The following is a 70,664-nucleotide window of genomic DNA, read 5'->3' on the forward strand; positions in this document are numbered from 1 at the left end:
CAGAGCAGGAAAGTTTTTCCAGTCTTTTATTGTGAGATTTTGGTGAGTTTTGTGTGAACTGTAGCCTCAGGTTCCTGTTCTTAGCTGACAGGAGTGGCACCCAGTGTGGTCTTCTGCTGCTGTAGTCCATCTTCTTCTTCAAGGTTGGATGTGTTGTGCGTTCAGAGATGGTATTCCTGCATTCTTTGGTTGTTAACGAGTAGTTATCTGAGTTACTGCTGCCTTTCTATCATCTGCAACCAGCCTGCCCATTCTCCTCTCACCGCTCACATCGCCGAGGTCAGGGATGTCAAACTCATTCCACAAAGGGCCGGTGTGGCTGCAGGTTTTTGTTCCAACTAAGCAGCATCACACCAGACCTGACTCATTTATCAACGATCTCAGTCTCCAGACAGGTGATTGGTCAGACTGTGTGCTCTAGGCTGCAGCATTTAGTTCCAACATATCTACAGCACACAGTCTGACCAATCACCTGTCTGGAGACTGAGATCGGTTGATTAAATGAGTCAGGTATGGTGTGATGCTGCTTAGTTGGAACAAAAACCTGCAGCCACACCGGCCCTTTGTGGAATGAGTTTGACATCCCTGGCCTAGGCATTATTTTCCACACAACTGCCGTCATTGGCTATTTCCTCTTTGTCAGACTATTCTCTATAAACCCTAGAGATGGTTGTGCGTTAAAATCTCACTATATTCAGCAGTTTCTGAAATAGCCAGATACATGCAGTCACTTAAATCACCTCTTCAATTGAAAAAAAATTACTTATAAAAAGCTTTCTATCAAATACAAAAAATGGTTCTCCCACACTAGCACATTATTGTATAGTGAGCATGGATGCACATTCTTCTTCTGTCTTGCTAATTTATTTTAATTCCCAACACAGGATATGTGCTGACTTTATAATAAGTTTCTTTAATTCTTGACATAATTCCTACTTTTAGACATCTGCATCTCAGTGCAACACAATGTGAGTTTATCAGTATAAGATCAGGATTTTGGAATTAAAAAGAATACTCACCATTATCCTTAATAGGGAAAAACATTACTACATAATTGATTTAAAAATAACTGATCCAGAAAGGGTTCAGCTATTTATATACAATGTTCACATTTCCAGTCATTTTGGGACATGTCCAAGACAGTTTAATCACATAGTTAAAATAAGTGAAGAAATGTATACTTCATTTTCAGCATATAGTAGATCGTCAAAATTTGCTCCTGAGAGCAAACTACATTCAAAACTTGAGCCCAAATCCCTTGCATGGTGAGATATGCCTGTTTGGCTTCTTAAACTGATCAACGCATATGTTAGATTAAAGCTTCTTCCTGCTTAAAAGGCTGACTAATTTAATTGGAGAGTATAACAAATGTGCCTAAACATCTATTTTACGCATTAATTAGCCAAAATATCTTTTAACTTCACATCAATAGCACAGCCTGACTTGATAAATGTGTAGTCAGAAACAATCTGCTGGAGCCACACTGAGCTGAGCTTTCGAACAAGCCGCTGATGGTGCAGAGCTTTAGTGTTAAGCTACATTTTGAGTGGCAGAGAAATCAAGATGCAAGTACTGCAATGACATTACAAAGAAAACGCCAAATAATTACAGCTATCAGTCATATTAAACAATTCAAAGTGTCTGTACCTATGCGAGGCAATACGTACTTCTATAAAACCTTATGTTTGAAGTTTGCAAATTGATTTTTTTACTTGTCACTCTGAACTGCTCTGCCTCTTAGATCACGGTGACCCTGTTGCTCCTGGGTTTGATCCACACAATCTCACAATCTTTAGTCTTTTATCAGGTCAACATTTAGAGTCTTGGCTTCATTCCTTTCTGCCACCTGTGTGCATTAACTCTTTCTCTCCTCCTCATGTCTGTGAATATCTGAATCTCTCTTTCCTGGCTCCTGGCCACTTGTTTCCTTCTCCTCCTTCATTTAAAAATAAAAGTTTCTCCTCTATCTCTTGTCTTTATTCCTCTATTACTTTCTCCCGTGCTATTCTAATTCATTCCTCAGACTTCTTTTCTCCTGTTTTCTCTCTACAATCCAATCCTGTAGTTCCCTTTATTTGTTCACACTCTTCCTTCTGTTCTCCATTTCTCCTTCTGCTGTGTCTTTCTTTCTTTCTTTCTTTCTTTCTTTCTTTCTTTCTTTCTTTCTTTCTCTTTGTGTATTTTACTGTATTCCTTTCCTCCTATTGTGTTTTCTCATCATTTTCCATCGCTTCTGCTTCTCCTTCACACTTTTCTTTTTCTTTTCTCTCCTTTGCATTTCTTTCCTGTTTCTCCTGCCTTACTCTCATCTTTCTTCTTCCTGTCCCATTTCTTAATTTCTTTCACTCCTTCTCCCATAATGTCATTATTCTCCCATCTTTACTTTCTCTCTCTTCTCCCTGTTATCTCTTTGCTGGCTGTCTGTCTTACTCCTCTCTTGATTTTTATACTCATTCTGTCATTCTTTAATTCCCCTCTTCTCCTTTACTTCTCAGTCATTTGGCTCTTCTCCTCATTAGTTTTCCTGCCATCCTACCCTGATTCTTCTGTCTCTGCTTTTCTCTTTGCCCACTCGAGGCTAAAATCTTCCTCCTGGTAACCTCTTTTTCCTGTCTTTCTTTTCCTTCATCCTCCTGTCATTCTCTGTCCTCACTGACTTTGTTGTCACTCCTTCAAACAAAGGCTCATCCTCAAAAGACAAAAAGTTATCCTTTTGTCTAAGCTGCCTCCAGGTGGTCGACGGCTCATCTCCAGAAGATAAAGGTCTCTCACCATTTTGTTGGAACTTTTTCCAAGTCAAAGAAAAGTCAACAACTTCTGTAGACTGAGGTCTTGCAAAAGAATTTACTTTATCACTAGATCTATTCATGTTTACAATGTGTTTGTGTACTAATTAGGTTTCTAGACTCACTTTTCCAAGAGTAGCACTCGGCTAACTGTCTGCCTCAACTAAAGTTTCAGATTGTTTCAGCGTGAACTTAGCTCACAGTCCTTCATTACACTATGCATAAAGAGCAAACCTATGACTTTCATGAGCTAATTTTAACAGCTGTCACACTGGCGGTAGTCGACTTTCTTTGTCAAATCAGACTTTCTCCTTAAAATTCTGTGCACGTTCAGATAAAAAGGGGCATTTAATGTCATTTGACACTTCTTCCAAACAAAATGAAATGATCATGTGCAGCTGCTTCAGTCAACAGGTTATTTTAATGCGGTATAATGAGAAATATAAAAATCTATGACAGAATAAAGCTGCCACTGCAAATGATGCAAGACAGGAATGCTGGTAGAAATCGTTAAACATGTGTAATATATTTATTTTATGGATCAACGTAGCTGATCATGAAGTTACACAAAAGTGAAAATGTTACTGATTGAATATCCTGTGTCATAAACACAGATTTCAACCCAAAACTCTGACCAAAATCTGCTTCGGACCAGGTTAGCTCCACAGCGTGTTACCATGGAGGTCCAGCAGGTTAAAAGAGAGATTCATGTTTCTGAAATATCTGACTTTTGGTTCAACACAGCTCACTAACCCACTCATCTCACTTCATAGCACAGCCCTCGGATCTACGTTAGGTTTAACCGAATCTGAGATTAGCTAACTCTGAGTTTGCTAGTTTAAACACAAGATACTTGTGCTCTGAACAAAAAGGATGTGCACTCAATGAAGGACCTTGCTAACCACTAATTGCTACAATACTTCACTTCTTCAGCCAAGCTCACCACAGATAGAGACGATACCAGCAGACTTCATCTAAGATGCAAGTACCAATTGCTAACTGCTAATTGCTAATGCTAGGTTAGGTCTAACCTAATCTGAGGTTAAATAGCTCTGAGTTTAATAAACCAAAGATGAAAATTTATTTCTCTAAATGTCTAAAGTCACTAGGGAGGATACTTTTGTTTGTATAGACCTTTTTCCGAAACGTCATCATCGAACGTCACTGCCGGTAACCGCCCCTAGCAACGCGATTCCGCCATTTTAAGAGGGGTATGCTATTGCCTTGACGACCAGTACTTTCCCACCTTTCCCACCCGATTTTAACGACCAAAAGCAGATATGCCCAAAACCTGCGCTGTTTTTGGCTGTAGTTCTCACTCATGGAGCAACAAGAACATTTCCTTTTACAGAATTCCGACTGGAAAGGGCCAGAAAAGGACTTTATGGCTCAAAACATTTAGGCGGATTAACAATGATGGAACCACATGGAGCCCACAGTCAGCATTTCGTCAATGGTATGTTGTGTTTCATGAAATTATTAATTAATAAGCTTAACCCGTTGCGCTTCAGTTGCGCTTCAGTGTCCCGCCCGCGGTACACTTTGAGATCTGCATAAGCAATTTGCTAAATGTCTGAAACTGCAAACGGAATTATACAAACACTATACGCCGATGGAAAGCTTAGATTCTCATGAATCTGCCGGTATAAACCACTTTCAGATGTGATTACCGCAGCGGGTAATATAAACACATTTGTCCAACAAACAACGAATATCCATCCATCCGTTCTCTATTCACGGCTTCAACGTACACAGCGCGACTCACATTTCCGGGTTCATTATTACACACAGATGAAAAAAGCCACAAAAAGTCAGGGGTCTTTCTACTCGCACTGCTATTTTTAAACACTCCTAAACTCAATACTGAACAAACAAGTCTCCCTTCTCTCCTCCCTTTCGTTCTGCTAACTACTATGCTGTAATCAGCAGCATTGTCCTCATTATTGTTAGCACCTCATACCCTTGGGCCTAGGGTGGGTAGAGCTCATTTACAGGTATCTGACTCTTAGTTTTGATAATGCACATCTAACTAATATACATACACTACTTCCACTTGAAATTAAAAGGTGTAATGGCTCACCCCGTTAGCTTAACATTAGCTTAGCGGAGCTGGTGTAGCCATATCTTACAAGGCATTTATCATTCTGACATTGACCTGTATGCACAAAAACATATAAATATAAGCATACCTCAAAGAAAACGTATGAGTCCAGGCTTTTATAAGTCTTCATCTTCTCCATTGTGTGGATGCCTGGGCTGCTGATAAGGTACTCGTAAATGGAGTGCCGTTGAAGATCTGGCCACGTAGTAGGGTCGTTTTCCCATGAAACAGAGGAATTTGGTATGGACATGACTGCAAACCAACCAGTTCTAATTTTTCTTGAAAACTGCGCGGTTTCGGCGGTCAAATCGCGGTTGCTAATGACTTTGTTGCCCCCTCTTTTAATGGCGGCGTGCGTTGCTAAGGAAGGTATGGTCACGTGTCCCAGACTCTGACGTCATTGCGAAAAGGTCTATTCATTTCAAATTTAAAACAAAACATTACAAATGATTATATCTGGAAAACAATTTGGATCAACTTCCAAGTCTCTGAAAAATGTAAAAGAATTTAGCAGCAGGCAATCGGGTCACAGAGACTCCACACATTTGACAAGTCGTGTTATCTCTGCACAATCTCACAATGTTCCAGAGAGCTTCTCCTGATGGAGAGCTTGCAAGTCAAATCTGTTTGGATGTCCAACACCAGATTAGGCAAAACATCCCTAGAAGTAATTTTTTTCGTCACCATATTTCATTGTAGGTTTGATACACTGCAGTATCATTCTCTCTTGTTTGTGTCTTTACTTACACCCTCGTGCTGCTGCCAACAACCTTTAACTTGGAGTCAGAACTAATTTGGCATTAAACATTGAAATGCTGAAAGTTTTAGCCAACCCAAGGTGATTTTGTTTGACTCCCTTCCAAAAAAGTGGTGAAGAGAAGCTGCACGTCTTCTCACACCATCACTAAAAAACTTTCTTTTGACAGTACTTTTGCTGGTTGGAGTCACAGTGTTTGTAATTAACAGCATCACTTAAGACAGTTTTACGTTGCTTTGACACGATGTTTCTCACCATTTGTAAGCTATTATCTGCCAGAACCTTGAGCGGCAAACGCATTTAAAACAGACAAACAATGGCTGCAGGTTGATTTACTACAACAAGTCTCTGATAAGATCAAATTCGCCTGAGTGTAATTTGAAGTTTGCTTCAGGGATAGACAAAAACCGAATTAAGCTTGACCTTTTGCATAAAGGAATTGATATATATCTTTTTAAAACACAAGAAGACAAAGTTTTAAAAGTTTCTAAATCCTCACAAAATTTAGTCTGTACATTCATCTCATTGTCATGTTTTAATCTCAAACTAAAATGTCTAAACTATTGAAAAGACCAGTGCTGCCACAACTTTTTGCAGGAATTTTTGCATGCTATCTTAAGATGACCATGAAAAACTTGATTCTTTGTTTTGAGTGAAGTACTTCTTGAAAATAACCTCCAATTGCACTAACAATGCCCATCTGTGTGGAGTGATGAAGCCCCTTTTCCACCTGCACTGAGGATTACATATTATTGATTTATTTTCAGACAAACTGCCTGTGTATTGGTAAATTATTTTATTTTATATTTATTTTTACCATGGCATTTACTGTTCCCATTGTCAAGCCTGAATTCATTAAATCTTTTGCCTAGAGACCAAATGAATGAACTGAATTGATATTTTTAATTAAAGTAAAAATCAGTAAACGAATTTGCTTTTTATACAACGTCAGACTGTAACCTAATTAACTGGTTTTCGCCTTATTTGTTTTGACATTTTCAGCTCATTATTTAATAATAATAAAACTGATTAATTAAAATACAATAATTTTTCCAGTGGCACATTTCAGACAACAATACTACAAGAACTAGCACACATGTTTTATTGTCTCTGCACAGTCTGCTTATCTACTGCAGCACTTTATGAAAAGATGCTTTAGCTGGATCTCCTTTTGTCAGAATATAATTAGATTTTTTATTTATTTTTATCTGCTGTGGGAAACTTTTGTCTCCCATCTCCGGTAGCGAGCCATTTAAAGTTACACAAACATGGTTGGCGTGTGCTTATGACGCATGTGTCACCTCCAACTGCTTTTTAGGACTACATCCCTTCAAATGAACAACACCTTAGTTTTGGAACTGGAGCATCAGAAATGTTGTGTTTCCTAGTTTTGTTTTGTTTTTCCAGTTACCTGCATCTCCATCACTACAATGTCTCCAGCTCTGAGAAGTCTTGCAACTGGTGCACCAATGTCGCCATTTAAAACTTCCTTCACAGCCAAACACAGGAAATAGACAGCATATACATACATTACCACTGTGTAAACCTGTTTGCAAGGGCTTGAATTTCAAATATAAATTCAGTCCTGCACTCTAGCTTCAGGTGGCAACGAGGGATGGAAATCTACACACATTTTTTTTAAACTAATGTTGCTTTTGATGGCTGCAAGCAACAAACTGACAGGTTTGGATAAAGCAGACAATCATCATGGATTCTGAAAGAACAACATGTAGGGAGACCTTTAAGGCAATTTTCTTCTCCGAAAGGTTATTCAGGCAGGGCACTTTGGCAGATTTAACCATTTCTGTCAGAATGGCATACATTAGTGTTTGGCTGCTTAAGTGATTCTCTGGAACATTCTGCGCAAGCACAACCCACACAGTCCCTGAGATCACAACCCCCCAGCAGAGCCTGAGATTCACAACATTTAAATGAATATAGTACGAATACGGAAACAGGGAGACCTGTCTAAATGTTCCTCATTATACAAAATCCAGTTTACATAGTTTTATGGTACAATAACAAACCATCCATGTTCTGTGGTCCCACAAAATATGAGAAAGCAATTCCCCCAATTGTTTCTTCCTTTACAGATGAGAAAGTGTGTCTCTGAGAAATTCAGGTTTGCTGCTTGCAGGACGTTGCATAAACAAACATGGCTCAATAGGGACCCCTAAGGGCTCGGAGGATAGACAGATACCAGACTCAATTATCAAAGATGAAACAAGAACTAAACCAAATGAGGTATTACCCAGCCAGGAAAGCTCTGGAACAATCTGAGCAAGCATGCCACAAACAGTCCCTGAGATCACTAACCCCAAACCTGCACAGGTGAAATGGAATTAATTGAAATTAGCCTGTGTCTAGCAACAAGCGTGATGCATTTCCTTTAAATTCATGCAAGGAGCATGGCCTTTCAATCTGAATGTCTAGAATTATCAGCATGCTGAATGCAAATAGATGGATGCCTGGAAAGACTATTATCGTGACTTTATACAAAGTAAATATACTGTGAGAAATGAGACTGAGTGGCATCAATATTTATGAGCTTTGAAAGCATCGGCTATGATGTCACTCTAGTGGGCGGAGACAATGGACACGAACCTGGAAGCTGTCCGACGGGTAACATGCGCTGAGGAAACTTATATTTTAGAGAGCTGGTTGGTCGATGGGAGCCTAGACGCCCAACGTTTTCTGATGCGGATTTGAAATTATGAACTGAAGTAGCCAAAACAAATCAAAAGTGAGTACTAGAAGGTCTTACTGGAGAGTATATTACATTATAGTGTAATATACTCTCACATTATATTGTTTACATTATATTATATATTGTCTGAAGAGGATGAAAGGGGTTTTCATGACAACATCTGAAAGACCAGCTTGGGGTTTAATACTTCAATCCTGCTTTAAAAACAGGTGAACTTGGATATGACCACAGTCAGAAGGTAAGAACAAATCTCCACAAACAGATCTGTAGAGGCTGGTGAGGCAGCGTGTGGTGGGCAGAATGAATGAACACTGCCTCGGTTACAAAGCTCACTAAGTGGGTGGGCTGGACTTAAGTAGTAAATACTTCAACAGAAAAGGGTTTTGTGACTTCCCAATTCCCTGCCTGTCTGAACTAATGCAAACCTCCACAAAGAGGAGTCTCCGGAAACATGCTGCAGATATCAGTCTGCAGAGACTGTCCACAGAAATGTTTCTTTGGCCACCAAAAAGTATCAAGGTGTTAAGTACAAAGAAACTCTTTGGAGAAGCTTAAAATTATTCACTAGTATCTCTTCACTTTGTGATCATATTTGCTAGCTCTTGTGCTGTCTGGATTTGCATATATATTGAAGTGTTTCCCAGCAGAATTGACGAGATTCATTCCTGTTGTTGGACGAGTAATAGGTTTGGTTTGTTGCCAGAGAGCAGGAGGGCAAACTAAGCATCACAGAGGAACAGCGAACCTGGCGGTGGATTTGAGGACAGGATACAGGAAAAATCAGAACCACTGATCTCAACAGTGAAGGGATCTGATCACTCTTATGCTACAGGGGGATTTTGCCAGACCACTTGTCCACTTACAGGGACGGGTCGCTGTTAATCAATAAAAATCCTTTATCCCATGATGAAACACTTCTGTCATGACAGTCGCTGTTCCTTCCAGGATGACTATGCCCCATCCACAGGGCATGAGGGGTCACCGAATGGTTTACTGGTACAAAAATTATGTCAATCACATGTTATGACCTTCGCAGTCACCAGATCTCAGAACAAGTGATGGGAGATTTTGGAGTGATGTGTCAGACAGTCTTTTCCAGTGCTCTAATTTCTTAGTTCCTTAAAGGGTGCGTCATTAGCACTGGAAGACAGCTTGGGTTTTCATTTTCCATCTACGACATAATACATGTGTCAGTGTGAAAAGAAAGTGTAGAAAAATCTGTGCTTTTCATCGATTAGTGTCTCAGTTTTACATCACAATTGGTCCTTTGTAAAATTTCAAGTGATTGAGACATTAAGTTATTCCTAACTCTGAAAACATGCAATGAAAATTTGATTTTCAATGCATCCTGTTGAGACTATCTGGGGATGCCTGTTGCATATCATGCCTCATCTCTTTGTCTTTCCTGTCACCTTATCTCCAAAGTAACAGCATAAAATTTCCCCTAAAGTCTTTCAAATGCAGAATCATTAGAGATGGGCATTGTTTTACTGGGGATCTTCAGTGAAGCAGTGTTGAATCTTGACAAGATAAAGACAGGTAAAGCTGTGGATTGAATAAAATAGCATAAACTGTCTGTTCAAGTATAAGTGTCAAAAGTGGCTGTGAGGTAGCCCTGCAGTGCAGAATATAAATCTTTTTGGTTTGATGTCTTAAACTTTTTGAAGTTTGGGCGCCCGGATGGCTCAACGAGTTAAGTGGGCGACCCGTGTACAGGGACTGGTCCCTGATGCAGCAGCCTGGGTTTGATTCCCGTTCACGGCCCTTTGCTGCACGTCTTCCTTGCTTTCCTGTCTGTCTCCACTACATCTATCAATAAAGGTTAAATTTTTTTTTTTTGGAAGTTCATACTTCGAACTGCACAGTGCATAGTGGTTAGCACTTTCGCCTTGCAGCAAGAAGATCCCCGGTTCAAATCTCGGCCTGGACCTGGGATCTTTCTGCATGGAGTTTGCATGTTCTCCCTGTGCATGCGTGGGTTTTCTCCGGCTTCCTCCCACAGTCCAAAATATGTTGAGGTTAATTGGTTACTCTAAATTGCCCGTAGGTGAGTGTGATTGTTTGTCTGTATAATTAGCCCTGCGACAGACTGGTGACCTGTCCAGGGTGTCCCCTGCCTTCGCCCGAGTCAGCTGGGATAGACTCCAGCACCCCCCGCGACCCTAGTGAGGATAAAGCGGTATATAGAGAATGGATGGATGGATGGAAGTTCGTACTTCGAATATTATTTTTCAGCTACTATATTTTCTGGTGTCATTGTTTTTGAAGCTAAATTCTACCCAGTGTCTTAAAAATATCATTGTAGCGTCTTTTTTGTAGTTTTCTTCAGTCATGCGGTTTTAGCATATGCTTTCTGGACAATATAAATACAAAGGACAAAGACGTAACCGACAAATTTTGACATGTTGTATTTTATAAACAGGATAAGCATTTCTACTGTAACTACACGGAGAAAAATAAAGACTTGCTCAAGTGAGAGCATTAGAATCGTGAGTGACTGTTTTAATTATTTGTTTATGTGTTGATTATTTTGTGATTAACTGATTAAACATTTGATGATGTCAATGAAAAAAGTAACAAGAAAAGCACTCAGAGAGCGCAGTCCTCTGCCAAGGCTGTTCATTCCCCCATATGGCATTGTCAGAAATGCAGCATTTTTTGGTGGGGGAAACACAGCGTTTGTTTGTTATTGATGATCAGAAATCATGGCAACATAGAATGTGGCCATTGAATATAAATGAACCCACAATCAAAATGACCTTGTGCTGAACACAGGCGTGTTATGCATGTCTACGATATGTACAGATACCGAATCATGTGACCTAAATATGTAGCAGACAGCGGGAACTGATGGGACTCGGAAACACCCCCACAATTTAATCAGTTGTTCCTTGCATCATTTCCAACTGATAAGTCCTGATAAATCTGCAGCGGTAGATTTGTAGTAGGATCACAATCATGTGATCGTCATCAGGCAGCTGACATGGTGTTCACTTGTTACAGTGAAGCTGTGCCATTATCTCGCGATGATACAGAAATCTTGAACAAATCTGTGAATCCAGACTATAAGCCACTAGTTTTTTTTTTTTGACTGACTACTCAATCAAATAATCCCTGCAGCCCACAGGCATTCATTAAATCAAATGAAAATGTGTACTTCAGAGAGTACTGAAGGGTTGTTATGGTGGAGAGCAGCTCAAGGGAAAGTCTCGTGATTTTCAGTATTACCCTAGTAGTCAGCAAATTCCATGAAAAGACAAAAATCATGTAAAAAAATGTTGTACCTTTAGCTTATTCTGCTTTGCCAGATCTCCTTTGATGTCACAAAATGAGCTCATAAACATGAATCAAAACCCATGAATTTTGCACTGATCGGATATAGTAATTCCATGACCATTCATTTAATAAGTTTCATTCATCGTGTAATCACAGCACAGAGAATGAATTCTGGATAAACTGAGTTCAGCTGCAAGAAACTCCAAATAAGCAGCTTTACTGCTCAGCTCCATGTGTTTTGCTGGTGTGATGGCCTCTGGGGTTCTCTAGGGGTTTGATCTGCTACTGGCCTGTTGGCTGTTCTGCAGGTAGTTGATCAGAGTGATGTACAACAACTGAGGGTAACCAGTTTGTTTATAGAGTACAGAAATCCTGACTGCAGGCTGATCAGTCTCTGCTCATTTCCACAAAAACCTCACATTTTGGGTTGATTTTGTTTCTTAAGTTTGCATCAAACAACACCTCCATCCTTCTCTCACCAATGACTTCACTGATGTCTACACCTTTATCTGAAGAATGTAGAATTTTAATAGCATATTCACTGTGAACTGTTATCACTGGTTGTCTCTCTCTTGTTGTGACCACTTGAGGCAGTCAGGCCATAATACCACCTAATGTAAAACAGCTACTCTTCCTTTGATGCTTGTTCTCATACTACGGTGTTTCCCCACGGGCTCTGAATCCCACAAAGAAATATGTCCTTTGGGAAATCATCCTCACAGGCAGCAATTTCCCCAGAGTAAATGACATGCAGTCCATCACTCTGTGGCTGTACTCAGACTGCAAAGACAGTTTCATTGGATGCTACAACTGATGTCATGACAATACAGACTTTGTGTCATTAATATTTAAACAGTGTGCGGTGTGTTGTACAGTCCCAGATGAAAACAGGATTTAAATCAGAGCTGGTTCCAAAGAGGAAACCTGTTGCACATAAATTCAATCTACATTTTCGATTAAACATTATAAAGTTGCAGGCTACACAGTGGCTTGGTGGTTAGCTCTGTCGCCTTCCAGCCTGGGATCTGGGATCATGGAGTTTGCATGTTCTCCCTGTGCATGTGGGGGTTTTCTCCAGGTTCTCTGGCTTCCTCCCACAGTTCAAAAACATGCTGAGGTTAATGGGTGATTCTAAATTGTCCGTAGATGCTACTGCGAGTGTGATTGTTCGTCTCAATGTGTAGCCCGGTGAGAGACTGGTGACCTGTACAGGGTGTCTCCTGCCCCCGTGACCCTAACAAGGATATGTAAGCGGTGCATAGATCATGGGTGGATGGATTATAAAGTAAAGTATGCACAGGTACAACGTTCATACAATATATTCAGGAGACAAATGAAAAAAACGTCACTATGGGATCTGAGAAAGACATCCGCTGACGAAGACTTTGAAATGTTGCTAAAATCTTGAGAAAACAGACACCAAGTCAGATGTTTCTCTTAAAAACAAAATATAATCACGGTCTGACGAACCCATTGGGCGGTGTCGGGAAAGACTCGTTATTTGTGATAAACCCAGATTTGTACATTTTGAAACAAGGCTTTGGGTTTTTAATTGTTTATCTCCTGTTCTTAAATGAATTTATGCTGAGAGTGCACCCTACAAAATGCTGACATTTATCCCCTTCAGGGCAAATATGCAGGGACTTGCTCAAGAATTAATTTGCATCCATAGACTCAGTTTTTGTGTAAACATTAACATATGCACTGAAATTGCAAATAAAATTGGAGTGCTGGAGGAATTTAATCACTTCACTTCAAATCGAGAATCTTAAAAGAGCAGTACAGTCAGACAAGGATAAAATATGGAGCACAAACATATGTTCATAAAAATGTTTGTTTTGAAATGAAAAAATAGTATTAACAGTATCAGTGTTGATAGATGTGTTGTATTTTTGTTTTAATTTAAAAACACTGTTTTTCAAAAATATGCTTTTACTTCATAATGCCACTTTTTTTTTGAACCACAGTGTCTCTCTAAACCTGAAAGGCTGATCCTGTGATATTAGCTTACCTGAATCACTCATTATCATTCTGTAAACGGTTGCATAATAAGTCAGACAGACTGCTCAGTGACAGACTGGAGTGATGGCTGATGGGTAACGTTTCACCACTCCCTGCCACTACTAGAAAAATCAAGTCACAACATCATGAATGCAAGAGCATTCCTTCAACTTGATAGCTAGAACTCAACAATGTGAACCAGAATAACAGTTGTTAAATCCAACTCATTTACTGAGACATTAGCCATCATTTTGCTCTCAGTGCATTCTGCCTTTCAGTGCGAGAGTTTGTTCTTTACACCAACTTACTTTCATTATGTTGTGGGACATAATATTTTTTATTAGAATGGCAGAGTTATGTGACGATTGGCGTACGCTTGTCTGTCTGTCTGTCTGTCTGTCTGTCTAAACGTACTAACGGATTTGGATGAAATTTTCAGGGAAGGTCAGAAATGACACAAGGACTACCTCATTAGATTATGACAGTGATGCAGCTTATAGTCTGGATCACAGATTTGTTAACGATTTCTTTATCATTGTGAGATACCAGCACAGTGTCACTGTAACCATGACAACAAGTGAACACTACGTCTGCTGCTGGCTGACAATCACATGATTCCTACTACAAATTGACCGCTGCAGATTTATCATGACTTATCAGTTGCAAATGATACAATGAACAATTGATTAAATTGTGGGGATGTTTCTGAGTCTCATCAATTCCCACCTCCCATTACATATTTAGATCATGCGATTCAGTATCCGTACATAACGTACACATGCCTGTGATCAGTAAAAGGCTATTTTGTTTGTGGGTACATCTATGTTAAACTGACATGGTGCCATGATTACTGACATGAATTTTTACAAAATTTCAGCCATAGGAAATGATACGATTCAGCAGCCTTGACGGCGTACTGTGCTCTGAGTGCTTTTCTTGTTCATATTTTTGGTAACAATTGACTAAACTGAACTAACTTATGTTTGGAAGGTAAAAAAAATGTTGGAGATGTGTATAAAGAGTTTGAAAGTCGGACAAAATTAGAGCTGACTTCCAAACACGAGTTGCAACAATTACCAAACCAAACTAAAGAAGGACACAGAGTTTCAGGAAGTGCACTTGATTGTTCCCACAGAAAGTATACCAACTTTATCTGGCAGAGGGTTGCAGACAGCTGAGACCTACCACAGGTGGCAGTAATGGCAGGAAGCACCGTGGACGGGTCACCAGCCTAACACAACAAGATGGACGTCAGTGCAGTCACCCATGACCAGTGCAAGGTCACCAATTAACCTGCAAACACACACGGAGAACATGCAAACTGCACACAGAGATGCCTCCATCTACCAGCAGTTTCAAACCAAGAACACTCTTGCTGCACCACAATGCCACCCTCGTAAATGAAAATGTAAATGAGTGAGCAGTCAGAAGTATTTTGGTTTCACTTCTGGGGAGCTGTCATATCATCCATCTGGAGTTACAGCCTGGTCTCCAGATATAAATCAGGCCTTAATGGGCTTGTTTGTGAGTGAAAGCAAATAGCCAGTCACATCAGTGGTTCTGCCCTGATTGATAAGCACAGTCACTGCGATGAAACGTGTCATTTTGAAATGCAAGCTGCTGGAGTCAAATAAGCCGGATCCATAACAAACTCTATTTAGGTGAAAGTAAGAATGACAAAATAATATTTCGACTAGTGACCTGAAATTTAATATGTGTTATTTCACATTTTTATGATTATTATGTATTTGTATGTATTTATATGATTATTTACTTAAAAGAGGGATCTGATTCTGCCGAAAGACTGTTGATATTTAGGTAATTAGCATATTTAAATTGAATGTGCCAGATTTAATGTCGCTCTGTCTTCCACTGCCTCCTTCCCCTCCATCTTGCCTCCTTTTTTCCCTGTCCTTTATACGATGTGTTGGAATAGTGGTCGTTCGAATAGAATAGAATAGAATAGAATAGATCTTTATTGTCACTGTTACAGAGAACAATGAAAATCAGTTTGGTACTCTCCGAATAGCAGCATTGAAAATAGACGATACAACACACTAAAAATATATACAACCCTAATTATATACACACGTGGACAAAATTGTTGGTACCCCTCAGTTAAAGAAGGAAAAACCCACAATTCTCACTGAAATCACTTGAAACTCACAAAAGTAACAATAAATAAAAATTTATTGAAAATTAAATAATCAAAATCAGCCATCACTTTTGAATTGTTGATTAACATCATTATTTAAAAAAACAAACTAATGAAATAGGGCTGGACAAAAATGATGGTACCCATAACTTAATATTTTGTTGCACAACCTTTTGAGGCAATCACTGCAATTAAACGATTTCTGTATTTGTCAATGAGCGTTCTGCAGCTGTCAACAGGTATTTTGGCCCCCTCCTCATGAGCAAACAGCTCCAGTTGTCTCAGGTTTGATGGGTGTCTTCTCCAAATGGCATGTTTCAGCTCCTTCCACATATGTTCAATGGGATTCAGATCTGGGCTCATAGAAGGCCACTTTAGAATAGTCCAACGCTTTTCTCTCAGCCATTCTTGGGTGTTTTTGGCTGTGCGTTTTGGATCGTTGTCCTGTTGGAAGACCCATGTCCTGCGACTGAGACCAAGCCTTCTGACACCAGGCAGCACATTTCTCTCCAGAATGCCTTGATAGTCTTCAGATTTCATCGTACCTTGCACACTTTCAAGACACCCTGTGCCAGATGCAGCAAAGCAGCCCCAAAACATTACTGAGCCTCCTCCATGTTTCACCGTAGGGACAGTGTTCTTTTCTTCGTATGCTTGGTTTTTGAGTCTATGAACATAGAGTTGATGTGCCTTACCAAAAAGCTCCAGTTTGGTCTCATCTGTCCAAAGGACATTCTCCCAGAAGCTTTGTGGCTTGTCAACATGCATTTTTGCAAATTCCAGTCTGGCTTTTTTATGAGTTTTTTTCAGCAGTGGTGTCCTCCTTGGTCGTCTCCCATGAAGTCCACTTTGGCTCAAACAACGACGAATGGTGCGATCTGACACTGATGTACCTTGGCCTTGGAGTTCACCGTTAATTTCTTTGGAGGTTGCTCTGGGCTCTTTGGATACAATTCCAACGATCCGTCTCTTCAATTTGTCATCAATTTTCCTCTTGCGGCCACGTCCAGGGAGGTTGGCTACTGTCCCGTGGGTCTTGAACTTCTGAATAATATGAGCCACTGTTGTCACAGGAACTTCAAGCTGTTTAGAGATGGTCTTATAGCCTTTACCTTTAAGATGTTTGTTTATAATTTTTTTTCGGATGTCCTGGGACAATTCTCTCCTTCGCTTTCTGTTGTCCATGTTCAGTGTGGTACACACCTTTTCACCAAACAGCAGGGTGACTACTTGTCTCCCTTTAAATAGGCAGACTGACTGATTATGAGTTTGGAAACACCTGTGATGTCAATTAAATGACACACCTGAGTTAATCATGTCACTCTGGTCAAATAGTTTTCAATCTTTTATAGAGGTACCATCATTTTTGTCCAGGCCTGTTTCATTAGTTTGTTTTTTTAAATAATTATGTTAATCAACAATTCAAAAGTAATGGCTGTTTTTGATTATTTAATTTTCAATAAATTTTGATTTATTGTTACTTTTGTGAGTTTCAAGTGATTTCAGTGAGAATTGTGGGTTTTTCCTTCTTTAACTGAGGGGTACCAACAATTTTGTCCACGTGTGTACAACATAAGAGCAGTATACTATACGGAAACGGTTTGTGGTTAGAGACCTGCTCTACATATGATTATTGCACATATGTTGTTTACTATTTATAGAGCCAGGACTGCTTTTCAGTTCACACAGAGTGGACAGTGAGCCGACCAGGAGGCATTCACTGAATTTGACAGAAACGACATTCGATAGAAATGCTGAATTTAAAAACATCTTTACTAATTAAAAACACTTTGAGGCTCCACAGTGAAGCACAAAAGTTTTTCTCTGAAAACCCATTCACGAGCACATATCTGAATAGAGCTGAACCATATTTTTAGTCTGATCTTCAAAAAAAAATGCATTTTAGAAATGCGAACAGGTTGTGTCCAAGGTAAAACAGGACGCAGGTGATATTTTTACTTATTATTTTTGGTGATATTCTGCTTATTTTCTTGTATGACTGCAACATATTTGCATTCATTAATTCACAACCTGAAACTATAAATTTGTTTGCCAGAAAATTAAATTGCAATTATTTTAATAACTGATGAAGGTCATTTATCAAGCAAAAAATACTAATCATTATGCGGTTTCTTAGTGCTTGTTCAATGTCAGTTTGTTGTTTTATTTCTAATATAAACGAGAGGAATACAAATATATGAAGCCTTTGGATAGTTATAGAGACAAAACAAGCTACATATTACCATTTTCTGACATTTTTTATGGACTAAACAATTAGTTTATTAAAGGAAACAACATTCACCAATAACAGTCTTCAGTTACTTTAAGCCCATAAATCGACAACATAATACGTGCTTCTGGTGCATTTGAAATATTATAGCATCCATAGATGAATCTGCATTAACAACAAAGGTAAACATGACTTAAAATACATTTGACATCCTTGTGCCTGCTTAATTGCTCCCATCTGTAGGACAGTATAGCAAACATGCTGTCATTGTCTCCTCATTAATCGACAGAGATGTTGTCTTACTCCCCAAATGTAACATGTTGTCAGTTATAAGAGCGCCAGCAAATTAACAACACATCTGTCTCACTCACACAGCGGTGCCAATTGTGACAAATGAATTGCTTTTCTTCTTGGATTTATCAGTGAACTTTTCTCGATGCTGATGCCACACACTTGGCTGCTTTAAAGTTGTTCTTCAGAGATCAAAGTAAGGGTGTACCATTTGTTTCCATTTCCTCAGATGTCTGACTGTGATTGAAAACTGATCAGAGGTGAGGTGCGGCAGCCACGCATGCAGATGCTGTGTAAAGCACTGATGAGTGAAGAAGAACTTTTGATGTGGAAATGGACTTTCTTGTGTCTCCTCTGAGCAGAATCAAATTAAGCATGTGCAGTGATGGAAAGCAATGTGCTACATGCATGCATGCACACACAAAGAGATGCTGTTACGTCCTCTGCTAGTCATGTGCTTGGTAATGGACTTTGTAGAGCCTCTGGTGTCTTGGGATGGATTGTGGATGCTATATTGTTTACAGCTGGCTGAAGAGCTCCAGCTCCCACCTGGCAGTCATCAAGAGGGATTGGCCTGGAGCTCCACACCTGCTCTCAGCCCTGGTTCACCACACCTCCTGACCCGTCAGATTGGTCCACCACCACAACTCCTCCTCCCACAAGATCCCAACCATCACCACACCCGTGATATAAATCTGCCACCAAGCTTTCAGTCAGGTTGGCCAGAGTTTAGTGTGACCAGTTTGCCCTCGTGTCTCTTATGTCTGTGTGTTTTGTGTTTTGTGTGTGGTCTGTAGCTTCCATAGCCACTAATGGGTGGCTAAACAGAAATTAGCACTTCTGTTAGCGGCTGCTATTTCAATGAGTAGCTGCCAGTCTTGGTGAAGGCTGTAGCTCCTGTTAGCAGCTTCCTAATTTGATGCGAAGCTATTTGTGACTTTTATGTTGTGCCTTGTTAAGAAATGCATATTTTGAGATGCCAATTTTATTTAGTTAATTCTGCACACTGGTTTGTATTAGTTTCTGTTGTTTGTTACTGGTGTTGCTGTTGTGTTTAGGTTTGACTAAGGAGTTCAGTAGTTTTGCTGTTTTTTTTAGTTGATTTAAGAACTCTGTTAGCTTTTGTTTGGTTTTATTTGGTTCTTTGATTCAGCAACATCCACCAGCCCTGTTTTCCTTTCTTTGACCACTTTTGTGTTACTTCTGTCACTGAGCAATAAATTGCTTGCCAAACCAATGACATCAAGCTGACTGTAGCGGTTGGGTGGGAACAGATGCGCTTTTAAAGGTAAACTCTAACTCATCCAGTAGTTTTTCTCTCCACTGAATGAAAACCACTTTCCCACAAGACATGCAATCTCCCAATAACTTGTTTTTTTTAAGAAGCAATGTGATTTTTTTTTTTTTTTTTTTTTTTTTTTTAATGAAAGAACAAAAAATAATATGCAAGTTCATTGCATGAACTGCTTTACAGCCAATAAAGTAAGCTGTGTAATATCATCAGAAGGTGGCAGTGTAGGCTAATGGAGTAGAAGATTCCAGAAATAAAAACCAAGTCTGACAATATCCATACTTTCATACTAAACGGTGTAGTTCACCAGAAGAAGAATTAGTACATCCCATACATACGACATGCCAATAGCCATAATTTGCATTGTGCAGGCCAGCATGCTTTTCTGGCCTTTCTGACTCACAGTCCTCTGCACAGCTAAATGAAATATGTTGTGTTCTCTCACATGAGTAAGCTTGTAGATGACAACTGTTGAAGAAATTTACCAAAAATCCTCATACAAAGTTTGCTGTAGTGGGGTGTTTTTTTGTATTTTGTTATACGGTGAGCTTACCAACACACAGCATGAGTCTGTGAAGGTAAGTCGACCCAGAACATTTACAGAGTCAGACATTTTACACAGTTGGGAGGGGACAGTATGTAAATACAGGGGAAAAAAAGTGGTCATTTTGCATATAGTTGCTAATTCATGACAAATAATGATGGAGTCAATCGGTCTGGTAGACAACAAAGGGTATAACAATGGGTAATAGAATGAAGGAGTGACACTACAAGGCATCTGTAGCAAAAGGTGTGCTGTTTTCTTCATCACAACTCTTCACATTGCAGGCCATGATGGTCAAAACTAATGGCACAATAATATGACAAAGTCCGTCCATTATCTGTACACAGCTTAATCCTCATTAGAGTTGTGGGGGGCTGGAGTCTCTCCCTGCTAACTGAAGGCAGGAACACCCTGGACAGGTCACCAGTCTATCACAGAGCTACACATAGAGACAAACAATCACACCTATGGACAATTTAAAGTTACTAATTAGCATGTTTTTGGACTGTGGGAGGAAGCTGGACTACCTGGAGCACCCATGCACAGGGAGAACATGCAAACTCCATGGAGAAAGCCTGCGAAGGTTGGGATGTGAACCGGCGATCTTCTAGCTGCAGAACAAAAGTGCTAACCACCAATCCACTGTGCACTCCTATGACAAAGTCATACATCCCAATTTACTGCTTGAAACAGTAGACGCTGCGTAAGGGCAGCTACAATGACTTAAAGTAACAAAGGTTGTGATCTAATGCCTTTATTTTCACTGCTCCACTAAAGAATCTCAAAGAAGAAGAAAAAACTAAATTTCTCATCTGTGGGGAAAAAAAGAGAAAAAAATGTAAGAATTGTTTTCAGTCAGGCAAGTTGCACTTTTTATTTCATGCCAGTCAGTACTAATCATATTTCAGGCTGTCTGGAGGTGAAGACAGGTGTAAACAGCTGATCAGAGGTAAATGATTGCTTCATCCAGGCTTATTGGAGAAACCTTTTTTTTTCTTTTGATATTGTGTGTTTCTAATTTATTCTGTACTGCCTTTATGCTAGTTTTTCTTCTTGGAGCTGCTGTAATGGTGAACCTTCCCTACTGCGGGATCAGTAAAGTTTATCTGATCTGATCTGATCTGATCTTATATTATCTTATTGCAGTTTTCACTAGCACTTAAATATCCACATATATGATGGAAACACAGCTACTCAAGGACAGTCATTTTTACTGCAGCAGTGATTGATTTTGGTGTGAACACAAACTGCTAAGGGAAAGGAGCTCTGCAGCTGTACACAGATGTTCTTGCCAACCTTTCAAAGGTAAAGCTTATGCACGTTATTGGATTGAAGAGCACATTTTCTTTACTTTGATGTGAAAGACAGTTGCTAAGTAATAAATTAAATCTGTAGGTGTGGCAGACGTCCTCAAACTGTTACAAATCTCACTTGAAAGACAAAGCAATTATATAATATGCCAACACTATTTTTGTAGTTTTATTCAGCACAAAAACTGCTTGGCTAAAGGTAAACCATGCATTTTACCTAAAATTACAATGTTAAAATCAACCTCCCGTTTCCATTATCATACAATATTACACCTGTGGTTGCTGTCATGCAGTAATCACATAAATATTAAACCAATGGTAAATGATGGTAGGAAACACATAGCAGTTTTCTATTATTGTGTAGTCTCCAACACCTCTTTCTCTTTTGCTTCCACCTAGGAACAATTATGAATAAAAATAGCTCCTAGTGCACTTGAATGTGAACATATTTCATTCCATATGGGCCACTTGCTTAGATGACTGATTTTCTTGGCAGAACAGTCTCCAATCTTAAGTTAATTCAGAATTCATTCATTTAAAGGAAATTGCAAGATTGATTCCTGGACTTTTAGGCTTGTGACTGCTTTAAAAATGTCGGTGCTGAGTTGCTGCTTGTTCCACCAACTAAGATGGTTTAATTGCAGTTATTCTTCACAGCCTAAACACTGGACATATCTATTATTTCATCAGAATATCAAACATTAGTGTCCCAATTTGGAAGACCAAAATTTGTATCAGAACATATGATTTCCTTCTTTTTTGCCCTGAAATCACCTTATAACCTTTACATTTTACATTCTGATTCCTGACACGAACAAGTGGGTGCTGTTCCCAAGACAACTGTCGTCAGATACTGTATTATTCAGAGGAAGCAGAGCACATTTTTGCCTCCTTGTGCCTCTGAAAGACCCTTTTGAATGACAACTGGTGGAGGAAAGCTCATTCTTTGGTTGAACCACTAACATTTCAGGTTCTTCCAATGACCGCAGCCTGTGACGACGGGGTCACAAGTAGGCATTACTTTATTATAATAGCGAAAAGAGTTGAAAACTATTAGAGTAGACTTTCTCCGATGTACACTCTTACTACAAGTTGTTGAAAATGCAATTGCGGCAGCTCCAGCCAAAACACCGAAATATTGATTTTTATGTTTTTCTCTAGTCTTAATTTTTCATTTTGGTATTTTGTAAAGCATTTTGAGCTGTCACTATTCCTAAAATTTAAAATAGAAATACACCGCCTTGCCTTAAAACTTCCATCTATTCCAAACATCCTAAGTGATTGTTCTAATAGTTTGTGAAGTGTATTTCAGCCTCCTAGGTTACATGATCTGTAGACATACTATGCTCCAAGTGATTGCCTGTAAATCCTGGCTTTTTGCTATCCCCATGTGGACAACAATGTTACTGCAGCGTTTGGAATAGCACACAGTATGTAGTCATTAACATCAAAGTGAGTAGGACAACTGAACCCAATATTTTATTTGAATTGAATGTCAATATTATCATTGGCAACATTTGTCCCATATTTATATTTTACAATGTACATATATATACACAATGGCGACACCTTTTTAGGACGGGTTGGATGAGGTGTTTCAGTCTGTTTCTAGTCTGTGAGTCATTCAAGAAGCAAGTCCAGTGACAAAAAAAATCTTTGTGATGAAGATTCTATTACAGCTACATAGAAAAGAGCTAGTTCTGTTGCAGAAACTATGGGTTTAGTTTTCATTTTTTTGTTCTTCCTCTGTAATTCCCTCATTTTCATTCCCCTTTTATTTCTTCATCTTTTGCTTCATCCGCTTTATCTTCTTCCTTTCGTTCCTCCTCTCCTTTTTCCTCCTCTTCCTTTTTCATCTCACCCTTTTCCTCTTCCTCCTCCTTTTTCTCTTCCTCTTTTTCCTCTTCTTTTTTCTCCCCTTCCTCAGGTTTTTCTTCCCTTTTCACTTCTTCCTCCTCATCCTCTTCCTCCACCTCTTCTCCTGTCAGTCGCTCCAGATCTGCAATGCGATGTCTCAGAGCTTTGTCGGTGTTCTTGTAATTTCCCAGAATCTTCTTAAGCTTAAACTGCATCAGCTCTATCGTGTTATACAAGATGTTGACCTTCACCTCCAGCTCTTTGGCCTCAGGCTTGATGTTTGCTGGGTCCAATTCGATCAGACCATCTTTCAGCAGGATCTGCCGACCCTTCTCCTCCAGCATGCTTTTGGCATCTGGATACTCTGTCAGTGATTCCATTAAGTCATCCTTTGACAGGCAGAATAGGTCTGAGTATCCGATGCTGCGAATGTTGGCTGTCCGCCTGTTTCCTGCTTTGCTGCCTTTAATATTGAGGATACTGATCTCACCAAAATAGCTGCCACTTCCCAATACAACAAACTGTGTGACACCATCATCGGCGACAACTGCGAGTTTTCCATCTTTGATAATATACATCTCACGTCCAATGTCACCCTTCTTGCAGATGTAGTCTCCGGGGCTGAACACCTGCGGCCGGAGTTTGAGCACGAGCTCGATCAGCAGGCCAGCTTCACAGTCTGCAAAAATACGAACTTTCTTCAACGTGTCCATATGAACTTGGATGGCTATTTCCGCTTTTAGCTTGTCTGGAAGATACCTAAGCACCTCTCTTTCATCCTGCGCCTTGCCGTTATTCCACAGATAGTCAAACCACTTGATGACTCGCAGCTCAAGATCCTTACTAACCTTTCGAACCTGGACGTGAAAAGAAAAGCAAGAGCATTAAAAGAATAATCAAAGGCCAGATGATTGTGCAATAGTAACTCTTGATACTGATTTTTCAGAAAAAGTAGAAAGTTTGTGTACCTGCATGTACTGCTTGATGTTGTCAATGCGGGCCTGAAACTGGGCTTGGGCAGCATTCATATTGGAAATCATGGTGGCAATGTTTCCCACGATGGTAGCAAAAATCAACACTCCTACCAAAAAGTCCGCAACATGGAAGAAAAATTCTGAGTCCAGAGCTGGTGGTGGAGTTTCTCCAATGGTGGTCAGGGTCAGTGTGGACCAGTAGAGGCTGAAAGCGTACTTTCTCATGGGCAGCCCAAAGTCAGGCTCGTCAGGATCATCCAGAGCTGGGTAAACCCAGTCATCGGCACCAAAACCGATAGATTTGGAGAACGAGAAGTAGAAGCAGGCATTCCAGTGGATGATAATGAGGATGTACATGATTAGGTTCCCAATGCGGAAGATGTTGGGATAGTTGGTTTTCGTCTCTGTTCTCGTGAAGAACTCCATCATACGGCCGATTCTCAGCAACTTGTTGATGCGGATCTCTGGGTAGTCGATGCCGAGGAAGAAATAGAGGAAGTCAGTGGGCAACATGGAGACGACGTCAAGACGAAACTGGAAGCTGCTGATGTAGCGATCCCGAAGCAGCTTCTCGTCTTTCACCATCAGGCCTTGTTCAAGGTAACCTGCAACGAAAGAGGTACAAAGCATAGTATATATAATAAGAGGCAGCATGGAATTAAAAACCACGCAAGCGGATGCTTCATCCTCGCTACATTCAACTCTTGATTGCACACCATGAGATCATCACTCTGATTCAAGTTATGTAAATATGTATATACAATATGCAAATTAGGTAACTTTTAGAGGAACTGTTGGCGTTATCAATAGCAATTTGCGACTCATAAGCCAGCGTTAACACTCATGCATTTCATGTCTGAATTGTTCTTGCATTATAATTAGTATTTATTTTATGTGGACTGGTGTTCAAATTATTTATGTTATTCATAATTGTAAAAGAACAAACCAATGACCAGAGAACACTTTTTATTAACACTGTAAAGTGACAACTTACAGTAAAGGATACCCAGATAGCAAACTATGGGTGAATCAATGTTGAATCTATGTTGAGACCTAACGTCGAAATTATACAGAAAGCGCAAGGTTGATAAAATGTTGAGTCAACGTTTGCTTTTCAACCATAAATCACACTTTACCCAGATAGCAAAAGATGTTAAATCAATGTTGAATTAGGGTTAAGAAGGTTGAATTTTGGTTACGGTTGAAGACTGATGGTTGGATCAACGTTGATTCAACAACATTTTGTCAACATTGAAGTTTGTGTTTAAAAGATACCATTGAATCTACGTTGTATTTTGGTTTAATTAAAATGTTTGACAGGTCAATGTTTAATTAATGTTGAATCTATGTTTGCAAACATGTAATCTATGTAAGCAAACGTTGACTCAACATTTTATCAACCTTGCGCTTTCTGTATAATTTCGACGTTAGGTCTCAACATAGATTCAACATTGATTCACCCATAGTTTGCTATCTGGGTAAGTTGTCATTTTTAAGTTTTCCTTAAAATTATTCTCACATGTACACTACTGTTCAAAAGTTTGGGGTCACCCAGACAATTTCATGTTATCCTGAAAACTCACACTCACTTTTATTCATGTGCTAACATAACTGCACAAGGGTTTTCTAATCATCAATGAGCCTTTCAACACCATTAGCTAACACAATGTAGCATTAGAACACAAGAGTGATGGTTGCTGGAAATGTTCCTCTGTACCCCTATGGAGATATTCCATTGAAACACATTAACAATGTCTAGACTGGATTTCTGGACTAATTTAATGTTATCTTCATTGAAAAAAAACAGCTTTTCTTACAAAAAAATAAGGACATTTCTAAGCAACCCCAAACTTTGGAACAGTAGTGCACACTCTGTTTTGGTGACGGTTATTGTTCCTCCTGTTCATACTACATCTGTCCTCTCTAACATGAGTTCAGTAGAGTTAATGTTAGTTTTTAGCATCATGAGCTGGTCAAATAAAGTGTGTATCCTCCAAAGTTGCACTCGTTTTAGCCTCACACTTCCTGTTTGATGGTGTCAATAACACACAAAAAAATAATTTTAATCATGTGTGACCTAGATGTCGCTTCCTATGATGTAATTCCATGAAGGGATTCTTTTCACACTCAGTTTGACTGGGAGGAATAATCACAGTACATTGATCAATAACATTATCAACGTAAATATGGGACTGTTAAGTGTTGCTTTAACACAAAATAAGAACTTCTTTCCCAAGAGTCTTTATGTGTTTCCTCAGAATGGGAGGCCCATGTTGGTTTTTCACCTGTTCTTGTTCTGAAGAACATATCAGCCAGGTAGATAATGTCCGAGGTGTAGTCCAGAAACACCCAATAGATGATGTAGTTGTGCTGTAGCTCCTCAAAGCAAGCCCTGTTCGCACGAAAAGACACGGAGCAGTAATTGAATATTGCACCTTTACCACCCTCCTCCATTGTGCTGCTGCTGCTTTCACCCACATACCCAGTCCAGAAATTGCACAACAAAAAGCTTTCAGTGTTGCTTTGATTTCTAGTTATATCAAAGAACTTGCCACTCTGCTTTTGAAACAACAAATCTATTTCTCTTCACACAGTCAAGCTGCTGCTAAAGTGGCTCTGCTGTAACAAGTGAATCTGACGTGGCAGAGTGAAATGATAAGAACGTCTGGCTGTGTTGAAAGAGTCACCGTCACCTTGCTATGATCATGGTCCAGTTGTACATGACTGGCATTGTGATGAAGAAGAGCCAGTTGTAGTACAAATTTCCAGCAGGATTAATGACAAATAGTTCTTTAGGCCTGTGCAAAGACAGAATGAGAGAATAAATTCCTGAAGGCATGCAGCTTTTCAAAAACATCTCTTGAAGAGGTTTTTTAAAATGATGTACTTACTTGTTTTTCTCTTTCTCCTTTGCTTCTTTCTCCTTCGCTTCCTTTTCCTTTGCTTCTTTTCTTTAGCTTCTTTTTCTTTAGCTTCTTTTTCTTTTTCCTCTTTTTCTTTTGCTTCCTTTTCTTCCTTTTCCTTGGTCTCTTTCTCCTGCTTTCTGTAATGTGCATGAATACGTTTTATAACACTGAGCACCAACTGTTCTTTGAATACAGCATTCAGGAAAAGGTTTGAATACAAATGAATTACTCTTTTTTCTCCTTCTTTTCTTTCTTATCTTTCTTCTCCTTTTTCCTTTTTTTCTTTTTCTCTCTGGAAAGGGATTAATTAACACATTTAACAGGCTTACTGAAATGGCTTAGGACACATCAAAGAGACATTGATTTACAAGAGCTTCACTTATCTCCTCGTGACTCCAAATTGTACTTACTCTTCATTGTTATTGCTGTTATTCATATTCCCCGCATGATGAGGATTTGATTGAGGTGCACTTCTGGAGCAAAACACATAAAGTTGATTAACTGACAAGTCTTTGCTTGCTATTTCTCATTAATGTGCTGTGAACGCTCTGTTTGAATTCACATTAAGCGTGTCTGTGAAGTGTTTCTTACAGGTCATCCTCGCTGAGCTCCTCGCTGTCCGAGGAGAGTTGTGGTGCAGGGTGAGGCGGCAGGTTGAGGTGAGGAAGGGTGGTCATTGCAGCAGATCTGCAGTTTACCCTGCAAAAGTAATTCAAGGATAACAACTCCGGACTAGAATAGATGGTGGGAGATATAATTGGCCCTCCAATTATGCACATTCAGAGCTGAAACGGCAATTATTTTGACAAGCGATTAATCACTGAAGTCATTTTGAAAGAGCAAAAACTGCAAAAAATTAACAGCTTTTTGTCATGAGTTTCACCCTGTTGCAAAACAACACAACTTTGGTCTCTGGGAATGTGTGAATAACAGTTCTGACTATTTCATCGAACAAAATTAGATCGCTGTTAGTCACAGCACTGAACGCATGTCGTCCGGGTCGTGGTAATCTGAAAATGTTAAGTGAGTTTGGAGTGACCTAAATCTGGGACTCCTCATCAGGCAGTCTGAACTGAAGAAGCCTCTTGGATGACAGATGAAGAATCAAAGAGTTCAGTTGCAGTCGACCGAAGCTCTTTGAAACTAAAGCACTGCTCGTTCCACAACAGCAAACTGCGTTGTGTTCTCAAACGTATCCAGCTCAGTGAATCAAATCAAAGGACATTAGATCCTTTATTGGTATCTGTTCGGTCAAAAGTTTTAATCCATTTCATTTACTTAAATATTTTCCTTGGTCAGACATGTTAAATGATGCAGAGCAGCACATGTGACATGTCCAGTGATGTGTGAAGTATGAAAACATTCATTTGATGTTACAGTCACTGTATTTTTAGTCTAATATCACAGTTGACGATTTGAGAAATGACTGAGTAAATTAGCTGCAGAAGCACATGATTCTACAGAAATATCTTGCAGTGCAATGATGAATGGTTGGTCCAGTTTTATATAGTTAAACTTACCTTTTCCACTTCTCAATGTAATGTCAAGTCCATTTTCCTTTGATCCTAGTGTAATTTCGTTGTCTTCTTTTGTAAGATTTAGACGCTACCGTCTCACAGTATCCCCAGTTTAATTGTCTCAACCATTGAGTTTTAATTAAAATAACTTCAAAATGTAGCTAGGCAACTGACACCTGTTTGCACTGAGCCTATCTAACTGTGTCATAGAGTCTCTGTGACCCTGACGAGGATTTGTGGATTAGACTTGGCTGAGGGGAGGCAAAGTCACTCATCCTGCTTATTTGACAGCTCCAGTGAGAGATGAGATACGTTTAAGCGAAGTTTGGATAACCCTCAGTTAACCTGCTAGTGAGGGTCTGCAACACTGAGGACCATTTTGTGTTGGCACTTCGGATTTTTTTATTTTTATTGGCGACAAGCTGTAATTTTCCTGTCCACTTGCGGAACAGCAGAGGATTTAGTCTTGCACACACAGAGGCCTCCTCTGCTCAGTCAGCACTCTCAGCCATATCCCGCTCTGATCCTATTAGAACCTGCCAGCTAGAACAGATTTCAGATCAGGTGGATCAGGTTCCTTTTAAATGAATAACAATTATGAGAGTGAAATGGAAGCCGAACCCCCGTCAGTGATGAGCTACGTGTTGAAAGAGATCCTCCTGCCTGATGCAGGTTACTGCAGAGATCCCGTGGATCAGTGGCTCTCCCTGTTGGCGGATGTTGTGGTTGCACTTTCATGACAACAAATTTCACAGCTTGTGTTGGAACTAAAGTATGTTTAGGGAGATAAATGAGCTTTATTTTTGAATAATTAAATAGTTTTGGTGTAAGAAAAATGTTTGTGACATTATGTGCGCGAGTCCTGACTGATGATTCTTTTGTCTTATACACAAGGAAGATATGAATGTTGTGCACAAAATATATAAAAAATACAGAACTATGTTGCTGGAGAAACTGAAGAAAGCCCATGCATGCACAGGGAAAACGTGCAAACTCCACACAGAAAGATCCCAGGCCCAGGCCAGGACACGAACCAGGGATTTTCAAGGTGACAGTGCTAACCACTGTGCAACTACAATACATCACTTTCTTGTTAATTTCATTTCAAAATAGCAACACTAACAGTGTTGGCTAGCAACCGAAGTCCCAGGCACCAGCACTCCACATTATGTGACATTATGTGTGCGAGTCAGATGATTCTTTTGTCTTATACACAAGAAAGATATGAATCTTGTGCACAAAATATGTAAGGATACAAAAATATTTTGGCACAAGGTCTTCCCAGCTATAGAGAATACAAAGAAGAAAATGAAAACATGGAGGCTTAACTTAACCACTCAATCATGTCATTTTGTGAAATTTTATAACAGAACAGTCACAACAGACTTTCAAGTACAGAATTGTGAAAACGGATTTTATTCAAAGACAGAAAAAATAATCCAAAACAGCAGTTTCAATAGTCCAATGGTGGCCTGAAAACATGCTGTGGTTGTTTCACTTTACATATAGTGTTACATTTTTTCAGATTTTTTTCCCCCTGGTTTCTTTGCAATACCCCACAGCCTTTCGTGCATTTGCACTACGACTACATCACCCATGACACTTTCCTGCTACTGTTCTAACTGCTTATCAAGGAGCACGTCTAGGCTATAATAAGAGGAAGATAACTACAGAGGAGCAGGATCTGCTGCCCCTCCTGTCGTGGGAGTATCAGCGGCCAGAGGAGCGTCAACAGCAGCTGGGACATCGGCAGCGACGGGGACATCAACGACCACCTCGGGGGCAACGTCGACAGGAGCCACATCCACAGGAACCACATCAACAGGAACCACATCAACAGGAGGCACATCAACGGCAGCAGCGTCGACAGCAGCAGCATCTACGGGGACGTCAACCACCGCCGGCTCCACAGCTGCTGCAGGGTCGGCTGCAGGGTCTGCTGGTGCTGCCTCAACCACAGCCGGCTCGGCCTCAGCTGCCTCCACCTCCTCGGCCTCCTCCTCCTCATCAGAGTTCAGGGGGGCAGCAGCAGCAGCAGCGCCGGCTGCAGCTTTGGGGGCAGGGTTTCCATCCTGTTCCAGGGATAAGAAAAGCCATCATTATTGATGGAAATCTGTTGAGCTGCTTTGGTTGTAGGGCCCTGGTGGTGTTTATGTTGTCACACTGTCAGGACGAATTGGAACAGAGCTATTATCTGTTACACTCATGCTTCCCTTCTATGACAAGGTGAAATGACCACTGTTTAAAGTGCCCACTGGTCTAAAATGAAGTTCTGCAAAACAGTCAGCATAGTGGGTGATTATCTGTCTTTCTTTATAGAGCGGGTTGCCATGTATGTCCTAAATTTGTTGTGGAGACACAAGCACACTGGGGGTCTTTTTTTAGGGAGAACTCCACACTGAAAGTTGCCGTTGGCAAAATGCCGCCGCTGCTACTTCCGAACACATGACTGCTAATTTTCTGCTTCCTGCCTGTTTTTACAAGTACCCTCCACCCATGTTTTTCTCAACTAATTCTGTCAGCACTTTGTAAATAACCTCCTACTGTACGCTCCTCTTTAATTTTACACCAGTGGCACCATGAATACAGTCATAGAGATAAGATCTTACATGACTGAGCAGGATTACATTGAGCAAATATCTGGAGAAAATTGCCGACAAACATTTGTTTCTGTTGACTGTAAAAACAAGATTCAGTTCATGAAATGGAGACGTCTGCTCACCTCGGCCTCCTCCTCTGAGGCGTCTCCCACAGGGACGGGAGCTGCGGGGGCGACATCAGCTGGCTGGGCTGGTGCAGCGTCCACCTGCACGAAAGAAAATCATTTTAACTCAAGCGCCTTTGACAGTTTTGAGAGATGAGAGGTTGTGATGCTGGGTTTATACTCACCACTGCAGCTGCGGCAGAATCAACCTAAACAAATGAATAATCCATTAATAAGTAACATGCAAACTTACAGAATTCTAGTTTAGTTGTTGTTAGTTCTCATCGAACAACTAGAGTCATGTTAGAATCTATATTAAACTTACAGGAGCATCAGCAGCAGGGAGGAAGGGGTTTCCCACTAGTCCCTGTAAAATACAAATTTATGATTATGACTATGATGACTGCCTGCTATCTGATATCTATCTCAGTGAAGTACCAATGAACCCCCGCTACCTGCTGCTGGTACAGCCTGTACATCTCCATCCACCTGAGGGCCTCATTAGCATGCGCTGCAACCTGCTAAATACATACCAGACATCCCCAGACATGTTCAGCAATTAAGCCAATTATCCTCTCTCTGTCAGACCGCTATCACAGTATGCAACTGTTGACATGACAAAAACATGCCATAACATGCAGCGGCAGACAGATCCAAAACTTCACAGGACAGTTTTATTTTTTCCAATAAGCCCTCTTACCTCATTGCTTTCACTCTCTGGAACCTACAGTTTAAGAAAGGGAAGTGAGCAAACACCAACAGGTTTTTTAGTGCCCTAAAGAACAGTGTTTAAATGTCTAAAGTGGGATCAGCCGGCAGACTGAAGAATACATAACATTAGGCACAACTTACAGGTGCAGCCAAGACTGTGACCACGAGGCACATCAAGAACACAAACAGCTTCATTGTGGCTTTTCTACGGAGAGATAATCATATATGGGATAACAAAAAACATTTTTTCTCTTATACGTGAAAAGATTTTTAATGCTTAAAATTAAGACAACATAATTTGCAAGACTGTGTTGCAAACATAGAGTAAAATCTTCTGCAGAACTAAGTCTGTCCACAGCAAAATGAAAATCCATCTCACCTTTTTATCAGCGCGGAGTAAAAGTGAAGACGTTTCTCCTCAGAGATGGGAAGCAATCTACTTCATTTCTCACAAGGACGCCATATATATATACCGGAATATCCTGTAATAGCCAATCACATCCAGCGAAACGTGCACAGCGGTGTCTTTGAAGTAATCCCTACATGTCAAAACTAAAAAAAAACAAGGAGGTATGTAGGGTTGGGGCCCCTGTTGTACTTAATTACATGCTGTGCAAGTATGCTAAGCACACATGCCTGCCCATCTTTACTGCCCTAAAACCAAACTTTGAAAAAAAGGAGACGGCAGGAAGCTGACATAAGCATGTAATGATATGACAGAGAAGTCTCACTTAGTTTGGCTTCAACATAAACTAAAGAAATAGAGAGAGGCTGTTAGATACTTCTTAGTGATCTGATTATTTGAATAGTGAAGGTACATATGATGGCGGGACATCAGACCGCATAGCATATACTATAATACTCTTTCTCGAATTCCATTCAAGTTGTTCTTTGTGGTCATGTATGTGTTGACACACGATGACTAGTTCAGGGGTTTCAGCTGCTTCCAGCAAACACTGGAGAAAACATACATCATAAAGCACTCTCTTATACACAGCAGAAATAGAGTGAGGCTCAACCTAAACATAATGTAGAAATGAAATGCATCAATGAAATAGTTGTGAGGGTTTTTTGTGCACTCCCATATATAAATGTACAGTATGTGCACAACATGGGGGCAATGTTGCATCATTATATTTACAACTATATTTACTTGAGTACTTCTTTTTATGCTACCTGTGCTATCTATTGTACTTAGACTTTTTAATACTCTTTTTATTGTAAACACTGTATTCCTTTGGTTAATATGATTTGCACAATAATTACACATCTATCTATCTATCTATCTATCTATCTATCTATCTATCTATCTATCTATCTATCTATCTGTCTATCTATCTATCTATCTATCTATCTATCTATCTATCTATCTATCTATCTATCTATCTATCTATCTATCTATCTATCTATCTATCTATCACATCTTTTTTCTGCAATTTTTTGGGAAAAATTATTCAAAAACTTCTCACTTGGCTTCTTTAAATGACTATTTTAGATCCAAAATTGTAAAAAACTTGTGCAATGTTATCGGGAAAAAGACTAAATAAGACAGAGTAACACAATTTTTGTAGCAAACGCTGTGATTTCTTCTCCTTTCTTCCAGCAATTGACTCCTGACCCCAAAATTTTCTTGGATCATTAGGACGATCCGTTAATGAAGTCATTTAAATGAAAAAAATTCTACTTCTGCATTGATGGCTCATTAACCTAATAACAGTGCTTTAACACTCCATAATCTCTCATCCATAGGGGTATATTTCTACATTTTGTATTTAATTCTTTCACTTTTAAGACTCTAAAGACATTTGGCTGATGCACTGTAATTAAGACTTTGTATGCAAAAACCTCAAAGTATTTTCACACAGTTGCCTCTTTAGTTCTTCCATCAAAGTGCATTCCGTGTGAGTTATAAAAAGATTTTCTGCATCCAGTTTAGAGAATGCGTGTGAGGTAGAAACACACGCATTGCTAAAGGGAAGCTCCTCCTTTGTGGTGTCTGAGTTTTCGCTCATCCTCGTGTTTATTTTAGCTGGCGTGGTCGTACATCACAGCCATTCTGAACATTGTAGGTTTCTCATGTTTGTTTTTTCGGGTTCCAAATCAGATAATGAAGGACTCGCTCTGTAATCTGCACAACTATATCCCAGACACTCTCGCCTCGAATCTGCTGATCTAATGGGTTTTGCTGAAAGATAACGATCTCTTTATTAGTTCTTCCAGGCTTCGCTCTTGTCTGCTATCTTCACACACTGTGAGGTTATTTTGTAGTAAAAATGAAGGTTGAGGTTATAAAGTGATCATTGTCTGTTCCAACACGAATACTGAACTTTTGCCAACTTAATTAAACAGTGGTAACTTTCACCAAAGCAAGTACAGAGCTGACTTGCACGAAACAAACAAATCTTTTTTTTTTTTGTTCAGTTCATGCTTTCAGAATTACAACATTCGTCTTATTGACTCCTGTGAATTTAGGCTCAATTTGTCAAACAGCAGGTCCATTTGACAACAGGACAGTTTTTCACAGGAAAAAAGGAGCTAATAAACACATTGATTGAGGAATTAATTCACCAATCAGCTGATTCTCAAGCAAGTATGTGTTTTTCAGTATTGAGTTTGGTTCCACAAACCTCATGAAGCAGCATAACTCCTTTATCTTGAAAACTGAAGGGTATAATCTGAGCTGGTGAAGTTATCAGAATGCATTAACACAATCCAATAAAAAACTCTGCCCTTAACACATACACTACCGTTCAAAAATTGGGGGTCACTCAGGCAATTTCATGTTTTCCATGAAAACTCACACTTTCATTCATGTGCTAACATAACTGCACAAGGGTTTTCTAATCACCAATTAGCCTTTCAGCACCATCAGCTAACACAATGTAGCATTAGCACACAGGAGTGATGGTTGATGGAAATGTTCCTCTGTACCCCTATGGAGATATTCCATTAAATATCAGCCGTTTCCAACTAGAATAGTCATTTACCACATTAACAATGTCTAGACTGTATTTCTGATTCATTTTCATTGTTATCTTCATTGACAAAACAGGTTTTTCTATCAAAAACAAGGAGGTTTCTAAGTGACCCCAAACTTTTGAACGGTAGATTCTGTTCTTCTTCTACTTCTGGTTTTAGCAACAGAAACATGTTGATCCTGAAGCCACACTCTACTAAAACTGGGGCCAGTAATACATGATAATATTTTGTGCCAACTGCCATAAGAATTAGGAGGGAGAAGAAGCCAGATTTTATCTGGCTCTATGAATCGTTTAAGCTGCAAAAAGAATGCACCATGCTTTAGCCTTCAGGTGAATAAGACTGTGTTAGAAGTCACTCGATATATTCCTTAAATCAGTGAATTTTAGAAAAGATCTCACGAATGGGAAATTCCATTACAGTTTTTCTCAGTCGCTTTGGTACATTTCTCAGATCAGAATTAAAAATTTCAAAACTAGCTGTTCAATCTTCACATCATCCTGTCACTTGTGCATGTCAAAAAAGCAGTTTCTCATTTCTTTGAACAAGTTGCAAATGCTTTGGTACATCCATGCAAATGATTCTTTACAATTCTCTGCTGTTTCCTACATTATTAATTGCTTGTCATGCTGATCAAAATGTATTATAATGGGTCTCTGTTGAATAGTCTCACCCTCCACAACATTTTGGCATTAGTTCATCGCACAATACTTTACATGCTAAATGGTTAAACAAGTTGTCATAATACATCAAGGATATTTCTATACATTTCCATTTTTTCTAAATCTGTCCTGAATTGGTATATTGCTTCCAGGTGAATCTCGACTTTCTCTACTGAAGCGAAATGTGTAAAGGGTTAGGGTTTTTTGAAATCGCTCAAAGACGGAAGAGAAGATATTTGTGATGTGGATGAGAATTTGTGGCCCAACAGACAAGAACTTCTGGAGGTGTAGGAAAACTGCACTGTAGTTCCTACAACACTGCATGTACAGTTTTCCCTAAGGAGATTGTCCTATGTTCACTTTTCTTCTTTTGTTTTTTTCTTTATGCTGTGCAGTGCTGTTTTCCTTTCTGTATCACAATGACATGCTCCGTCAACAAATTACAGTACAAACAGTAAAAGTGTAAATGTGAATCTTGTCCAGTCTTTCGCAATCAATCTCCCACATACGCTAAAGTGTAACTTACAATTTACAATAATTGTCATCAAAACTTTAGCCACATCAGAGCATCCCTCCAGAGTACACTTGACTTTCGAGGGATGAACTAAGCATTTTACGCAAGAGACTGGCTTTTGCCGGTGTTACGGCCACCAGTATTGGTGTGTCGTCTGGGTTCTGAAAGGTTTTCTGCTGGGCCTTTAGTGTGGGATGATTGCATGTGTGGGTTCAGCTGTGGCTGTTTTGAGTCTTTTCAGAGTCTCTTTGGAACACCAGCTGCCAGCTATTCCACCTAATGGCTCTGGAGATGACGACCTGCACATATTTTGATGTGTCTTGGTCTGTAGGTATGTGTGGTTGGGTTGGTGGGTACCGCAGAGCACTTTGGTCTGTAGACACTCTTGGTGGGTGCTATAGACACTTTGGGCTTAGTGAAGAAGCCTTTCGTTTTTGAGTGTTCGTGACCTGTGTGGCCAGTGTGTGTGTTCAGAGGCAAACATAACAACAACTCCGAAAGCTTTGGATTTTAGTTTACCACTCAGCCCTCACATTACCTGTGACAGCCATTTATCACTGCTTAGTGAATAAAAATAATGGGTTGGCCACCTCTAGCAGTGAGGCCAGACAGACATTGGTTTCTGTTAAGCACTGATTGGCACCATGGCACAATACATCACCATCCATCCATTATCTATACACCACTTAGTCCTCATTAGGGTCACCGGGGGCTGATTCAGGGTGAAGGCAGGGGGCAGGTTGCCAGTCTATCATAGTGCTACATATAGAGACAAACTAGCACACTCACATTCACACCTTAGAATCATCAATTAACCTCAGCATATTTTTGGACTGTGGGAGGAAGCTGGAGCACCCAAAGAAAGCTCACACATGCACAGAGAGAACATGGAAACTCCATGCAGAAAGATCCCAGGAAGGCGGAGACACGAACCAGGGATCTTCAAGGCGACAGTGGTAACCACGGACCCACTGTGCAGCCACAATACATCACTTCCTTGTTAATTTCATTTCAAAATAGCTTTTCGACTTACACTCAAAGTCCCACATACTTAAACTCCAGTTGGTAAAAATGCTTTTAGCTTTGAAGCTGCACATGGTTGGTCCATCTTGTAGAGAACCTTAAAGCTTGATGCAGCCGTATCTGTTGATCACAGACTATACTGCTTCTGAATGTGACTGTTTTTAACTGTGTTCCTGTCTTTGTAGTCTCGCTGATTGCCGTCTTTTTAGCCCGTTGACTACACTTTCAACATCATTGTAAACAAAGGCTTGAACTGAATGATTTCTCGAGGATTAAAATAAAAGCTGAATGAATGAATGAAACAAACCTTCAGTAAACTAACAACATCTATGACTCAGTGAGTCACCACAGCCTGCAGGTCGATTTACATCACTGACATAATTAAAAGTCCAACGACTCAGCTCATGAGATGCCCTCCATAGCTACAGTGGTTAAGGGGGAGCTTCACCCGGCCGAGTACTATAAATGACCAATGTTGAAAGTTTCATATTGCACACACTTTTTAAGATAAAGTATGCAACCTGTATATTTTTAGAGACCTCAAAACACCAACTTTACTGTGAAACCATTTTTTTTTTTCATTTTGAACAACTGGATTGAAATTAAATACTGTTGAATTTTGCAACCCGAAATTGCATCTTGTATTTGCCCCAAGCAAAATCTCATGCAATATTTAACATAAAATGATACCAATGCACCACGTAGTACTTTAAGTATGGACCTGTGCACCTATTCGGCATTTTGTCATATTTCACTGTGGTTACCATGGTAATGAATCGAAACAATTGCTACAAAGATTTTCGTATATAACTCAGCATAGAATGAAGTTATCAAAAAAATGGCTAATAGGTGCATTCTACATAGCCTATACTACCAGCATGCCAAAAATGAGAAGTTTTGGTCAAAAGCGTAAGAAGATAAATTAAGGGGCAGTTTCTGCGTGTCCGAAAATCAAGTTTTGAGAAATCGGCACTTGAAGTTTATGATTGATGATGACTCATTATATAAGCAATCAAATAGAATCAAAAGAATACATGTTTAGGTATATGATAATCATCTTTTTTAAAATTTGACTTTTTCACCCAAATCTATCATATTTGGAGGTAAAGCTCCCCCTTAATCAGAGAGGGGAAAACTAGCTAAGGAGTTGGAACTTAGTGCAGGACATATCTATGGCAGGATCGTATTCTATTACATGGATGACACTACATACATTGACATTCATAAAAACAGAGGAGAGGCATCATGCTACAGTGTGCGCCGATCATTCAAGTGGACGTAATACAATAGAAAATAAAATAGGTTGCCTGAAGATATGACGATCGACGTCGGTTTGTCTGCCTGTTCACAGCATTACTCAAAAACAGATTGACAGATTCAGACAAAATTTTCAGTGAAGGTCAGAAATGAAACAAAGACCGCCTGATTAGATTTTGGCAGTGATGCAGCTTATAGTCTGGATCCACAGATTTTTTAAAGATCTCAGTCGTGAAAATGATACAAGGAATGAGCAGCCTTGGCGGAGTACTGTGCTCTCTGAGTGCTTTTCTTGTTTAACTGGTTGATATCGGTGCTATAATATATGAATTTCGTCTTGCCTCAAACTGGTCTGGAGCCTGGATATGCAGGTTAACCTAATTATAAAGCAGTGCCCCACTGACTTTCACAAAATTAAAATTTTTTGATCTGAACTTCTCTCAATGTCTGTCAGTAATAATCATTTAGATTTAGAGAAAGTGTAAAATTTCCAGAATACGGCAGTTTTAAACATCTATAAAACTACTTTGCACTACCACCAGTGTACATAGGTAGATTTTTATACATTTTATTCATTTTCTTTGCTTTATTTATGCAGTATTTTGATCCTTTTTAATGTATGGCACAAATATAAAGGTGACAGAAAAGCATCTTTTTGGTTCCTCTGTATGTCCTGGATCTATAGAGAAATTGACAATAAAAATATTCTATTCTCTTTCATTTTTCTTCTAAAAATAGAAAATATATGCAAAGGCTCCTCAATCTCACTTACTATAATAACCCTTTCTATAGTTCAGCATATTTTATTGGTTGATGGCTGTCCTCTCCCTTGTCCGTGAATATTGTCCAAAGAGTACCCCTTTTAAAGTCGTAAGTATCACATAGGGCCTCTGGTGTCATTTTTTGAGTAATAATCAACTTTAAAAGGCGTAGAGCTCCTGTAGTTTCCACTGCCTGTCTTTGCCATTTTTCCTATTTCCTCTCAGCTCTTCTGTTATCATCCTCTAAACATCTTCACTGATTTATTGTCAAAACCGCACATTTTTGCATTCTTTACTTTCAGCCATCCACACCAGCAGACACTGCTTCCAGTTATCACTCCGTTGCCAAATACAACTTTTTTTCTTTTTTTTTTGCAGACTTCATTCCAGAAGCACCATATAGTACTGAAACCATTGTAATGTAGTGGAGACAGTTTTAATTAAGGTTTTTCAAGTGGCTTTCAGCATCTCCCTCATCATGTGGCTGATGTGTTATGAATTTATGTGATCTCTTGTTCCAGGAAAGAAAGCTGTGAAGATGACACAATCATAGCGTGAGAGGATGATGCTTGGGTATTTTCAGTGACTTTGAAGAGATAGCCATTAAGTCGTGCTGTGACAGGCTTTCGTCCCCAGGGGAGGAAGGATCAGGAAGATCTTTGCTTTTCGCTTTATGGTATTTATTTTTCGAAACCACTTATATTTCACTGTGGGGAAAATTGCCCGGCAACGGTGGCAGTTTATGCTCTCTGTAATGTACTTTCTACGCCGTGATGCATATATGCCTGTGCCTGTATGCTGGTCATTATTTCAGTCTTGCTTAATAAAACCATTCTTCTGAAACCATGTGTATGAAATTGTTTGATGTCCCTGCCTATAGAGGAATCCAGGTATGAGTACTAAATGTTAAAAGTCTGGTATCTTGTTCTCACTTGAGTGCCTTGTAAAAATGTATTTCCAAATATATTCTGTTGTTGAGTGATGTCTCTTACTCCTGTCCTGAGTAGAAAGATTGCATTGCACTGTATGTTTAGAGGCATTTAATAAGAAACAACTACAGCCATCTTCATTGGAACTGCTCAGTATGAATTTGGCACAGGTCACTGATGCAAATAATATGTTCTTGGTAAATTTATTTTTAGTGTACAGTTATAAACAAAACGTGACACCACAATTGCATTTTACATTTTATCTTTTCTTTACTTTTCTATGCAGTTAAAGAGCAAATGTAGTTGGGAATGTCTGCCAAATGCATATGAAAGTACCAGCCTACAGATCCTTCTGGTGGCTAAAGCAGGACATCCCACCGAAAGCATGATTTGCAGTGATTCACTGACACTTTATAATTCATACTAAACCTCAGAGAAGCATGGTGAACAATGTGACCATTCGAAGACATTCAGCAGAAGTAGTCACATCCAAAAGATCGTCATAATTCAACACAGACAAAAAAAAAGTCGCAGTTACTAGCCGCTTTTTTGCATTAATGGGAAAACACAAGTTGTTTTTAAAAAGCCGGTTTTAGCCTCAGCTTCTTCACATGATTCTCCACATGTGGCTTGAAATCGAGGGAGTCATCAATCCAGTGTCACGGCTCCCTTCTCACCCCCGTCCTTCCCACCTGACCTCCCCAATACCCTTTTCCCATCTGGTTCTTCCTCCCTCTCCTGTTCCTCTGCCCTGTCTGTCTGGCTGTCTCCCATCCGCTCCTCTGCCCTGTCTCTTCCCCCTACAGCTCGGTGCCTGAGTGGAGTCTAGCTTCTCAGCTGACTCCACTCAGGCAATCAACCACCTCCATGGCTCCCGGACAGCTGAGAGACATCACGCTGATTAATCACCCCTGCAATAAGAACCGGCTCATCCTTCCACTCCCTGCCAGATTGTTGAACAAGAACCACGTAGTTCCGTTTGCTCTCTAGCCTCTCACAAAATCTGTTTGAGTTCCTGCCTTGTTTTCTCCTGCCTCCATACAGACCAGCTGTCCGGGATCCCCGCCATCCTCCTTCCCCTCCGGCTCTCCCCAAGACTAGTCATCACCGGTTTCCCCCTGCCTGGACCCCCACTCCTGCCTGGACTCCTTCTGCCCCTGCCTGGACCCCCCGTTTCTGGCCAAAACCCTCCCACTACACCAGCCGCTCCTTCACCCTGGATTTCCCCCCACCGTGCCATTATTCACCCCCCAGCAATAAATCACTTTCATTCAGCCAACCTTGGTAGTGTGGCTTTCTGCTCGGGTCCAACAAGCTCAGACCGTGACATCCAGACACCCAGGTATTTGTACATGTGAACAATAAAACTTCTCACTTTCTACATTTTATCCATTGCCCTTGTACAATTTGAAATAAATGAAAGAGTTTACATGATTTGGAAATATATTATGCTTGTGGTATCTTGAATTTCTCTCAGGACCAACAAAGTACCTACCTCTCTCGCTGCCTATTTAACTATAAAACTCAGGGGTTATCTCAAATCAAGCCTATTTCATGTGTGAAATTTGGTTTGTTCTCTTTAGGAAAATATCCAAGACTGTGGTGATTTTCTTTTTTTGTGTCTTATACAATACTAATGCTTAATGATTATAAAGTACAATTTAACACCACATTCAATGTTAGGCGTTTGCACATGAAAATCATTATTTTCACATGCAAGTTTATTGTTTAATTTACTGTAGTTTCTGACAGCTAAGAAATGTAGATGTAATATCCATGCCCGTATGTTTTTGTGCTTAATATAGGTATGTGGACGAGAAGTGAAAAAAAGATTGTATTCCTATAGCCATGCCAGGGTTGCTAGGTCTGTGGTTTGAATGTAATAATTAAGGAAATTCTCATCAAAGATGGCTTTGATTTGCAGTATAGAAAGACTGCAGGTGTGTTTTTTATCACAGGCCACTTTCTATAGGTAGTAACAAATGCTAAAACTCCTTAAATAAACAGAAAGAAACCAATATTTGCTTCAAAATGTAATCTTTATTTCTTTAAATAAAATGATACTTTAGGAAAAGTTAGACTTCATTATTAAAGATCTGCAGATACTGTGAAAATGCAGCATGACGGGTGTGTGGCATCGCCTTACACCGAGTCTGCAATTCTACAAAAGGTTGCTGTTAATCTATAAAAAAACAAAGGAAAACATACAGTTGTTCGGGAATATGTTTCATTCTATGCAGATGACCAGATGTCATGCAACAGTTTAGTAATATTTTTATCTCTTAACCTAAAAAAAGAAGGTAATCTATGCTAATTGTTGCATTTTATTTTAAGATAAGCACTTCAAGAAACAGAATCACTCGTGATTGAACATCATTTCTTCTGCTGCTGATGTCTAAATGTTCAGGAGGAGTGAAGAGTTCACACTTTTACACCTTCGCTGGCATCTGAAAAGACAAACGAGCGATTTAAAAGGAATGTTGTTAAATTCAGGTATGGTTCAGATTGATTACTGTTTGTATGGATATATATGAGTCACACTCGCAGTGCACTCTCATGTTTAATGATAACATATAGACTGGTGGTTACCTGGCTTGTCTGTGTGGGCTGGTCCTGCTGGAGCGGCTGAGGGGGATCCTGGGAGGGAAGAGCATTGGCGGCAAATGTTGGAATCTGAAAAAGAAACAGAAGAACTTCATGAGAAAACAAGAAGAAAAACCCTCAGAATCAACACGATAAATATCTCATGAGATTATATCGTCTTTCGCTGTTTTCTTTTTCTCACATTCATGGGCTGCTGGGGAATGTTCTGAGGAGGAAATTCAAATGGCATAACCTGCAAAAAACAAAGCAGGGTGGTGAATAAAACGTGCTTTTATGAACGGATATGTTTAATGGAGATTGAAAACAAATGGCGTCTCACATCTGGCACTGGAGGGACATTTGTCATAGGAGGGATCTGTGGCACTATCTGGAAAACAAAGTAAATATTTAGTTCTGTGCCATGCTCATTTTCATATTTTCAAATATGCATGAAAAATATCAAAAAGTTTGAAATGTTTACCATTTGCCGAGTGAAGTCATAGGGGTAGAACTGCAAATGTGAGAACACAAGACCACGAAAATGTCAATAAATCCTGTTCCAAGGAGTCATTTCTTAAAAACCGAACACACTCCTATGAGCTGTAAACGAAGTCGCTGCAGCTGCAATCATTTCTAAGGGGGAAAAACAAAAGAACACTTACGACTTCCACACTCTGTCTGCCTGGGGGCTGAGGAATGGAGTACTTGATGAAGCCATAAGAGGGAAAGGGCTGCAGAAAAACAGATGTAAGAAAAATCAATCAGTAGCAAAAGCAGTTATGTAGTGTTTTCATCATGTTTTTTTTTTATTATAAGTGAAGACACCTCTGTGAAATGTGCGCATGTTTACCTGTGCAGGGTTTGCACCACCCGCAGCACCAAATGTGTGGGGATAAATCTTAGAGAAAAAAACAGACATGCGTACTGTGAGCATAACTGATAACCACGGTGAGAGAGGCATTTCAGAAAATGCTGAGACAAAAACTGCATGTGGAGTGACAACAAAAAAAGTCTGACGTACTATTTCCACACTATAAGCACCGTGAACTCCAGGCTGTTGGAAACCAGCTGTAAAGGGATTTTTTATCTGAACAAATGAAAAATAGCAGCGAGTCAGTACCACACTGCAATATTTATGTCATGTTTCACTGTTTCTTCATCATGTGTATTCATTATTACCTGTGGGGATGGTGCCGGCAGTCTGGAACTAGTGAATTTAGGCAAGTACTGCAGCTACGGGCATAAACAGACATTTTCAGATACCATGAAACAGAACTCTACCTTAGATAGCAAAGGTTCTCGATGTAACATTATTATTTAACACTCACTGGTACAGCACAGGCTGTGCTCACCAAGCAGAGGCACAGGATGGCCAGTTTCATTTTGGACCTACAGACAGAAGGTTCATCGTTACAAACTGTAAAAGTTCTATCAAAGAGACACTGGATTTGTTGCTTCCTATTAGAAAAGCCTGCAGTTCTTTAACTCACCCTCTGCAATAGAAAAAGACCACAGGAAAAGGAGATTTGATGATGGCGATGGTGGCGATGATGGCAGCTGATGCCTTCCACAGAGTTATTGTGACTTTTATACGATGCCCGCTCACAACACAGCCAATCACACTCTATGGGAGTGATGTAACCCAATGAGTGGGTACAGGCTAGTGTCTAGTCTTCAGCTTTACTAAATGACCAGTGGTCAAATCCACTTTCTGAGTAATAGCAGACTGTTTGATTACACTGTCTAGAGCAGAGCACACATTCACTCTGTTTGCTCCACGTTCTGCCTTCATGACAGCTTCATTGGCCCTTTACGACTCCTGTACCTGGCAGAAGTTCAATCCAATTTTACCACAAGATAGTCAGCAGAGTCAACAATCAATAAGGAATTAACTGTTGAATGAATCATTCCCTGTTTGCCGTGAAAACTGTTTTAAACCACTGACATTTACTGTTTGCCATTGTTACATTAGAATTTAAAAAAACAAAAATCAAATATAAACACCAGATACACTACTGTTCAAAAGTTTAGGGTCACCCAGACTTTTATTCATGTGCTAACATAACTGCACAAGAGTTTAATCATCAATGAGCCTTTCAACACCGTTAGCTAACACAATGTAGCATTAGATGGTTGCTGGAAATGTTCCTCTGTACCCCTATGTAGGTATTCCATTAAAATCAGCTGTTTCCAGCTAGAATAGTCATTTATCACATTAACAATGTCTAGACTGTATTTCTGATTCATTTAATATTATTTTCATTGAAAAAAAAGCTTTTCTTTCAAAAATAAGGACACTTCTGGGGCGGCCGTTTAGCTCATCGGGTTACGTGGGCAACCCATGTACAGGGGCTGGTCTCCCACTCAGGGGTTCAATTCCTGCCTCTGGCCTTTTGCTGCATGTCTTCTCCCCTACTCTTCTCCCTGTTTCCTGCTACTGTCACAATAAAAGACAAAAAGAAACTATTTTAAAAAAAAGGACATTTCTTAGTGACTCCAAACTTTTGAACGATAGTGTGTACATTAAACATATAAAATAACAACAACCCTATGATTGGAAGTATTTAACATAGCACGTGTTGCAGTCTTAACTTTTCTATTCTCTTCACAACATTTTTGATATCAAAATCGTCCTCATAGCTGATGTACATGATGGACGGATGTTCACTGTAGTTAATGGAACTCCAGCTGCTCACCTGGAGCAGATGTCCACTGATACTGATACAGAAAATATATCAGCAAAAGAAATTTGTCAGTATTTATTATCACATCTAAATGTGTTTACATCCTGAGCAGAAGGTTGCTGATACACTTCATTGCTTAGTTTTAATGTTGCTGAAAGCATGTAATTAGAAATCAGAGTCCTGCTGCTCTCTGCTGACAGCTGTTAGCATTTGAAAGTCCTAGCTCAGCATTAGCATGCACAAAGAGGTTGCTAGCTAAACTGGACGGCTGCCAGACACACCTGCACACCTGTGACTCCACATTTATCAAAAAAGGGCTCCACCTGGTGGTGCAACCAGGTGCTACGGCAAATCTACAACACGTTTGCTGACATGAATGTCCTTTGTCTTCTCAGTCCCCTTCAGTTATAGGTAAAGATGTATTTTAATCAATAAATTTAAGAGCTGAAATTATATTGTTTAGCTTCTACTTCAACATATTCAATAATAACATTCAAAGAAAAGTAGATGCAAATACACGATGATACAACTGTTCTGAAAATGCACACAAAAGAATTAGAGGGCTCAAAGGCTTTATTAAAATAAACTGCAGACTTAGGAAACTCAAACTTGCATCATCTGGCTGCTTTATGTCTTCAGTTTTTAGTTTAGCTACAGCTGCTTGTAAAGAAATTGGCAGAAAACAAACAACAACAGAAAAAAATGTTTCCAAAGAAATACGTCACAAAAAATGTGGAATAAACTGCAAAATGCCGCATGTGATTCATGGATTGGCCATCAAATATACTTTAGATAACGTTGTTTGAAGCAAAGAACCAGAACAGAATGATTCAATGAGTAATTCTTTTTATTTGTCTTGAAGCACAGAAATAGTTACTTTGACAGAGGAAACATGTTATTGCATGTAGGCGAATACAATCATATTTCACTGCATAGCACTATGTTTAATCATGAGACAATTAGCTTTGTTTCCACTTTCTCTACATGAAAAAGAAAATACAGCACCACCTGCAGAGCACTATTTTCTCCTAAGACGCATAGCACCAAGTTTTTCATTATGTAGAAAATAGCATTGCTAGCTGGTCATTGTTCACGAGGGTTGGCTGCTGGTCTCACACCTGTGGTCACCTCAAAGAGAACAGAAGCAAACATTAAAACAATATTCAATCTTCACATGTTTTCATCAAATATTTAGCTCAGACCACAAACAGCTCTGAAATATGGTATTGTGGTACAAAATAAGTGTGCTGGGAATATGTGAATTTGTTTTGTGTGTGTGTATGTGTGTGTGTGTGTGTGTGGTGTGTGGTGTGTTTGCTTGCACCTTTGTGTGCAGATCCTGCTGACTGTGATGTTTTTAGTCATCCTCCTCATCGTCCTCATCACCCGTGGGTTTGGCAGCCTGAAATGACAGAGGTTTCCGATGAGCCAATCAGGAGGGAGGACAGACTCCCTCATGTCTGCTGGTGTTTCTCAACACCTCAGCAGAAATAGCTGGAAGACTCTTTTCTCTGATGCAACACTCACTTATTGGAATGAACCTGTTGCACTCATCACCACTGAAAATTCATTTTGTCTTTAGATTACTACCTCCTACAGTCATGTGATTTATTTTTACATGTGATTAGCTTCTGGCAGTGACCAAGTCTTACTGTTTGTATAAGAAATTAAAGAGATCCACAATCAACATCAGCAGTTATTCTTACGGGGGCAGCAACAACAACGACAGCTGCAGCAGGTGCAGCGGGTGCAGCGGGAGCAGCAGGGGCAACAGGGACAACGGGAGCAGCAGGGGCAACAGGGACAACGGGGACATCAGCTGGGACTTCAAAACCGAATGGGTAGTACTGGAACAGATAAAAAGGAGATCATTAGTTCAATAAAAGCTCACAACAATCTCTCTAAAAGAGAGATTATCTGCCGGAACCCACCACGTCTTTGGTGTCTCTGCCATTTGGCTCGAGGATCTCCTGCTTGATGAAACCACGGGCCTTTCAAAGAAAGTACAATTAGGCGGTCATATATGCTCTTAAATCTCTCTGTCTCTCTCTCTCGAATATACACTACTGTCCAAAAGTTTGGGGTCACCCAGACAATTTCAAGTTTTCCATGAAAACTCTCACTTTTATTCATGTGCTAACATAATTATGCAAGGATTTTCTAATCATCAGTTAGCCTTTCAACACCATTAGCTAACACAATGTAGTATTAGAACACAGGAGTGATGGTTGCTGGAAATGTTCCTCTGTACCCCATGTAGATATTCCATTAAAATTCAGCCATTTCCAGCTAGAATAGTCATTTACCACATTAACAATGTCGAGATTGTATTTCTGATTAATTTAACATTATCGTCAGTCAAAAAAACTGCTTTTCTTTCAAACATAAGGACATTTCTAAGTGACCCTAAACTTTTGAACAGTAATATATATACATTATATATACAGTGTATGTAAATTAATATTTCACAATCAATATCAAGCTGCAGTGTGACACTCACGACTCCTGCAACAGGCTGTCTGTGGGCATCAACAGGGAGCAGCTGGAAAATATAAACAAAAGAGTGATTAATGGATATAAATGTGCTTTCAAATATGTAAATAAATAAATAAGCATAGCATTTAGCTCTTACAACATCCAGACTTCCAAGTGGGGCTCCAGCAGGGATAGCCTGGGCTGCCTGCAGAGACAATGTTTACGATATTCAGCTTCAGATCAGGACTGGGAATTAAATAAAAACAGTCTGCAAACTAACAGAGTAAAAGAACCTCCAAGCAGCTCAGCTATAAAGACATGACCATCAGTGGTGAACAGATAATAGTAGACCTGTGTGCTGAGCTTATTTGGTGATCCACGAAAATGTGTGTTTTATTGAGGCTTTTGTGTGCATGCAGTGACATTCAGTATCTGATCTGAGCTGTTTCTTTGCTACCTGAGCTGGAGCGTAATGGATGTCAAACTCCATGTATTTCTGCGGCTGTGAAGAAGAAGAAAACAACGCAGATTCAGTGGAGTTCAGGTCAGTGTAAAATTGCTTTTTTTCAGAAATACTTGTATTGCAAAGGAAATCCTGACAATTCTCCCCCCAAAAAGAGAAAAGAAACCACAATTACCTGCTGGTAAAAAACCCCCAATAATAATCAGAAGCTTCACAGTTTAGTCCGTTATTTACAGTACTAAATATTAAGGAAGGATTAACTGTAACAGAATGCATGTGAGAGAAAAAGAGGCAGAAGTAAGAGAATTGTCTTAGAAATAGAGGATTTTGCTTACAGGGGCGCAGATGGCCATCCCAAGGATGCAGACGAAAAGCAGGACGAATTTCATCTTGAAATAAGCTGACAAAAATAGGATTTAAAGAGTTATTACATTCTCAAGTATGGCCTTGTAAAAGCACAGACATATGATGTAATTGTAATTTTCCTTTAGAATTTAATCCGATATTAATAATCTACATTACCTCTCCTTTCTGGCAGCACGTGAGGACTGAAAGACTCCTGAGGAGGGGTGTGATGTGTGGAGAGAGATCCGCTCCTATTTATTCACAGACAGAACAAAGGCAGAGCAAACTTTATGACAGATATTGGTGAAAAGCCAAGGTTTTCATTTTTATGATTATGAAATTGGCAGCTATGCGTCTGAGAGAAATCTCCTAAAACACTTCTGGCTGCAAATGCACATTAATCACATCTGATCCCTCGGCGATGTGTTTTTTCAGGTTCGTCCTTGCAACATCTTTTACAGTCTAAAAGGGCACCGGGTTTGTTTGTGAATGTTTATCTAGAGGAAGGGGATCTTTTCACTTTGCATTCTACAATATCACATCACATCACAGACCTCCTGTGTAATTGTTTCATTACGTATTCCACAGAGTTACAGCTGATTATGATTAAATGACACATGCTGTAATGATTACATTAAAACTGTACCGACGTCAGCGTATTGAGGGTTGTTGGGGTCTTCTCATTTTTGTGCAGAGTCAGGCGCGTAAATATAGACTGATTTAATGTCTTTGGTGGAGCTGTAAAGTGGTTGCAGATGAAAAATACTGTGCTCAAAGGTTCACTTTACATCCTGTCTGACACTGTGGGAAGACTCGAGAGCCACACTTGGGTCAAAATCCAGCAACTGGAAAGAAATTGTCTCAGCGTGATGATTAGAAAAACCACCATGTAAACTCCTCTTACATTATGGCGCAAGTGGGCAGAAAAATACTACATAAGTAACATTCACACCATTTGAGTTGAGTTAAACTGTAATTCTCACACAGGAGATGTTACTTCGGGTTCACAGTGAGAGCTGTTCCAAATTCGAGACGCACAATTTGAATTTAAAGACCTGTGAGCAACGTGCATACAGTGTAATTTATAGCCTGTGCTTGCACAAAGTGTTTCTTCAGAGAGCTTTTACTGTCTCAGAACAGATGCTGTTGCTCCAGAGAAAGTGGAAATTGAATGGTACATTTGCAAAACGGAATGTTTTTACAGCTGCAATGCATCCTAAGAACAATGGATGAAATGGCTGTGAATAATCTGAAAGAGATTTCTCATAATGACAGCTGAACAGATAATCATCCCCTCACTCTGTGGTGGCAACTTTCACCTCACTGTTTGTGGTAAAACAACCTGCAACCTTCACTCTCACCACTCTGAGGCTGCAATTTTCCTCAACACCAACCTACTGTAGGCTAAATACCCAGCACCCGATGACACAGAGACCACATCTGCAGCAGCACTTAGCAGGTAAAGAAACAGATTTTTCCCTAGATTTAAAGCAGAGCTAAATGAATGACTTAAACGTAGCTCTGAATGAAAGTTTACATTGCTTAGCACTTTCACTTTGCAGCTAGATCTCCGGTTCACATCCTGGCCTTTCTCGGATCTTTCTGCATGGAGTTTACATGTTCTCCATGTGTGGGCTTTCTCCAGGTTCTCTGGCTTCCTCCGACAGTCCAAAAGCAAATTGTTAACAGGTGATTCTAAATTGTCCGTAGGTGTGAATGCAAGTGTGACTGTTTGTCTCTATATGTAGCCCTGCCTTCACTCTAAATCAGCTGGGATAGACTCCAGCCCCCCAGCAACCCTAATGAGGATTAAGCAGTATATAGATAATGAATGGATGGATGTTTACTGGGTGTAGATTGGGACTTTTTATCAACTTTGAAAGGTGCCGATATGTCAATGTTGTGTTCACAGCTTGGTTGCAGTGCTTTCAAGTGATCAGAGGCATTATGATGCAGATTTAAGATAAGGATGCATTTAAACTAATCAAAGAAATTAGAACAAATGACACACTTCAGGCTCAGTCTGTCTTGGTTTTATTTTTATTGGATATTGTTAAATAGTAAGAAAAGAAACAATAAAAGACAAAATATTAATGGTTAGTAATATATTTAAGAAGCTCCACTAATAAACTAGTAGTCTACCTTTTCCATTAGTAACGTGTCTAGATTTCTATCAGTGAAGTATTAGTTTCAGACGAGGTTTCCCTGCGTTGGCTCCAGTTTGACTTGTACAGGTGTTTGGACGGTGGCCGCCTCCTGCGCTGCTCCTTCCAAACCTGCAGGGACATTGTTAGCGTTCGGCTGTGATCCTGAGCAGGCCCGCCCTTGCTGGACTCCAGCTGCTGAGATCCCTACGGTTGGTGCGATGCCTTGCTGCTCTGGGTTCGTAAGTCCAGCAGCGGCCTGCATCTCAGGCTGAACAGCTCCTGGCGGCTGGTTTGTGAGGACGGTAGGCATATATACACCCAACTGGCTCATCTTAGCTGCCATCTGAAACAGAGAAGACAGGAGAGCTAATGGAAGAGGCCAGGAAGGGGGAACAATTGGATCGACAGTAGGATCACTGAGTTCACTGAGCAGATTGTTTGAACAAGCTGTGAGACAGATAAAAATCTTGGCAGTGTTACCTCAAGTTCCTCCGAGCTAAGACCTCCAAGAGCGAGTTGAGAGCTCTGGTAAAAAAACGATAGCACATGTCAGATGAAACGTTCTCAGAGAGAAAACTGTGAAAGTACAATGATCATAAATTTGGTTTATATGCAAGTTTACAAAGATTATAGTTTATTCACCATAGGCTGCTGGATCATGTATACAATCTGGGGAGTCTGTGGATGAGAATAATCTGATTATGAAACTGATTTTTTACCACATTCTGAAGGAAAATATAATCATTTTATATATATACACTACTGTTCAAAAGTTTGGGGTCAACAGGCAATTTCATATTTTCCATGAAAATTCACCCTTTAATTCATGTGCCAACATAATTGCACAAGGGTTTTCTAATCATCAATGAGCCTTTCAACACCATTAGCTAACACAATGTAGCATTAGAACACAGGAGTGATGGTTGCTGGAAATGTTCCTCTGTACCCCTATGGAGATATTCGTTAAAAATCAGCCGTTTCCAGCTAGAATAGTCATTTACCACATTAACAATGTCTACACTGCATTTCTGATTAACTTAATGTTATCTTCAATGATAAAAAATGCCTTTCTTTCAAAAATACGGACATTTCAAGTTGACCCCAAATGTTTAAACAGTAGTATCTATAAAAAGGAAGGACACCTGTTGTTGTTGTTGCTGCTGCTGTACTGGCTGAGGTGCATTTCCAATAGGAGCTGCTGGTCCTACAGCATTTTCAGCAGGTAACACTGGACTGTTTGGGAGCTGCTGATAGGCTGGACTCTGTGGAAGAGGTGCCTCAAGAACCATCGGGTATCCATATGGGGACATCTTGTAGAAAAAAAAATCACATTTCATTTTTGATTTTTCTCAAAAATATCTGCTCTGATGCAAGATGAACAAGTCCAACCAGCTCCCCCCAAATTTTAGAGAGCTGGATGTTAAGTAATAAAATTGCAAAAGCGCTTTTGGCATAAAGTCAAGTGCATTGAAAGACAGCAGTTTGGTTTCCATGTCAGGGTCATAAATCAGTTAAGGCAAAAATACAGACATCTTTATTTCCACAACAGCGTCTCTTATGAAATAGTTTCAGGCTGTTTCTCCTTTCCTATGAAGTGCATGTTGACAGCACATGTAAGAAGAAGAAAAAATGCCTGCATTAGCACTGGAGAAGTCCCCCAAGGTATAATCATTCATGCAGATTTGGGTGGTAGTTGGAAAACATTTTTTATCTATAGGCTGTTGTATAATGTACGGCGGTGGACGGAATGCTTTGCAGTGTGTGTGTGTGTGTGTGTTATGTCTCCAGGCACATAAGGAGTGAGTTTCCTAATAATATCTTACCAGCTGATTCCTATAGGGAGGTGCAAACAGAGGGATGTATCCATAGGGTGGAAGAATCTGAGAACAGTAACAAAACACACCTAAAATGAGCTGTACTGTGGTTCACTGAAAAATATCTTTGGAATTCTTGTATTTATATTTTAAGATTCATGGGGAAAAAAGCGTAAAATCTTTCTCTTTCTCTTCATTTTCCTACCACAGGCTGCTGCGGCAGAGTCAGCTGATTAGCAAACTGAGATCCCTGGATGCTGGGCTGCATGGGGATGAGTAGTGGGCTGCCCCCTTGTGGAGGCCACATGTACTGCTGCAGTGAAGGAGTGAGCTGAGGGCCGATCTGTGGATTTGGCTGCTGGGTGACTCCAGAGTGTGGTTGATTCACGCTGGGAGGAAGCACGGCTGGTCTCTGAGCTTCAGACTGCTGGTTTGTGACCTCAACAGGTTGAACTCCTTGAGTCTGAGTGGCTGCTCCTTGTGTCTGCAGGTGAGGAAGGACATTAGAAGTGACCTGAAAAAGACAAGGAAAATTCCTGAGGTGATCAGACTTCACAGAACTTCTGTCACATGTTTGCTTAAACAGATAAATAGCTGTTCAACTAACAAACGCAGAAAACAATAGATTAATTTCAAATACTGTTCCAAACATATAATCAATATGAGTCTACTTACTGGTACCGCAGACAGCATTACGGTGAAACATGACAGTATGACTGTGATCATCATTTCCAAAATCAAAATTGATAAAATTGTTTAAAAATAGTATCCCACGGGATCAATGAAAGCGCTCAAGCAATGTCCCCGCAGAGCACACGGAGTAAATTCATTGAAACTGCATGGAAGCGAGCGTTGACTTATGCATTGCTCACAGGGTGAAACAACCAATCACATCGCAGGAAGAACCAGACAAATTCAACCTAATCATCTGCTGTGAATGAAGCAGAGGTGTGAACCAAAGGAAGTCTACTGAAGACCTTAAACTGCATGTTTTCCTCCAATTATCATGCTGTCATGTCTATAGAAATGAATAAACAACACATAGGAGGCCAGGGTGTGTGGTTTTCCTGTAGTCGGAGCGCCTGTGGGTGCGGCTGATGTGTCAACGTCTCACTCTTGTAATTATGGTCAAATCAAATATGTGTAATGGGCAAAAATTATCGAAAAATAGGGATATACTTTCCCTTAAGCTGCTGCAGACATGTAAACCTCAGTTAGATTGATGCAAAGCAGCAGTGCAACACATCTTAGGTGCATTCGAACATTTCAGGATGTCATCATCAAAGACTTTTCTCATTTTCTGCAGAGCTGTGCAGCTGCAACACGTCGACTCAGCTGGACACAGTCAGCGATTGCATGTAGGTACAAGTGCACTAGAGGGCAGACTGAAGCTGGAGGTAAATTCAAATAAATAACTCATACTATTTGCATGAAATGTATTAATTCAGATGATGCTAATTTTTGGTGAATGCTGCTGCATCAATGCAAAGCAAACTTTAAAGTATCCACATCTCCGGTGACAGCTTTGTTCATTATTATTATACTCATAGCAAAACATGAAATTAGTGATGAGTAAAAATTGCATTTTAAATGCATTCTGGGATGAGCTCCAGTGTTTGAAAATGTAATCAGTCTTCTACAGTATTTACACAGGGAAAAAGGTGATTTAATAATATTTCTTTCATATTTGATATTTTAAAAAAAAAGTCTTGATATCACTGTTGGATTGTTGGATGGGCCAAATCTTTGAAATGGCACAAAATCAAAAGCAAATTGTCTTACATGAACGAACCAGTAAGTTGATCAGAATGAACTAATTATCACCAGTTATCAAATTTATTCTGTGTAACCAAATGAAAAGCAGCTCTGTGTTAGATGCCGCACTGTTACTATGTTTGACATTTTCCTCATCTATTTCTCAACTGAGGCGTCTCAGAATGGAAAACAAATGTTTGGAGCTGCACAAGGATCTTTTTTCAGTTTTATTTTTCAAAACCACCCTCCCAAACCCATCAAATTCGTATTAGTAAGCATGCAAAAAGATCTCATTCAGTTCACATTCAAAGTATCTTTCCACACCAATCTCCACCTATTTGGCTGTTTTTTTATTAGCAAAGTTTCCAAAAGACATCCTTGAATCAAAATAACAATACATTCATAATAAGTGCCTGTGAAAAAGGCACAGATAAGTCACATCAGAGAGACAGTGAGTGATTAACATGCACATTAAGAAAAAGGTTTAAATTTAAGAGGACGTTCATGTATTTTTGTCCAAGTCAGAAGAGTCTACAGCACAGTGCAGTGAATGAGAGGGTGAGTCAAGATTTTTCACAAAATGCAGCACAACAGGCTTCACTGATGGAGCAGAGTCAGCTATTATTGGCTCAGAGTTCATCCCTTTCTTAAGCCGTGCTGATCCAGTCATGGTGAGTGGATATTACACCGGCGAGTCGTCAGCACCCTCCCATCGGAGTCTGCAAGACCCACCTCCAGCAAAACTCATGATTACAGCCCGACTAAGTGCCCGTCTCAGTGTGCCGAATCAAAGACATCGCAGCATTTTCTCAAGTTTTATATTAACTCTGGCTTCATTTCACATGAAAGAGAGTTAAACAAAACACAATGCTAATCAGAAAGTCAACAAAACATACATCAAAATTTGGATCAGCTGCTAAACCAATACTGACGTGTGAAAATAGGCAAAGTAATCCATTTATATTTTAGCAATAAGCCACTAAATCTGGTTCATCCATGGCTCTAACAAAATACTATGAATCCACTGTATAAAAATGCAACACACACACACACAGCTTGAATTTCTTTTTCATGAAGTTCTCATTATGTTCTAGAACAATGAAATCAAAGTAATCCAAGCTGCTGCTCTTGCTCTCGGATCGATGCAGATCACCCGTTGTCTCCTCTGGCCTCGGTGGTCTCGGGGGGCTGCGTGTTTGGGCCTGTGGTCGTGGCCGCTGTTGTGGTTGTGGTTGTTGTTGGAGCAGCTGTCGTTCGCAACAGATTAAGCAGAAGCTGAAGAAGCAATGAGTTCACATCAGGTTGTGGTTGGCTGCACTGGCTCTGCAGCAAAAAAAAACACAAAAAACTTGAGCAATCTTTTAAAAATAAACATATTTATTGCAGTACTCTGGCTGCGGTTCCACTCTTACCTCATCGCTGTCAGACCCACTGCTGGAGTGACAGTTACTTCCCGCCTCATCGCTGTCAGATCTAACAAAACGATTACACTTCTGCAAAAGACATTAATAAATGAATTGCTGGAATGCCATGAAGATTTCATAAAAACAAGACTGCACTCATATCTCTGTACTTACAGCTACTGGGGAACTGATCAAGCAGAAAATCATCAGCAGAAAAAACTTCATCTTGCACTTCATATTGCAATTGAAATCCCTTTGCAGTTCGAGCTGCCTTCGTGCCACAGGAGACTATGAGTGTAAACAGCTTACCAATGAACGAAACATCACGCGTGTGTTCTCCAACTTCAGGATGATCCCCTTTGGAAACTCCATTAGCTTTTAAATACCCTCTGTGTGCCCACATTGCTCTTACACTTCAAAGGTGTTACTTCATCTCAGATGTGGTCGATTGCATGGCAGACGAAACCAAAACAGGCGTGAACGCGGTTTCTTTACCAGACCAGACTGTGTTTTTTGTAACATTAACGTCCCACGTCCTGTTTGTAATCCTATTTGCGTTTTCTCACCACCCAATTTGTAGAGCTGATTACACCCAAATACAGCTACAAATGCTGCTGGTTCTGTTGAAAGATTCCAGTATTTGGACGTAAATGTATTCTGATTGCAAAGCAGAACTAATATAACACACTAGAGTTGTGCTTAGAGGAGAATTTTAAATGTTTGCTGTCAGGGAAGATAAATATGTGGTTGAAGAGCTTACGAAACAGTGATATGTGTTGCCTAAAGCCGTATTTCTACCTGCGAAGCAATACTTGCTCAATCCCTTCCAAATGCTGTAATTATCTTGTTTACGTATGGTGGATCTGTTTTATTCCCTCTGTTGGAGGCATTAAAGTTTACACTCTGTTGCAAGTGTCTTGTAGAAATTTGACCTCAGAATGATGTGAAAGCTGAATAATGCTGGTATTAAAGTATAAAAGTAAAGGAGTGACGCTTGAAGTTGGAGAATTGGTGATTTTTTTACGGCTTAATATCATTCAAATAGCTGTTAGGATGTAAGACTTCATGTTTCACAGTACGCTAGTTCAGGATCCAAACCAGAAAAAATAAGGATTTAGAGGCTTTATGGTCATTTGCAGCAATACAAGTTATTACTGCAATGAAATTCTTACTCTGTGTCTCTACCTGCCACCTTGATTAACAGGTAAATAACTATTCTAGATGGAAATTTTTTAATGAATACCTACATAGAGGTACAGAGGAACATTTCCAGCACCCATCACTCCTGTGTTCTAATGCTACATTGTGTTAGCTAATGGTGTTGAAAGGCTAAATGATGATTAGAAAACCCTTGTGCAATTATGCTAGCACATGAATGAAAGTGTGAGTTTTCGTGGAAAACATGAAATTGTCTGTTTGACTCCATAATTTTGAACAGTAGTGTACATACCAAGGCAGAAAATGTGATGTTGAATATACAAAATACAGTGCAAAAAAGACACATGCAGAAGAAACTGTGTAAAAAAAAAAGAGTGTTTTTTAGTTATGTAATTTTCCACTATTTTCAGAAGACAATGCGCATCTTATTACAGAGTTTACCCTAAAGGAACCTGATCAACACACCACTGACAAAATAGGTTTTATGGTGTGGGGTTTCCTGACAGGCAACAAATGTAACACAATCTGACATGTGATAATAAAAGTAGGTATTTTATTTTCTTTACAACGATGGCACACAGCCAAGTCTTGCACTGAGTCACACAGCTTGGCATTAACAGATTCCAAACATACAGCACACTAAATTAGAGGGTGCTGCTTTTGGCTAGTGTTTAGATTTTAAGGTCAAACGATGAGCAGTAATGTCTTGCCTCTAGTATATTAAGTTCTCTTTTTCTGTTCTCCTGAGTAGGGTTGTTCGTGCTGTTAGTCAGGTATTTTCCATTTATTCCAGCGGAATTGCTCCTGCTGCTGGTTTTGACTGTGTGTTGTCACAAGAAATCCATGAAGCTTAACAGCGCAACATCAAAGAGAGGATGCACTGAATTGAACGTGATGAAAATTTTATTCCTACAAATGGTAAAAAGAGCAGATTAAACTCAGATTAACCTAATCCGGTCAAACGATAACAAGAAGACCTAAACGTTTTTTTATTTTTTATGGAGGCATTTATATATTATCAATATTTTGAGACATTTACAGAGAAACAGCTGCACTGTCGTGTTTGAAAAATATTTGTATACATAAGTCACATAAGTTTTTACAGAAGTAGTGGATAATTACAAAGAACTGCTTACTGGTAGTGTTGTTTCATTCATTCTAAATGGACATCACAGTTTCATCACACCAAAAGGTGGATTTTTTAAATTCTGAATTGGAAACTCTTTTAAAATCAGCTCAGAAAAGCTTGGCTCACACACCATCAGAATCAAACACAGTATAGCCACCTGAATTAACCTAACAAATCAGTCAAAGCTAAAGCAGTTCCATGAAGGTCAATTCCAGTGTAAGCAATCAGGCTAATTCAATTCAGGTTCTCCAGTGTTCTCAGTATTCTTGAGAAGCCCAAGAAGCCGAGAATGAATCAAATCGATCCATTATAGTGTAAGATGAAATCTATTTTTGTGAAGATTTATTTTATTTGATAAATGACTTTATTTTATTCTATGATTTATTTAGACAAATGATTTAATTTCATTAAAGGTAAATTCATATACCATAGAGTTCAAGTTAAGTTAAGAGTATGTGCTACATAATTTGATGCACCTCCCCTTTAAGGTCAAGGATGGTTGAGATCACAAGATGTAAAGTGACCAATCACCTTGCTATGTTTTGAGCGCTAAGTTGTTGTTGTCCTCCTGACTATGCGGACATTAAAGAAAGAGTGAGAAACGGAGAAAGGTTGTGCCCATGCTTTCCTTGACCCACGCCCGTGAGTATTCCAGCTTATCAAGCTAAGGCTAGAAGAAGGCAGCGTTACAATAGCAAACAGCAGCGGTGGAGAAACTGACAATGGTCATGAGCATAGCACAGCATGTCAGAAGCCCAAAAAGATAGTATAGCTGCTAGAAACAAAACGTTGTGGCATTTTAACATTGAACAAATGTTGCAACTAAATGAATGGGACATTTATATGAGATTTTAGTACAAACAATGGTAAGACTGGAAAATCTAATGTGTCAACTGAATTTATGCATACACTAAATAATCCTGTGAAAACTGCAACCCCCCAGAAGCCACTCGTGAGTTGAAACCAAGGACAGGCTGAGCTAAGCAGAAATAATGCTAACCTAGCAGAGGCAAAGGCTGGCAAGAATTCCTGTTTGATTGAAGTTAAAATGTAACAGATTATCTTGGTGCAAAAACACTAATTCAGTCCAGACTGCAAACTATTGGAATCTGTGGAAGTTTGCTTCCTCTTCATAGTACATGAGCTCCCCAAGTGATATTATTGGCATATTGTACATTATTGTACAATATCTACATCATACATGTGAAGCTCAGGATATCTTAAGATGTCTGACACAGAGGAAATCAGAATATCTCTCCACCTCGAGCATGTTTTAGGATATGCAGGATTGTTTCTCAGGTATTCTCACAAGTTTTGCATTGACCTAAAAAAAATACAATCCTGCCATTGTATTTGCTTTTCAGCTGGATAACAATCTGCTCAGTTAATCCAATTAAAATGCAGACAAGCACAAAGTTTGTTCAGCCAGCCTTTTACATTCATTCAGTTTCAGCTGCCACCTCAAATGTTGTGCAACATAAAAATGTCATCACAAACCAGACGCACAACAAATGTCCCAACAGTCCCTTCTAACCCACATACCATCATTTAAGAATTTAAAAAACATTGTGTGTGTTTACTCAGCTGGTTGCATCCATTGATGATCTAATCATCCGGACATCTGGGACACCTTCCAATCTCTGTCACTGTAGGGTGTGGATTTTGGCTCTGATTGTCCAGACAATCTGATCCCATTTCCTGAATTCTTTAAACTCTTCAGTCAAACTAGTAAACATCTAAGAGCATCAGACCTCCTTCATTATTAAATATCTTTATGGTCCAAACTATCGCCACATTACTGACATCCACATTTCTAAAACTGATGAAAGACTGTAATTACTAAAACTGTGTAGTTGATGATGGTTCGACTTTAGTTGTTTACCACATTCATTTGTTCGACAGCTTGTTTTTGTGTGCTCTCTAATCTTTTAACCTACGGAAGTTTTGTATCATGCTGTTTTTATTATAGAGGTGTTGACAGCATCACTGCATGTTATGTATTCCTTATGGTATTCAGCTGTGTGTTGTTTTGGGTGCAGTGTTAATTCCTGATACAGACCTTGGAAAGAATACTGTTGGCTACATAAGTAAATAAGCACACAAAATAAATATTTTTTTGATATTCTTTTCTGTTGAATTCAACTATTGTCACATTTACACTTCAACCACAGTGACCCTAAACTGATCAAAGTCTTATGAAAATGGATGGAAATATGGAGAATACTGAATGAAAATCTTGAAATGACTTAAAAATATTTGTTGTTCTTAAAGAGAACAACAGTTATGTAGTAATGAAAACTCATCACTGTTCACTGGACACAATTCACATACACAGGTCTTTTTTTTGTCCAGCATGTTTCTGACAAGATTACAATACACTATATATTTTACATAAAGAAAGACGCCATTAGTTGCTTCTTGGTCCAATATTCAGTGTATTTTGTTCCAACACTTGTTGTAAAACGCTGTTAGAGATTCAAAATGTACTTAAAACACAATTTGAATTTGATGCTCAGAAGTGACTGATGTGTGCTGTGTTGTTTTGTTGGAATTCATCATCTGTAGTGGATTCAACAGGTGCAGAGAATTCATCAGCTGTAGTGGCTCCAGAATCTATTTTTTGCTTGAGGATGGCACAAAGATCCTCATGCGGTGGAATGAATTGGTTTTGACAAGCATGCTGATAGAGCTGTAAGAAAAACAGCATCATTTATAATCACTTCACAGTACAATGAATGATTCTCTTGCAATTGTGTGCATTGAATGCTGAAGTCTAGACAAATCAAATCAAACAAAGTACTCACCCGTTGGATTCTGGAGAGACCAGAGGGTTTGTGGATCTCTAAAAGAAGAAATATCCAGAGAGGTAAGTGTGCTGTTTGTTTGTTCATTCGGTTAATACAAGAACACTGATCTGATCTTTGACACTATTGCGCCTACACGTTGAGCCTGAGCGATGCTCAGGAGGCATACGAGCAGAAATACTCCCTTCAGCATGGATTCAGAGATCCCACCTGTTAAACAAAAAAAATATGCATGCTTGCCAATATCAGCAAAATCCATCCATCCCACCAACATCATGCAGAAAAAATAAACCTGATTAAACAATTTTAGAGTTACTGTCATGTTTTCACAACTTGAGCAGAGCGTCTCTAAACTGGTGAAGTTGGTAAGTTGAGCTTTCCTTTTATACAGTTACAGAAGCAGATGTACTCTCATTAGCATATTGTTGAGAACTGGTAATTATTAGGAAATGTTCCACATTCGCATCAGAAGGTGGTGAGATAGTTCCTAAAAAAGCTACTTCAAGACACACCTGAAAAGTCCAGTCCAGTATCATGATAAAAACATAACAAAACCTGCTAGATGACCCGAGGATACCATGTCAGGGTCACTTTCATCCTTGCCTAGACACAAAAAATATTTTTCTTTTACAATATTTTGACAAAAATATGAAGTGAACTTCTTTTGTCAAAAAATCAACAGGAAACATCGAACAGCTGCGACACCAGATTACAATCAGTTGGATTGTATCCTCCCAAAACCCAAGGTTTTCTCTTGAGCAGGTGTTTGATTTCATTTAAGACTTGATTTGCACAGACAAGGTGGTGCAACATAGCAGGTTCCCTGCAATAGGAGCCACTCCTTGTTGCGATGCAAATTATTCATTCTAAGGCACAAATGAAAACAGAATTCTGAATATTATATTCTCTTTTGGCTAATAAATCCCCTCTAAATCTTGCTCACTGGACCTTAAATCCAAAACTAGCAAATTATTGTTCTACAAACTCTAATCAGATCCCTCAATCAAAACTATTACTGCTGACTGCATGGCCTGGAATCATCAAACAAATGTAAATTCTTTTAGGACCTCCCGGGTCGTTTTTAATTTCCACACATGCAGACAAAAATGTTTTTCAGACACAATCATACAGACAACAAGTGCATGAGGCAGCTCAGAGCAACACAAAAATGTAAACAGGCTTTCAGTGCAGTTTTCTTAATATTTTGTCCTGAACATGAACGTTTATGTGTAGAGAAAATATTAGGAAGACATTCACTAAGTAGGAGCACACAAATCAATTTTAAGCTTGATTGTTTACTGAAAACAGTTGAGGGTTATGTTGGTGGTGACTGAGCTGAGCTGCTGTGGTGTAGAGATCAGCAGCATCTCCCGGCCAGTGGACCTCCACAAAAGCCTCCCATAAGAACAAAATGAGGAAAAGACGTAACGTAGGTCTTGACTGTTGCCATGGATTTGAAACTGATACACTCAAGTTTCACTTGAGTGTATCAACACTACACCCGTGGTTTTGATTTGGTTGTGTGGAAACCCTTGCATGGAAGAAATGGCCAGAGAACAGACTAGGATCCAGATGCCCTCAGGAATCAGTTTCACTACATATATGCAGACTATCATTGGTTTCCTCTGTGTTCTTTCAAGATTCTTCAACATTCTCACATTACTTCCTGAAGGGCATGCTGCAGGCGCATTCCAGATTTAGATGTGTTGGTGTGTAATAAATTTTACTAGTAATGACTTTTATTTGTAATGCCCTTCTCATTTAAGCAAAACCACAAAGTGCTACATTAAAGATATAAAAGGACAAAAACAAAACAAGCAGGTGAAACAAAAATGAAGAAATAAAAATGTCATTTAATGAAAAGCTTTGTTAAAAAGAAAGATATTTCGGCATTTCAAAAAAAAAATCCACTCTCTGTGGAGCTCTCAGGTGGTCAGGGAGGGAGTTCCAGATGTGAGAGGCCATTCAATTGAAGGCTGCACAGATGTTTGACGTGATTGTTGAATGTCAGATGAGGGTCCAGTCGCATACCAAGGTTGGTAACTGCTGATGAGAGGGGAATGACCTGTCCAGAAAAGGTGATGGTGGTTATGGAGGATGATTGGACCTGATGAGGGGTGCTGACAAGAATGGCTTCAGTTTTGGATCTGTTTAGCTGAAGACCCATCCAGACCTTTGTGTCCTCCTTGCAAATGGTCAGAATGTATGTGCTGGTATTGTTCTGTGTACTGACAATGGACAGGGCAGGGCTGTTGGATTATTTAACCCGCCCTGCTTACTTCAATCCATAAGGGATCAACAGTTTCATCTCACCTGCAACACTGTTTCCTGCCATCTGCAACACAGTTTCGTCTCACCTGCTACACGGTGATGAGATGAAAACAAGCAATCAGAAGAAATGGCACAATACTTTTTTCTTTCAATTTTGAAACTGCAAAAGGAAAATTCCCTTGCCTTCCCACAAAAATGAATGTTTTAGTTTTAACAGACATTTTCAAGCTCGGTGTGCAGTTACCATTGACAATTCTCTGAGAGCCAAATTTGTTGAGGATAGAGATGAGTGAAACTGGCATCCCGGTGCCGGAATGAGAGACAAAATTAAATAATACTAAATTTATTTGTAATGCATTTTTCATTTAGGCAAAATTTAAAAGTGCTACACTAAAGATATAAAATGGATAAAAATCAAACAATCATGTAATAAAAACAAAACAATCAGATAAAATAGCCATTCAAAAATTGAAATTTCAGGGCACGTTTAATTAAAAGCTTTGTTAAAAAGAAAGGTCTTTAGGCCTTTTTTAAAAAAGAAAAATCACTGTCTGTGGAGCTCTCAGGAAGTCAGGAATTCCAGATGTAAGAGGCGGCTGAGTGGAAGGCTTTGTCTCCCAGGGTCCGGAGTTTGGTTCTGGGCAGGCAGAGGAGGTGACAATTATTAGTGCAGAGGTTTCTTTTGGATGATTGGCCGCATAGGAGTTTTTTGAGGTATTCCGGGGCATTGCCATGAATGCGCTGATGGGTGAGGAGGGCAATTTTTTTCTGAATTCTGAAGGATATGGGAGTCAGTGGAGTGAATGGAGGATGGGTGTGATATGGTATTGCTTCTGCTCTCTCAACAGGATTCTAGCAGTGCGGTCTTGAATATGCTGGTGCTTTTGCAAGCTCTTGCTTGGGATCCCGATGAGGAGTGCATTGCAATAGTCCAGCCTGGAGGAGACAAAGGCTTGGATGAGTTTCTCTGTATCAAAAAGGGTGAGGGTCGGATGGAGTTTGGCGATATTTTTGAGGTGGAAAAATGACGATTTGCACAGATGTTTGATGTGATTGTTGAATGTCAGATGAGGGTCCAGTCGCATACCAAGGTTGGTAACTGCTGATGAGAGGGGAATGACTTGTCCAGAAAAGGTGATGGTGGGTATGGAAGATGTTTGAACCTGATGAGGGGTGCTGACAAGAATTGTTGAAGTGGAGGAGAGACATTAGTGAAACTGGCATCATGGTGCCAGATTGACAGCTGAAATTATTAAAGTGGAGGATAGAGATGAGTGAACCTGACATCCCGGTACCAGGATGAGTCGAAATTGTTGAAGCGAGTATTGAGATTAGTGAAACTGGCATACCCGGTGCCAGAATGAGGGCAGAACATTGGAGTCTTAGAACTTCCTCACTTCTTGGCCTCCACTGGGCCTGCAACCTCTAGACCTTCTGTTGTAGACTGAAGACTGTGACACTGGCTGAGGGAAATGAAATGACCCATGGATAGAAACTGAAAGGTGCTTGACATGGAAATAAATGAGTCTAAGGCTGGATGAGTGATGAGTGCGGGTTTCACTGCTGGGATGTTGTGGGAGTTGTAGTAAATGTGACATGACTTTTAACTCAATTCCGTTTAATTCTGTGTGTTTGGTCAGCTGGTTGCACGCATTGATGATCTGATCATTCAGACATCTGGGATGCTTTCAAATCTGCATCTACATTTCTAATAGTGATGAAAGACAAAATACTGAAACTGTGCAGCTGATGGTTCGAGTTCAGTTGTTTACCACATTCATTTGCTTGACAGCTTGCTTTTGGCAGTAGTTTTGTATCATGCTGTTTTTAATGTCGAGTTGTTGACTACATCACTGCATGTTATATATTCCTTGTGATATGCAGATCATGGAAGAATACTGTTGGGTGCATGAGTGGAAAACACAAGGAAAACAAGTATTGTTGATATTTTTCTCTGCTGAATTAAGCTATTTTCACATTTAATCTCCAACTACAGTGGCCTTAAACTAATCAAAGTTTTGACAGAATAGACGGAAATTGGGAGAATACTGAATAAAAATCTTAGAACAGCAAATTAAACATATTTGTTCAACCTTCATTATATCTTGAAAACACAAGAAATCTGCCAGCAATTATCTAGTGATGAAATACTTAATGTTGACCAACATATATGTAGTGTAGTTCAGGACAAGCTTAGATGTCTTACAGCAACAGCCCTTCAATAGAAAATCTCTGTTTTCCACAGACATACCATTAAAATAAAGACACAGACTGGATTTGTTCAATCAGACATTTCAGTTTATTCAGTTTCACTCCATATATACCAACTATCTTTGGTTCCCTCTTTGTCCTTTCCGAATTTTTTTACATTCTCAAATTACTTCGTGAAGGGCATGCTACAGGCACATGACAGATTTAGACTGTCTAAGTGTATGTGCTGGAATTGTACTGAATTGTATGCTGACAATGGACAGGGCAGGGCTGTTGGATTATTTAACCCGCCCTGCTTACTTTAATCCAGAAGGGATTAACAGTTTCATCTCAACTGTAACACAGTGATGATCTGAAGACAAACAATCAGAAGAAATGGCACAATATTTTTTCTTTCAATATTGAAACTGCAAAAGGAAAATTCATTTCTCTTCCCACAAAAGTGAATGTTATAGTTTTGGTAGATGCTTTTAAACTGAGGTTGCAGTTATGAGACAAACATTGTATGAGTAATTCAGCAAGATAACCATGTTTGTTGTTGAACAATTTTGAACTTCTTACATCTTTCCTCTGCAAATTCCCTATGAGAAAAAAAAACACAATTAAAAGAATATCATTTCTTTCATTTTCACAAAAGATCATTGAAAGAGTTGTTTTTCAACAGATTCACATCTTTTTGATTCAAAACAATCTCCTTAATGAATTTCAGTCTGGTTTTTGACTACACCACAACACTGAGACTGCATTTATAAAAGAGTGAGATGACATCAATCTGAATTAAAGCTGCAAGCAATGTTGAACGGGGTTCTTGCATCCTTGCTGGTCAGTAAATCTACGCATGTCCACCAGGTGACGCTGAGACAGAGTGTATTTCGGCATACGGATGTGATAAGGGCCAGACTCTCATCACACATGTAAAGTTTGAGGCAGATTGGAGCATATACAGGATAGATATGCATCATTTCCTGTCCATCCACCAGGTGTCACAATCACTGTGACATATATCGGCCTATGGAATTCATTAGGGCTAGACTCTGATCACTGCAACAGACTGGCGACCTGTCCAGGGTGTCCCCTACCTTTGCCCGAGTCATCTGGAATAGGCTCCAGCACCCCCCGCGACCCCTAGTGAGGATAAAGCGGTGTATAGAGAATGGATGGATGGATGGATGGATGGATGGATGGATGGATGGATGGATGGATGGATAGACTCTGATCGTACGTGGAAAGTTTAAGGCAGATTGGAGCATGTACAGGGTAGTTACGCAGCATTTCCTGTTTTATGGCAAATTCATGGCAAATTGTTAAAATTCCAGGGGCCGCCATTTCCACGCCCTCAGACTTTTGTGGAGCATTTTGATAACTTTTGATTACCTGTGCCAGCTGTACATCCTGGCCAAATTTCAGATCTCTTGGGGTTACTGTATTTGAGTTTATAGCTTTGAAAATGTGCAAAAATTGATCAAATATCATCAAAAATATGGCACATAATTCAAAATGGCCAACTTCTTGTTGTTTTTTGGGTATGGGTGTCAAATACAGTTTTGTATGTCTTGATTAGTTACATATGTGTACCAAATTTCATAATTCTAGGTCAAACGTACTGGTTACTGGTCATACTAAATGTTTGAAATATTCCAGGGGGTACTATGGAGCTATTTTGGCACACACATGTGCTATTCCTCTAAAATATCAATTTTTTTCTGCCAGTCCTGATGTGTGTGCAAATTTTGACGCATTTTCGAGTATGTTTACGGCCTCAAAAATGCTTTTCTTAAGGTGGACAAGGAAAGTATAAGAAAAACCCCAAGGGTTTCAACAGGGTTTTCGCACTATTCGGTGCCAAGACACTAATAGTTATGCGCTAAAAACCCCTGTCCTGGTATTACTGGATCTCGGTGCTGCATTTGACACAGCTGATCACCACATACTGCTTGACAGACTGGAAAGGTGGGTGGGGTTTAGTGGGATCTTACTCAATTGGGTAAAATCTTACTTATAAGATAGGGACTATTTTGTCTCATTTGGTAATTGTAAGTTCAAACAAACAACAATCACATGTGGGGTTCCACAGGGGTCCATTCTTGGGCCTTTTCTATTCAATATTTACATGCTGCCCCTTGCTCAGATAATAGAATATCTCAACATCTTTTTCCACACTTATGTGGATGACACGCAACTTTATATTTCATTGTCATCACATGGTTACAGTCCTTTACTTGCTCTTAGTAAGTGTATCCATCAAATCAGTGAGTGGATGTGTCACAGCCTTCTCCAGCTCAATGCAGACAAGACTGAAGTGATTGTATTTGGCTCCAAAAATGAAAGGTCAAAGATCAGTTCTCAGCTTAACTCCATGTCACTAAAAGTTACAAATCAAACCAGAAACCTTGGTGTCATTATTGACTCAGACCTGAACTTTTATAACTACTTGAAAGCTGCTCCTAAATCTGACTATTATGACCTGAAGAACATCCCAGAGGAAAATTTTACTGCTCAAAGCTTGCTCTTCTACAGCTCAGGAGACAAATTTGAGATTCTCATGTCAGCCTCATTTTAGTTTCTATTTTGTCTAAATGTTTCTCATACGTTTCTCCTAAAATTCACTAGGAGAAATAGGTGAGACAGGATAATTAGAGGGAGTCATACTTGAGATTTGTGGGAGATACCCTACAAATCTCAATACAGTGTGTTTAATGGCTCCTTTATTTCTCCTCTGGAAAAGAAAATGAACAATAGTGGAGCAATATGTGAGACTCACTCACACCTCCACATGAACACAACAGACTCCAAATCGAACCCTGGCCTTCTGGGTGTGAGACAGCCACTCTACCCACTGAGCTATACCACCCTATGCATATATTGATCTGCACACACACACCTTATAAATGCTGCAACAAATAAGAAGTTGCCAGGATACAGCCTAAACATCTTGAGGCACTTATAATAATATATGGTGACTTCAATCATGTCACCCTCTCCTCCCACTTGACTGGATTTATCATTCTAAACACCACAGATCATTCACTCATAATATCGTGATGGGCCTCTCTCTTGACTGCAGGATGGAGAGATATAGAAGATCTTTGTACCCACAGCGATCAGGCTTTATAATTCTATAGCAAATAGCAGATGAGCTGACAGACAAATGAATTTCCCTTTTGGGATGAATAAAGTAATCTGAATCTTTATTAATTAATTTAAAAAAATATCATGTGGATTACAATAAAGTCAACATGATAGATGATTAAAAACAACCAAAACCTTGATCTGAGTCTGAGAATTCAATGAGCGCTTGTGGAGATCTCTTCATTTATTCTGTCTGAGCTTAGTATGAGATGCATGAACTGAAGCTGGGATGAGAATAGATGGAGTTCTTAGAGAGAGCTCTCTGATTTCTCTGCCTGAGATCACAAAGAGACAGAAAAGTTGAGAAACTCTGAGAATTATATGAGAGCTTGTTGAGATCTCTTCTTTAAAGGAGACTAAACTGAGATTTAGTGCATCTTATTGCTCAGGAGAAAAAAATGAGACACAGGAGGAATAAGCCTTAGTCTCAGTTTGGTGTCACACAGATCTCAAAGTTGTCTAGGAGAAGTAAATGAAACATTTTTGAGATCTCTTTTTGAATTTTCTTTTCCTCTGGGATTGCTAGCCCTCGTGTTGTCCTTACCAAAAAATGTTGTTGCCTTGTCTGAAAAAAGTCCAAAAATTCAGAAAAAAAAATCCCCAAATTTATAAAAATTTGCAAAATCTTCAGGGGAAAAAATTCCTGAAAAGTTTCCCTCAAAAGTTTTATTTTTTTAAAATAAAAAATCCTCAAATTTGACAGCGAAATTCACAGGATTTTGGTTAATATTTTTCTGAATGTTCTTTAAAAAATTTTATTTGCTTTTTTCCACCAAAAAATGTTCAAAAATTTTCTAAAAAAAATTTGAAAATGTGGAAGTTTTCACTGTGAATATATATATATATATATATATATATATATATATATATATATATATTTTTTTTTTTTTTTTTTTTTTCCACATTTTTAAAAGGGTCAATTTGACCCGAAGGACGACAGGAGGGCTAAAATCAAGAATTTCCTGTCTAGAGAAGACACAGAGAAACTTATTCTTGCATTTATTTACAGTCGGTTGCATCATTGTAATGGTGTCTTTACAGATCTTAAGATTTCGAGCTAGTGTCATCACTGTTCTTTGGACACAATTCATATACACAGGTCTGTTTTGTTTGACATGCCTCTGAAAAGATTTTAATGCACCATATATTTTGCAAAAAGAAAGAGGCCCTTAGTTGCTTCTTGGTCCAATATCCACCGTATTTTTTTTAAACATTTGTTATAAAATGAAAATATGCTCAAAACACATTTTGAATTTGAAGGTCAGAAGTGACTGCTGTGTGCTGGGTTGTTTTCCCACTTGTTGTTGTGGATTATTTGGAATCAAGAACTTTGTCTCCATGTTGAAAAAGCATCTTTGTTGTATTACAAAAAATTAGTGTTGCTATTTTAACAAGCTGTGATTCATCAATGAAAATGATTTTCTTCATTTATCACACATTTTCTTATTAGAATGACACAAAGCTTTCATTAATGTCCTTACATAGGTGATGTTTATGACAAACAAACAAAGATACATAGTCAGCATATTTTGCAATGATTCAAGTTTATTATGGAAATTGTACAGAGAAGAAGGAGATTAGGTTAGCATGCTTTCTTGAATTTGACTAATGAAGACACAATCAGTAAGACATAATTTCTAGCTCCTGTGGGTTCTCACTACTCAAAATGATATCTCAAACACTGTGTCATTGAACAGTTTTCATTTGTTAATATTTACATCTCAGATTATAGTTGATTGTAGCAGAAGCTGGGCAAACAATATTTGCAGCCGTAGTGGACTTAGCAGGTGTAGCGGATTAAGCTGTGTTGGTAATTGCAGCAAGAGCATCTAGTTTTTGCTCGAGGATAAAACAAAGAGGCCGACGAAGCAGTGGAATGCGTCCATTTTGACAAAAATGCTCATTAATCTGCAGCAAAATATCAATAATAAATTCAGCATCTGTAGTAGATTCAACTGCTGTGGTGGATTCAGCAGCTGTGGTGGATTCAACAGCTGCAGCGGATTCAGCAGTTGTAGCGGATTCAGCAGCTGCGGTGGATTCAGCAGCT

At 39.4% G+C, this 70,664-nt stretch overlaps 4 protein-coding genes and 2 long non-coding RNA genes across 10 annotated transcripts; all 6 read right to left on the minus strand.

Annotated features, from left to right (window-relative positions):
- Positions 1-22,902: 22,902 nt before the first annotated feature.
- cnga1a (cyclic nucleotide gated channel subunit alpha 1a) lies at positions 22,903-28,886 on the minus strand. 3 transcript variants are annotated; one of them, XM_051945784.1, is made up of 8 exons: positions 28,707-28,886; positions 27,778-27,885; positions 27,597-27,659; positions 27,168-27,323; positions 26,974-27,078; positions 26,566-26,672; positions 24,275-24,885; positions 22,903-24,163 (listed from the first exon to the last, which is right to left on the minus strand). In XM_051945784.1, exons 2-8 carry the CDS (start codon positions 27,861-27,863, stop codon positions 23,213-23,215), a joined length of 2,079 nt encoding a protein of 692 aa, XP_051801744.1. In that variant the 5' UTR covers positions 27,864-27,885; positions 28,707-28,886; the 3' UTR covers positions 22,903-23,212. The 3 variants fall into 3 exon arrangements, with proteins under 3 accessions (XP_051801744.1, XP_051801743.1, XP_022065893.2); XM_051945783.1 differs by having other exon boundaries at positions 27,172-27,323; positions 27,416-27,659; XM_022210201.2 differs by lacking the exons at positions 27,597-27,659; positions 27,778-27,885; positions 28,707-28,886 and having other exon boundaries at positions 27,172-27,398.
- A 1,210-nt stretch (positions 28,887-30,096) lies between these two features.
- enam (enamelin) lies at positions 30,097-32,612 on the minus strand. Of its 2 annotated transcripts, XM_022210200.2 has the most exons (8): positions 32,498-32,612; positions 32,260-32,323; positions 32,108-32,131; positions 31,863-31,928; positions 31,733-31,774; positions 31,593-31,616; positions 31,426-31,509; positions 30,097-30,775 (listed from the first exon to the last, which is right to left on the minus strand). In XM_022210200.2, exons 2-8 carry the CDS (start codon positions 32,311-32,313, stop codon positions 30,371-30,373), a joined length of 699 nt encoding a protein of 232 aa, XP_022065892.1. In that variant the 5' UTR covers positions 32,314-32,323; positions 32,498-32,612; the 3' UTR covers positions 30,097-30,370. The 2 variants fall into 2 exon arrangements, with proteins under 2 accessions (XP_022065892.1, XP_051801745.1); XM_051945785.1 differs by lacking the exons at positions 31,733-31,774; positions 31,863-31,928.
- A 10,060-nt stretch (positions 32,613-42,672) lies between these two features.
- On the minus strand, positions 42,673-44,234 carry scpp5 (secretory calcium-binding phosphoprotein 5). Its single transcript, XM_051945968.1, has 8 exons — positions 44,220-44,234; positions 43,848-43,880; positions 43,677-43,724; positions 43,489-43,557; positions 43,308-43,337; positions 43,029-43,115; positions 42,833-42,916; positions 42,673-42,690 (listed from the first exon to the last, which is right to left on the minus strand). Exons 1-8 carry the CDS (start codon positions 44,232-44,234, stop codon positions 42,673-42,675), a joined length of 384 nt encoding a protein of 127 aa, XP_051801928.1.
- Positions 44,235-46,339: 2,105 nt separating this feature from the next.
- Positions 46,340-49,070, minus strand: scpp7 (secretory calcium-binding phosphoprotein 7). Of its 2 annotated transcripts, none has more exons than XM_022210202.2 (9): positions 48,971-49,070; positions 48,784-48,848; positions 48,443-48,487; positions 48,143-48,190; positions 48,011-48,052; positions 47,442-47,501; positions 47,217-47,357; positions 46,835-46,912; positions 46,340-46,628 (listed from the first exon to the last, which is right to left on the minus strand). In XM_022210202.2, exons 2-8 carry the CDS (start codon positions 48,835-48,837, stop codon positions 46,868-46,870), a joined length of 435 nt encoding a protein of 144 aa, XP_022065894.2. In that variant the 5' UTR covers positions 48,838-48,848; positions 48,971-49,070; the 3' UTR covers positions 46,340-46,628; positions 46,835-46,867. The 2 variants fall into 2 exon arrangements, with proteins under 2 accessions (XP_022065894.2, XP_022065896.2); XM_022210204.2 differs by having other exon boundaries at positions 46,340-46,638.
- A 2,143-nt stretch (positions 49,071-51,213) lies between these two features.
- Positions 51,214-52,863, minus strand: LOC127533237 (uncharacterized). Its single transcript, XR_007941022.1, has 5 exons — positions 52,764-52,863; positions 52,083-52,250; positions 51,583-51,618; positions 51,421-51,465; positions 51,214-51,283 (listed from the first exon to the last, which is right to left on the minus strand). It is a non-coding gene; the product is annotated as an uncharacterized LOC127533237 (long non-coding RNA).
- A 1,860-nt stretch (positions 52,864-54,723) lies between these two features.
- Positions 54,724-57,307, minus strand: LOC127533235 (uncharacterized). Its single transcript, XR_007941020.1, has 3 exons — positions 56,087-57,307; positions 55,922-56,002; positions 54,724-55,832 (listed from the first exon to the last, which is right to left on the minus strand). It is a non-coding gene; the product is annotated as an uncharacterized LOC127533235 (long non-coding RNA).
- Positions 57,308-70,664: the final 13,357 nt, after the last annotated feature.

Source organism: Acanthochromis polyacanthus, chromosome 3, assembly GCF_021347895.1.
Source record: "Acanthochromis polyacanthus isolate Apoly-LR-REF ecotype Palm Island chromosome 3, KAUST_Apoly_ChrSc, whole genome shotgun sequence".
NCBI classification, from domain to species: Eukaryota; Metazoa; Chordata; class Actinopteri; family Pomacentridae; genus Acanthochromis; species Acanthochromis polyacanthus.

Excerpts from the sequence above, each read along its gene's own strand:
- scpp5 (XM_051945968.1), bottom strand. Across the intron at positions 43,558-43,676 it reads GTGGTGCAAACCCTGCACAG|CCCTTTCCCTCTTATGGCTT; the intron begins GTAAACATGCGC and ends GTTTTTCTGCAG. Across the intron at positions 43,338-43,488 it reads GCAGACAGAGTGTGGAAGTC|TTCTACCCCTATGACTTCAC; the intron begins GTAAGTGTTCTT and ends TCACATTTGCAG.
- cnga1a (XM_051945784.1), bottom strand. The coding sequence starts at position 27,863 with ATGACCACCCTTCCTCACCTCAACCTGCCGCCTCACCCTGCACCACAA. Across the intron at positions 26,673-26,973 it reads TGGACCATGATCATAGCAAG|GGCTTGCTTTGAGGAGCTAC; the intron begins GTGACGGTGACT and ends TCGTGCGAACAG. Across the intron at positions 24,886-26,565 it reads GTTCTTCAGAACAAGAACAG|GTTACCTTGAACAAGGCCTG; the intron begins GTGAAAAACCAA and ends CTTTCGTTGCAG.
- enam (XM_022210200.2), bottom strand. The coding sequence starts at position 32,313 with ATGAAGCTGTTTGTGTTCTTGATGTGCCTCGTGGTCACAGTCTTGGCT. Across the intron at positions 31,775-31,862 it reads ACAGGCTGTACCAGCAGCAG|GGACTAGTGGGAAACCCCTT; the intron begins GTAGCGGGGGTT and ends TGTATTTTACAG. Across the intron at positions 31,510-31,592 it reads ATTCTGCCGCAGCTGCAGTG|GTGGACGCTGCACCAGCCCA; the intron begins GTGAGTATAAAC and ends TCTTTCGTGCAG.
- scpp7 (XM_022210202.2), bottom strand. The coding sequence starts at position 48,837 with ATGAAATTCGTCCTGCTTTTCGTCTGCATCCTTGGGATGGCCATCTGC. Across the intron at positions 48,053-48,142 it reads CACTTGGAAGTCTGGATGTT|CTGCTCCCTGTTGATGCCCA; the intron begins GTAAGAGCTAAA and ends TATATTTTCCAG. Across the intron at positions 46,913-47,216 it reads TCGTTGTTGTTGCTGCCCCC|GCTGCCAAACCCACGGGTGA; the intron begins GTAAGAATAACT and ends CTGTCATTTCAG.